General features: G+C 39.7%; 1 protein-coding gene, 1 long non-coding RNA gene and 1 pseudogene across 4 annotated transcripts; 2 read left to right on the top strand and 1 right to left on the bottom strand.

Annotated features, from left to right (window-relative positions):
- Window positions 1–8,413: 8,413 nt before the first annotated feature.
- Window positions 8,414–10,803, top strand: LOC132617465 (uncharacterized). Of its 3 annotated transcripts, none has more exons than XM_060332464.1 (3): window positions 8,427–8,681; window positions 9,839–9,970; window positions 10,377–10,803. In XM_060332464.1, the coding sequence occupies exons 1-3, from the start codon at window positions 8,521–8,523 to the stop codon at window positions 10,414–10,416; spliced, it is 333 nt and encodes a 110-aa protein (XP_060188447.1). In that variant the 5' UTR covers window positions 8,427–8,520; the 3' UTR covers window positions 10,417–10,803. The 3 variants fall into 3 exon arrangements, 1 of the variants encoding a protein (XP_060188447.1); XR_009573748.1 differs by having other exon boundaries at window positions 8,428–8,685; XR_009573749.1 differs by having other exon boundaries at window positions 8,414–9,970; window positions 10,362–10,803.
- Window positions 10,804–20,037: 9,234 nt separating this feature from the next.
- LOC132616901 (1-aminocyclopropane-1-carboxylate oxidase 3-like) lies at window positions 20,038–56,084 on the top strand (annotated as a pseudogene).
- On the bottom strand, window positions 51,373–55,061 carry LOC132616902 (uncharacterized). Its single transcript, XR_009573469.1, has 2 exons — window positions 54,912–55,061; window positions 51,373–51,650 (listed from the first exon to the last, which is right to left on the bottom strand). It is a non-coding gene; the product is annotated as an uncharacterized LOC132616902 (long non-coding RNA).
- Window positions 56,085–61,038: the final 4,954 nt, after the last annotated feature.

Genomic DNA, 61,038 nt, shown 5'->3' with positions numbered 1-61,038 from the left:
ACTTGGAGCAGCCTCAATATCTTCGGCAAAGCTCGGGGGTTCCGTAGTTGCAGCAGGTTCATGCTCGGGCATCAGATCAACGTCAACGGGGACTTCGATCTCCGGGACCGGCCCAGTCCTTTGACCGATTTCAACAGCGGCCGCCTCCCCGGACCTCCTTATCCTTTGCAGGGGAGCTTCTTCAGAAGAAGTTTCACCTGTAATGTCGACAAAGTCAATCGACCTTAGAGGAGCCGGGCAAAGAATTTCTTCCACACTTGTTTGTGAGACCGGAACCAGAAGTCTTGCAGCAGCAGAAGGAAGAGGTGAAACGGTAACAACCTCCTCAGGGATCGGAGCCACGGGAGAATCGACATCAACTCTCCGAATAATGATATCGGGCTCTGCTTCATACCGTGAGGTCCGGGCGATGCTCCTCGCCTTCTTTTTCGACTTTTGCCCCCTCTCCGAAGGCCTCTTTCTTTTGGCACCGGCAGCAGCAGTAAGGGCAAGAGACGCACCCGCTGAATCGAACTTAGGTGCTGACGCTGTGGGTTCGGCGCCCGACTCCGGTCTTGGATCCACCAAGCCCTTGGGCAAACCTGAAAGCTGAAGAGACAATGATTACGGATAGTGAAAAATGCAGTGAACACGGGTAAAAGCAAAGTACTACAGTGGTTTTGGGAGACCCATCGGCCGCGTGACAGGTGGGCCCATGTTCGGTTGTCGTGGTCATACTGGCTGAGGAGTGCCGTGACCCAATCATTCAGGTTACGGACGAACGGAGGAATGTATCCGTTATCTAATAAAAATAAGAAAAGCAATGGGAAAATAAGATCGAAGAATGACAAAACATACAAATGCAATAACTCGAAGTTCAGGCTTACGCTTGTTGTTCCACTCTTCCGGGAAGGGCATGAAATCATTCGGAATGATGTCCGAGGTCCGCACCCGGACGAACCGCTCCAACCAGCCTCAGTCTCTGTCTTCATCCATCTTCGAGAAAAAGGGATTCCGGCTGCGTTTTGCTAGTTTTATTAAGCCGCCCCGGAATAGCCTCGGGGAATATAGGCGTATCAAGTGGGCCAACGTGAGCTCTTTCTCGGCGTTATTGGCCAGTAGCCAGTAGCCAAAGGCACGCCACGACCCTCCAAACAATCGGACCGATTTGGGCCAAGGTCACGCCGTAAGTCCGACACATGTCTAAGATTACCGGGTCGATCGAAGGGTCGAGTTTGAGAGTGAAGGGGTAAGTGTAAACGTACAAAAAGCCTTTCCGGTGGTCGATGACTGATTCATCTGGTCCAGGGGCGAAGACTTGAACCGAACGTGTATGCCACCCGCAGCCAGCCCGGACCAGGTCGAGCTTATCCTCGGTAATGGAGAAGGGGTATCGCCTCACATCGAACCCCCTGTCAGACACCGATGAAGGTTTTTCGACCTCGAGGTCTTTGTTGAAGTTGGGTTTGGCCGGTATAATATCTGAGGCTGTAGGCTCGAAGGAGCTCTTTGCTTTAGCCGGAGATACGGCCTCGGTTCCTGGGGATGAAACCGAGGGAATGTCATGGGAAGTGGTTTCAGACATTGGGAAATATGAAAGGAAGAAGTTGAATGGATTCGAAAAAGGAGATAAAAATGGAAAAAGCTACAGAAGGAAGCAACAACAGGCGAGAATAACAAGTAGAAAGGGTGGCGGTATCGATCCTTTTCACGTAATGCAAGCAGCAGATCAACAAGAATCAAGTTTTTCAAGTGATTATGAGCAAAGATATTGAATGTGTAAGAGGCGGAACGTTTGAAGCAGAAAGGATTAATCAAAGAACTAAATGTTCAAATGATGAAATGGAAGGGCCTTATATAGGCATGGGACTGTGGCGGTTACGATTCCCCGGCCAATCCAGGAGCGCCACGTGCCCCCATAATTAATGAAAAGCGACTCGAAACGACGTGCATGCGGCGGTTGTCAGAGCGGACCATCCGAGATAGGACACGTGGCCGCTGAAAAGGAAGACGTGACGCAACCGTTCCCGCCAAAATGAGAAGATAACAACGAGCTAACGGAGTCACCGGTTCCGTGATTCATCCACTTCCCGTTACTCCGATAGATCGGTGATCCGGGAAGTGTGGGGACTATCTGTATACGGTAAAAACCGGATATGAGTCAAACCGGTGAGACGAGGGACCAAAGGAAGAAGGTTACAAGAACATAGGTGAAGACTTTCATCCTGAATCGGAGGAACGCTCGGATCGGAGGATTGCTCGAACCGGAGCTAAGCAGGGGCACCGTTTGGTCCGGTTTCTTTCAGTATCGGGTTGGTCGGGGCCGTTAGTCCGAATATCCGTGGCTATTGGTCCGGTAGAGCCGTTGCGCGTGAGCCACGCATCGGTAGCGTCCTGTCATGGTCAACCACCAACCATGCGTGTGTCAGACCGTACGGTCAACCTAAACCACTCAGAGTTGTCCTTCCTCTTATTTTTTAATGATTTGTATTGTATGAGGCCCATAGAGGCAACACTATAAATAGAGCTCATCCCTCTCCTTTGTGGGGGTTGGTTTACACACATCAAGAACACTTTGTACTAGCAATATATATACAAGATCTCTCTCTCAAGTACCCGATTTCTATCACATTTGTTGTGTTTGTTTCTTGCATTTCTTCAATCGAATAACACTCATACATTAGTAAGCATACGAGTATATAGCAAACCACAGATTATTATTGCTCTCGTCATATCATATCTATATTTATATTTTTCTTTCATCAAGTAGATTGAGACTTAACCACATATCTTATACCCACTCACAAATTTAATTGATTATCCAAATTCGGGGTAAACAAACATATCCAGTGAAATCCCACGGTGTGGAGTCTGGAGAGGGTAAAGTGTACGCAGACCTTACCCCCATCTCAGAAGATAGAGAGGTTGTTTCCGTAATCACCATAACAAAAACTATTACACTATAATTCTCTTCTAAGAGACTAAGGCATCCCTTCAGTCTCAAGCTATATGCAAAAACAAATAAGATATAAACTAGATTCTATGTATACTGGTATAATCTCTCAATCCACATTCTTCCTATCCTACTTTCCTTCTTTCTCCTCATGCTATTTACTCTAACTAGTTTCTCGACACGTGCGTTGCACGTGAATGTCCAATCATATATTAGACATTTATAAAATAATGTCAATATTATCAAAACATAATTTTGAGTTAACATTTATATATGAAAAAATAAAGCTAACACGCACCTGATCTTTGGTGGTCGTAAAGTATGTTTTTCTTATGTTCATCATCTCAAAAAATAAGAATTTGGATCGCAAACATTGTAAGAAGGTGTCTCTTAGGAAAGGTCTACCTATGATGGTACAAGACTTTAGGCAACGTATATTTGGGGACCAAAAATAAGATAACTCCTCTATCTCTTCCGCATAATAAGGTTTTTTGACATCATTTTTTGTCAGGGATGAAATGCAGTGCAGTAGAAGATGGCCTTGTTATCCTTAAACATCATTAAGTACACATATTTGTGAATGATTAATGTGGATCGTCATATCGTGGTTTTTTTTTTCAGGTCAAGATAATTATATCATCTAAGCATACAAAGATGAACGATAAAAGCTTAATTAGACACATGTTATTTTTTACTTATTTTTCTTTATGAGCAAAAACATGTAACGAAGCATATCTTACCTAATATTCTTTATAAATGATATTCATTGTGTATGTTTCTATCCACAAACCATATTCAAACATACCACAAATCAGCTCCAGAGCAATTTAAAACTAATAGTAACTCATACTGCGAACCGCCCAAGTTATGTGACACTTTTTGCTTTCCGAGAGTCAATTTGACTAATCTTTGAAGTTAAATTGAATTAGATCAACTGTATATTTTAAAATTAAATTTAAATATTTAAAAACTATTGAAAAATACTATAAGTTGCAATTTTTCTCATGTCAATATGATTAAAAAGTATACTTTAGAATGTTGGTCAAAGTTTACATAATTTGAATCTCAAAAAGCGATAAATATCACATAAATTGGGGCAGAGGAAGTAGCAAAGGCACTTCTCAATGAAGTCCTTCACCTCACGATCTTTAACCTTGTCCATGGCCTTAGACTTCTCTCCATATATATATTAGTACCTTTTTTCATATCTAACCACATCAACACAGTCACTGTGCAGTAATCCTGTGTTACTATTTCTAAAACACACATTTCGAATAAAGGTCAAGTATTTTCCTTTCCAATTCAAAGTCTATGTCATACAATAAAAATAAACTAAAAGAAAGAAATAACATCCGTGATATGCATGCTCTGCGAATAACAATAATTTTGTGAGCTCTCCTACAATTAGTTTGCACATATAATAAATATTGTGTCAAAAGGATTACAACATTATCTTTTATGGGGGTTGGAAAAAATAAATATGACAGTAACAAAAAATTGGAAGTATATAATTTTAGCCATTTGGTGTTTAACGCATCCTTTCAATCAGGTAGCGTTTCTTTTTCTCGTTTAAGTAGTTGGCAAGAGGAAGTTAGGCAAGAGTCTATTCAAAGAGGTGTTTGCTGCATGTATCTGTAGTTTTAAAAAAAAAAAAAAAAATTGTTTTAAAAATTAATAGTAAGGGTATTTACGTAATTTAACCTTAAGTTAGGGAGTTCATGCTTTTATTATAATAGTTTCTCGACACGTGCATTGCATGAGTATACCGAGTGATGCAGTACACAATTTGTAAAATAAGATTAATACTCCCTCCAGATCAGAAAAAGTATCCACTTAGCCTTTTTTTCTTGGATAAAAAAAGTGTCTATTTACCAAATCAAGAAAGAATTAACCTTATTTTTCTAGATTTGCCCCTATTAAGTGTTATATGATCAAATCTCAATGCTTATTTAATTAGGGGTAGTTTAGTCAAATTATTTATTTTTGTCTAAGAGTTAGTATTTTCTTAAGGGGTGTGCAAATAGTTAAGTGAACTCTTTTTTTTATCCGGAGGGAGTATTATGTAGACAAAGCTTTGAATAAATATTTATATAAGAAAAAATTAAATACAAATTTTACATATTTGGTGATGATATTCTTGACAAAGAAAACACATAAAGCACGCCCTTCTTGGAGTAGTTGCATTCCCATTCACTACACAGTTAAAAACATGAAAAAATAGGAGTGGGTATCAAAAAGAACAAAATTTTCAAGAGAAAAACTAAAAAATAGATGTTAGCATTCATAGTCCAAGAATTCTAATCAGAAGAACTTTTTAGCCACAAAAAAGCGACATTGCCATTCATTACATATAATTAAAATAAATAAATTGGTTTAAGTTGTCAAAAAGTATATTGTTTAGCAATAAATTAATTCAAAAATAGACTCGCCGCTAACATTGGTTATTTTGACAGGAAACAAGGAAAACTTAGGTTATTCCCCCACCTCCTTCGCACAGCACCCAAATTGTCTTCGCCAAGCTATGCCTTGAAATCAACTCAAAAATATGTGTCATTATTTTTAATTTCAAGATTTTAACTGTTTTGATAATTTGGGTTCTCAAGATTCAAAAGAAGACATAATTAAATTCGGGGAGAAATAAATGGCCTTCTTTTTAAACTTGAGACTCTCGATCTATGGAAAAAGGCATAATATTGAAAATGCTAAGATATTCTGAATATTGAATTGAAAAAAACATAATAAGATCGGGTATGAATTTAGAAGGAATCCAAAGTTAAGCAGAAGTAAAGCTCAAAATAACCATTAGATGAAGAGTTAGTCTAACATAAACAACAAAAGACAGATGGCTTATTGAAATAAGCTAATTTTAGAAATGACGTTTTTTATGTTCTGCTCAATCGAAAATATCCTCCCATCAAATACGAACAAATAAAAATTCCAAAAAAATGTAAAGGATTAACACAACATCAAAACCTTTGAGATAGAAAATATGTTAATGGCCTATAATTTTGACAAGAGGAGGACGATATTGGAAAAAATCTTCCTCCCCTTGGTCGTCAACAAAGAGGTCGATGGTCCGAGGCTTGTTTGCATCATAACTATAAAAACTATTTATAATCTTGGAATCCTTTTTTCACATAAAGTTTAAAAAAACGCAACATAACACATACAAGAAAATAATTGCATGAGATCTACCAAAACAATTTAGATAATTGCAACTAACGCTAACCAAATTAATTCTATGACACAATTAATTCAGCCTTCTTCCGAGAAAACTTAGGAAAACGCGAAAAAGTTAAAAAAAAAAAAAAATTATCGTAGAAAAATGTATAAGAAGATAATACATACTGTCTCTCCGTTCACTTTTACTTGTCTACTATTTCATAAATTGATTTTCACTTTTACTTGTCCATTTTCTCATATCAAGAGAAAAATAATTTATTTTTTCAGTTTTACCCTTAGCACTAATTACTCATTCCAAATTATTTTTCAAATCCAATGCAATTAAACATCAATTAATATGAATATCATGGCAAAATATGCACTTCATTTATTATTTTTTAAGAAGTGTGTAAAGTCATTATCAAGTAAAAGTGAACGGATGGAGTAAATACATACAAATCTAGAAAAGAAGATACATATATCTCTAACTAAATTGAGCAGAGAGGAGCATACCTTGCATAATATACAACTAAAGCTTAATGGAGAAGATGTTTGGTTGACTTTAATTGCTTAAAAATATTAGCTTCTTCATTATCGAAGGAACAGAAGAAATATTTGGAAATTTATTCAATAAACCTGGTGCCTTTTCAGTGGAACGGTTTGGCTTTTCCAATTCCTGATTATTGGCATTTGCCACATCAAGTTGATGAAGTGTAATGTTAAATAACAAATGGTTTTAACAATAAATGAAGAGTATGAACTGTTGGGAGTTGTTTGTCGGCATTTGAAACGGTGGGAGCAGTAGCAGACATGAAAAGTTGTCTTCCGTAAGGCGTGAATTTTTTAAATTAAATTAAATAGGATATTTAAGTTAATTAATAGTAAGAGTATTTACGTAATTTAACTTTTAATTTAGCAAGTTCATACTTTTAATATAATATACTAGCAAGTATTTCATTATACCATAATCTATATTCTATATATCTATATATATATTATAAAAGCAGGACATAAGCCCGCTGACATGACACTCTCCAAATCTAGTATTAGCATTTATCTTTTTACTTAGGGCCTGTTTGGAAAGCCACCCAGGTAATTGGAATTGAATGTAATTGGGTGTGATTACACAGTTTGGCTTGTTTGTTTGACCAGGTAATTACACAGTTAGGTGGGAATTTGGTGTAATTGACAGGGTGTAATTACACTCTCCAATTCTCAAGGGGGGGCTGAGAATTGGGTGAAATTACACTCTGTAATTACAGAGTTACTTTTTAGTTTATTTCTTTTTTATTTTATTTATTTTATTTCTTTTCTTTTTTATTTTATTTTAATTTCTTTGCTTTTCTAATTTATTTTTTTATTTTTACTTTTTAATTATTTTTATTTTTTAAAATATATTTTTCTTTTTATATTATTTATATTTCATTTCCTTTCTTCTCATTTCCAACCTTTACTTCTTGTGGTTCCATGTAATTGCTCATTTTATTTTATTTTATTCATTTAGCATAACAGTATTATTATTCTAATTTTTTAAACTACATCTCTTAATATTAGAAAGAATGAGTCATTAACAAACTTGACATATAATGAATGACGTTATTAAAGTATAATTTCGTTGTGAATGTGGTTATAGACTTATATTTTCCCTTTCTTTTGAATTATAGGAGTATTTACTTATGTTACGTTGGAACTTACTTATGTAATGTTGAAATTTGACATAAGAGTATTATGTTAAAAAAAATTCTTTTGGATTTTGAATTTAGGTTATATTTTTTACTTTAATTTATTTGTTTTAATACCATTGACTTGTTATTTCACATTGCTTGTTGTTTATTTTTCAAACATTTGAATAATATTGTGGCATTATATTTATAAATATTCTTTTTTTCTCAAACATCAAATCCCATAATGTTCTCACAAAAAAAGTATTTATAATCAATTAAAATAAAAATATTATTAATTTGAATTATATATCAACTATTTTTTACAATATTAGTTACAAATATATGATTATTAATTAACATATTTTCAAGAAATAATGTGTTATTAAATAGTTAATTTAATATCATGTATAAAGGCACATATTTTAAATATTAATTTTAAATTTTTTATAGTGAAGTTTTATTTTTAAATTAAACTAACTGTGTAATTACACTTGTGCAACCAAACAACACGCTAGTAATTATACTGTAATTACATTATGACAAACAAACAAGTCATTGTAATTACAATACTGTGTAATTACTAGGCTGTGTAATTACTAGGGTAGTAATTACACTAATTCCAATTACCAGGTGGCTTTCCAAACAGACCCTTAGAATTTTGCTTTTTCCTAATTTTGAACTAACAACATAAACGCCTCATCTGGAGAAAAACAAACGCCAGTACTTTTTCCCTTCCCATACATTTTGAAACGCCACCTTCTTATGGGTCTCTTAACTACGGCTCCTTCTAATCCCCGTTTTCATTCACATGTAAATTTCTTTAACGTGATGATTCTCTCATATACTGCAAACTTCAACCGTCTATTGGAATTTGTTGCATGCTTTGACTCCGTGAGGCTTATCTTCGTTGGTGCGATTGTTATGTTGGTAACTTCTAATTTACAGCATCTGATGCAGTACAAATAATCTTTCATCCTTCTTTCGATTTTTCCCTCTTTGCCTATTCTTAGTTTATTATTTTGTCCTGCTTGAATTTTTAATTTTCCTTGACAAAAGGTTGAAATTAAAGTGTAAATGGACTGTGGTAAATGCGAAATTAGAGCACCAATAATGTTAAGAACTTGGAAGGTTTGCACAATTTTAAAACATTATCACTCTTCTTGATTACCGGGAGAATAAAAAACTTTGATAGTTGATTTTCTAGAAAAAGATTTTCTCATTTTCCATTTACTTTCCAAGGGTGCTTAAATACAACTCCAAATATTTTGCCCTTTTTCCTGTCCTCCTTTTAATAAAAGTTTTTACACATTCCAATTAATTTAAGAGTATCAAAAGTCCAATTTTCCAACTGATTTTAATATTTTATAACTTTGTAATCCCGTTCAGTGCATTCTACGTTCAAGTGCAGTAACTAATTTTTTCCGTATACCTTGCAGTAATCAATTGAGTACTGTGCATGACATATCTTGCTAACTATTGATGATCAACATTGCAACTTTATTTGCCGCAAATAATTTGCTAAACGCTCTATGGAGGTTGACATGCGTTTTTTTAATCCACGTATTTCAAACAAAAACACTGGGGTATTACTTCAACAGAGATTTTTAGTAGTAATTCAGTTTGGCTTATATGTCTTCCGATGAGTTTCTGATCAAACTATAGATTATAACACATGTACCGTTAACAATATTCAAGGTTTTGCATAACTAAGAGGCTTTTTTTTCGGAGCTTTTAATTCATTTAATTAAATAAAAAGATAATTTGCTTACTAATTCAGCCGATTTTGTTCGCTGGTTATTCTCATAATAATGGAGGGAAGAATCACTGTTTTGTCAAGCAAGCTGATTGAATTAGAGGCGTACTTTTTGTAATAACTTACTCAATGCTATGTACATGTGTATGTCTGGGTGGAAAATATTAGATCAAGACCTTTACATTTTCCGCTTTATTTTGGTTTTTCTTTGGAGATGCATTCAATTCCCTTACCTAAATGTTGTTATTGGGCCTATATATGGAGAAGCTTGGGAAGATTTTATTTTGTCTGCAAATCTACTGATCTAATGTGATGCTCATTTTTTAGTCCTCTGGTTATACGAGCTAATGCAAATGTGATTAGTATCGTTGCAAATATGCGGTTTCAGCTGAAGAGTTATCAGATTTGTTACGATTTTTGTTCCAGTGCAGTCAAAGGGCACAATAATTTCACATGGAGGTATCCTATACGATTGCCATCACATGTTTTAGTTAGAGGAACACTTGATATAGTCTCTTTCTTTTGGAATTACTACAATGCAGCTTTTGGGTTAGCATAAATAAAAAACTTCATACATGTTATTTGAGACTCTCAAAAGTTGTGCCTTGATTTCTTATAACCATCAGGTGATGGTTTGCGGCCACCAGTCCATCTGAGACAACATCGTTTCATAGAGTTCAACAATAAAATGCAGTGATTTCATTAAGAATGGGTTAAAATCTGTTTGCTTGCATAAAAAAAGGCAGAATACTGCAGTTTAGACCTCACTGAACAATTCACAATTTTCTATATATTCTGCTTTCTATCAGCTTATGATTTGAGAATAGTGAAAGTTAAATCATTGTTGTAGTTTCTTTTAATGCAGAAGAAAGTATAAAATGAGAAGATGTGAAGCAATGGACTGATTGATAGTTTTGAGGCAAGTTGTCAAGGGATCAAAACTGTTTATATCCAGAAACCTTGTGAGTTCCCATGAAGTTTTGATCTAGGATTTCCTGTTTCACTAGGAATGTGAATGGACATGTAATTTAGCGGCCATTGTTTCTCAGGAAACATGTTTAGGCCCAACCTGTTGGAAAATTTTATTGATTTCGGGCAAGTCCTTTTCCGTGATAAAAGGTCTACACAACAGAGTCCAAAAATACTTATGAAATTTGTCTTGTTTTTAGCTTTATTGATTGAGGCTGTAATTTCTTTCAATAAAGCTTCTTACTTTAGTATATAAGCTTCTTTATCGTTTAACTGAAAGTTTATGATCGTTTTTAGATGAAATAGAGGAGGAATTGTGTGTTGATAGCCCATAGTTCAATCTTAAGGTGTTTAAAAGTTTTGTGGCTTACATATCTTGGTTGTCGTATGACTTGCAGATGGCATCCATTAGATTGCATATGATGAATATTTATTGTTAAATTGTAAGTATTACATTGACATGTTGTTCCTGAATATACAAGAAACTATATATAATAGTTGGCAGTAAGCACAAATTGAATTTGTATAACACGACACAAAATAATTTAATTACCTGTACATCACTGCATGCTAAGAGAGAAGATCAATAGGTCTTCACGGAAAGGAATTTTTTTAGCAGAAAAAATAAAAGGATAACAATGAAGCAATGAGTTGACTCTACTTTTATAAAGTTAGGAAGTTTTTTAGCAGAAAAAATAAAAGGATAACAATGATGCAATGACTTGAGTCTACTTTTATAAAGTTAGGAATTTTTTTAGCAGGAAAAATAAAAGGATAACAATGATGCAATGACTTGACTCTACTTTTATAAAGTATAAAATAAATATTAAAAGACTATACATAAATATAGTATTTTAACGGGCAAAGCTCAAAAGCTCAAATAAATGAAAGAAATATGAAATGAAGATATTTTAAAATTTTAAAAGGTTTTGAACAACAACCGCCTACCATAGTGAATGGAAGATGAAACAATTGTTTTCACTTAGCCGGTTTTTCATTGAAGCTTTAATTATTCATTAGTTGAAGGAAATTTTGTGAAAGGTAAAATGGTCCATTAATTTTTAATGGGCATTTTCGTAATTTAACATTGGACTCAGAATCTTTCCACTTTTAATATAATATGATAGATAGATAGATATAGATACGGATATATACCTCTTGTTTCAGTTGCTCACATAGCAATCCTGGTAGGGGAACCTGCAGTTTCCACAATGTATCATTCCTAGCTCTCCATATATTGTAAATCAGTGCTTTTAGAATTGCTGTGATGAATTCTCTGCAGTTCCTGCCTTTCCTGGTCCTTGTCATCCTTCTCCATATCTCTTGGAGTTCAGTATTTTGAATTCCTATACCCATCCGATGCAGAATATTATCCAAACATGACTTTGAAAACTGACACTCAAAGAGCAAGTGTTCAGTGCTTTCCACTGCCCCTCGATCCAGATAAATACAACTTTCATCATCTGTGATGCCAATCTTCTTCAGCTCTGTCTTGTTAGTAGTCTGTTTTGCACTACTAACCAGCAAATAAAGCAATGCTTAGGAGTAATGCTCAAATTCCATACCCATCAGCTCCCAAGTCAAGCTTGCATTACACCTTTCCTCCATTAGTACCCATTCTGGATGGTCTATTTACCATCTGCTTTCCCCCACATAGCCTTGCTTGTATGTATCTTTAGTGCTGCATATTTTCCTCCAGTACCAGCAACAATCCACTGGTGGAATTACTTGGCCTATATTAAAATTACATAATTATCCTAGTAAAATTAATTGCAATTTTGTTTGAACTAATTCATGTATTCCTAGTTTTAGCTCTAAGTACTAAAAATGATTACTCCAAAGACCTAGCTATAGGCCAAAATATAATTTCAGGTGATTAATTAAAAATCTAAAGTATTGTGTATAAGATTTCAGTATATGACAATTATGATCTGAATTATCGTTAATCTAATATTCATTCCTCAGCATGTTTATCATGTGTTACATGAATTTTAGGAGATTCATACAAATTAAGGACCCGTTTGGCCAAGATCATAGAGCACCGTGAAACATATTCTGTAACCAAAAGTGAAAGGAACTTTTGTGTGCGTAAACCTAATTGAGGTTATTATCAATGTTTAATTTGCATGGTGACGTAAAAGAAATAGAACATTCGAGGACGAATGTTTCCAAGGGGGTGAGGATGTTACACCTCTCATTTTCATACGTTGAGTTTCGCCGAATGTTAATTGTCCTAGCCTTGGGAAGTAGGATAAATTTTTCGAGTTCATGGGGATAGATATGTCCATCTTGGGTATATAATGGAGAAAAACCATGTTTAGTAAGCCTCGGGAAGGTTTAAGACTCGTCGGATCATCGGAGTTAAGTTTCGGTGGAAGTTTGGTAAAATGTCACATTATGGCGCACTTTGTGGCGCAACATGCGAGCAGCACGCGCTTTGCGGCCACGCAGTTGCGCAGCAAAGTGTGACAGTGAAATTTGGTGATGTTGCGAGGTCTGCGACACAACATACGGCTAGCAAAGCTTACAGCATGTTGTGTCGGTCCAGAATTTTCTGGACCACTATAAATAGACCAAATTCGACCCAAAATCGTATTTTTCACCATTTTTGGACATAGAAACCTCTAGAATGCTCTCCACTCTCCATCCACAAGAAACCAAGAGAAATCCATGATCAACTACATTAAACCCACAAAATCAAGTGTAAGAAACCTACCAAAGTTCATCTAAGTCAAGAAATCCCAAGGGGAGTGGACTAGGGCTTTTGTGCAAGAAGAGAATTTCGACTCCAAGCTTATTCTTCCATTATCTAAGGTGAGTTTTATGATCATTCTATGTTGTTTAAGGGGTTGAAAGTTAAAGCACTTGGATTGTAGAAAGATATAGAAATTGGGTCATGAATGTGTGAATAGTGCCATTATTGAATAGTAGTTTGGAGTGAATTATGAATATTGATGTGTTGTGATTGTAATTATGTTATGGATGACATTTAGAACGTGGGATAAGTATTATATGTGAGAAAATGCAATAATGAACTATGATCATGATTATGAATAAATTTGAGTGAAATTGTGAAATGTGGGTAATATAGATGAATGATGATTGTTGCCTCTTATATTGTAAATGTTGTTATGAATGTTCGGGAGTTGATATAGAATATGGGGAAAGTTGTATAAACAAAGGAAATGCTGCCCAATTTTCTCTAGCATTAGTAAGCACGTTCACATAATCGATTAGCTAATGTTGGTGCGAATTCTCTTGAAGGTAGAAACGCGAGCATCGAAGGAGAACGATCAAACGATAGAATAGCTAAACGAAAGAGGTATGTGAGGCTAGTCCCTTCTTTCTAAGGCATGAATCCTATGATATGATATTCCCTCCTTCTTCATGATTTCCCTACGTATCGAAAACTGTGAGTCTACGATTATAAAGAGCATCCCACAAGATAAAGAAAAGAGATACGTTACGAGCATGACGATACCAATGATGAATATAAGTCTAGAAGTCCTAAATCTCATGATACGACATTCTTACGAAACTAATGATCCTTATGCAACTTCTATGATATTATGTTCCCTACCTCTCCGTGACTTTCTTATATTCCGGAACTAAGAGTCTATGTTCATAAATAGCCACGTGAGATAAAGATATGGGGCATGCTATGAGCACGATAATGAAGATGACGAGCTTAAGTCTAAAGATTCTAGAGTTCATGGTATAATGTTTCTACAAAGCTATCGATATTAAATATAATCTATTGATGTTGCTTGTTGTATACACTCATCTTATATGCTAATTCCCTCAAGGTGAGGCGGAATACTTATGAATGCTCCATAATGTAATCGGCGTTCTCGACCTTATGTCACCCCGATATTGTTATAGATTGCCTATAAGCTCTACTACATGTCTTATGACCAATGTTCCGATAAATTTCGAGTCTATCTTCATAGAGGATTTCATATGAGATAAAAGGTAAGAGTTATGCCATAGATGCGATGATGGTAGTGATGAGCCTAAGTCTAGAGATTATAAAGTCTATCATACGAAGTTCATGCTATGAATATGATATGATTTTCATAGATTGTCTTTAAATTCGAATGTATGCCTTATGGAAAGTTATGATAAGCTTATGAGATGTATATGATGGTAATGATGATGATGATGATATATATATATATATATATACCGAGCCTTGTTAGGGTCGGGTACGGAAGACATGTATGTGATATTGTCGAGCCACTACGTGGCCGAATACGGATAATGTTTTATGTGTATGAGCAGATACGGTACTACGATGATGAATTATATGACACAATGATGCATGCGCTATGATGATTCATGTACTACGATTATGTATATATGATATATGTATGAAATGTATTCATCCTTAAAGGTCACGCAGGTCTTGCCTTCACCTTATGACTTATGATTTCTCAATCATGTTTATTTCATTCATGCCTTACATACTCAGTACAATATTCGTATTGACGTCCATTTTCTTTGGAAGCTGTGTTCATGCCCACAGGTAGACAGGGAGACGACGCAGACCTATAGGAGCTATCCACAGAGTTACAGGAGCACTCCATTATTCCGGAGGTGCTAATTGGGTTTATCCTTTTGTGTGTATACACATATATATATATATATATATATATATATATATATATATATATATATATATATATATATATATATATATATATATATATATATGTATATGTATTTTGGGCATGACGGGGTCTTGTCCCGTCCATATGTCTAGTATTCTAGTAGAGGCTCGTAGATACGTATGTGTGGGTAATATGGTCTCACGATGCTACTATGGTGTATGTATTATTATTTTGATAGCCGAAGGACTTATGTATGTATATAAAGTAAATATGTTTCAAATGAAAAATAGTTTTTTCTATGATCGTGAGCATAAAACATATGAATGAACGCAGGATAAGTAATAGAATTAGTGGTGCTCGGTGGTTAGCCCCGGGTACCCGTCATGGCCCCAGTAGGGTCGTGACACTAGGGTTGTCATGAACATGGTGTAGAAACCCTAGTTTTAGTAGAGAATTATAATTTATGGATTATGAGGTGTGGGGAAGAACAACGATTTTCCCACACGTAGATAGTAACTCTACATACTTGGTAATGCTCCAAACTTGAATCAAAGACTTTAACTTTGAAGAAGATTTCCAAAATCTTGAATCTTGAACTTTGAGATGGGTTTTCTTGAAAACCCTAGGTTAGGAATGATGATTTTTTATTTAGATTACAAGGATATATATATTAGAATTGGCTTGGAATGATTAGAATAAGCTTACCTTGGTGTTCTTGATGATGGGAGACAATAGAAGGTCGTTCTAGGGCTTGGGGGTGTGGAGAATGAAGTGAAAAAGCCTTAAAGCGAAGTTTTAAAATTGTTGTCGGACCCATTTTACGCCCCATAAAAGTTTTACGAACCGTATATCCCACCGTAAATCAATCACAATGATTGCTGCTTCCCTTGTAGTCGTCAGCTCGTTCTTGACAGATCCGATCGGGTTTGGGATTTCTGGGCCAATTTTACGGCCTAAATCTACGGCCCGTATAATTTTCACGTCCCGTAAATTCCGCCGTAAATCGGCAGAACACTGTTTTAGTAAAACATGCATAACTTTTTATATAGATGTCTGTTTGACCTCCATAATATACCGTTGGAAAGGTATTTCAAATATCTACAACTTTCAAGAAGTAAATTTTCCCAAATTCCTTACATACTTTTCCGTATACTCATTTTAATTGAGACATGGTGCAAACTCACTTGAAAATACGCTCCGTAGGGTAGCTTCCGACTTTCCTTTGCTCAAGGACTCTTCTCATGTGTTGATTGGGTTTCAAACTCCATTTATACACTACTCAAATTGGGTTCATTATACCCCTGTCTTATGAGTCAAATCTTAGCCCGAATGCACGAGGTGTTACAAAATCGAACCCGGGTATGTTCCTTGGCATTAAAGGGCTTTACACTAGACCACTGATATTCTTTGTTCATATACTTACATTGATTTAATTTACACTGTTTTTTCGCTCTAAAACTCGACGGAGTCAACTCCGTCGATTTTTTATTAAAAAAAAAAAGCGACGGAGTCCGTCAGTTTATTTTAGAAAATAATATAAAAAATAATTATATTTTTTCGCGCATTTTTGCCCAAAACGCAGTCCCTCAGTTTTCTTTTTAAAAAAAATTATTGAAAAAACCGACGGAATCCGTCGGTTTTTTTTCGTTGGTTTTTGCCAGTTTTTTAGTAGTGTTAATAGATGAAAAAATTCAATTTGAGAGAATAGTTTCTTTGATAACTTTTTCAAGATGTCTCTAACATGAAAGGATACTGAAGCTGGAACTCAAAAGGAGGTCTCCCTCAATCTACCTAATCCGATTAACTTGATCGATGTAACGAGAATCCATCAAAAATCGATGATCACATGATTGAAGGATATAAATATTACTGTAGCTGATTTAAGAAGGGAAAATATTTTCATACAAGGTGTGGGATAAAGGGTAAAATTTGCTCTATGATTATTGATAGTTGAAGTGGCGTTAAGCGGAACTTACATGCATCAAACACACTATTCTTCATTTGCAGCAATAGTTGAATAGTTTTGGTGCTCTTAAGGTGACTAAGCAATGTCTGATTTCTTTCATTACTGAGAGGTATTCCTACAATGTTCTTTGTGATGTAATTAGAATGCAAGAAATTGGCATATCATGTTTGGGCGTACATGGTAGTTTAATAGGAATACAATAATTGATAGGAGAAAGATCAATAGAGTTTCTCTTGAGCTAAATATATATATATATATATATATATACACACTTGCACCTTTAACGTCATCCCAAATCTATGAAGATCAGAAATGTATGAGAAAAATAAAATTTTGAGAGAAAAAAGAATGATAAGGGAGTGTATGTTGACATTCCAATAGCGTAAAAAGGAGACCCTCCACGCCACTCTTATCTAGGGACCCAGAAAAAGGACTACTTAATATTTACATATGTAACAGAACAGGAAATTTTTATTGATATTCAATGGACATGGATTAATATCAAATTTAAACACGAAATTTCAAAGACACTGCACAAACACACATGGGGCCATCAAGATCATGTCTTGGAACTTTTGGCTCATGATGATTCCTTCAACAATATATTTCTCAAGGTGACGTGCCTCATTTTCATCTATCCCCTTGCTCTTTAAATTAAAATAAAGTCATTTAGGAATTTTTGATTGTTTTCGTACCGAAGTTCCTTTTGATTTACTGTGATTCTATTGAGATGAATTATAACCATCACTTTAGCTTATTTTCCACTTATGCGTACTTCACAACTAATAGATCTACAGACGCTTGTGGCCTAAAATATATAGTCTAGTGTAATGTTCTGGTTCTTTTCTTAAATAGGTCTGCACGTATACTGCTTCACGTAACTAAATTCATTTAATTGAGTAGAATCTCGAACATGCATACAAAATAAGTTAGTATAACATGAATATGGCACAACTAAAAGACAAACTTTAATTTCTACAAACTCATTAGTATTAGGTGGATAAGAAATGAATATTAGAAATTAATTTAGTTGTTTTCATGTTAAATCTCCTTTTGTGTTCTCCATCAGTACTTATTGAGATTCATCCGTTTAATTCTCAAGACTTTAAGGGCATAGTTATGTTTTTAAATGGTAAAGCTATTGGAAAACTTTAAAGTGGTCGTGATATGCAACGTATTTTTTTTCCACCGTGCAACCATCCTTGCTATTTGGGTTGTAATGAGGAAAAAAGTCATGTATGTGCAATCTAGTGAACCTTTTATAACCTTTTAAGCAAAAGTGGAAAGTTGAGTAAACACAAACCATAGATAATTTAATCATTTCCTCCTTGAATGATACTCCCTTAATCCCAATTTATATGAGGGTTGACCAATTTGGGGAATCAAACAACTCTTTCTCTTTTATTACAATTTCAAATAGTATTTTGTAATAAAATTTACATATTTAAAAACTATATAAAAAGTACTAGAAGTTTGCATAACTAATACTAATTTGCAATATATGAAAAGAGTTGGAGGAAATCGTAGTCAAAGAAATAGTTTTTTTTTTTTTTGTTTAATCAAAGAAATAGTTGTTTGACTCTCCAAGTAGCTGGTCAACCTTTATATAAATTGGGACGGATCGAAGTAGCAGTTGATTTCTTTTCATCCAATAACTAGTACTTTTTGACTTTGAAATTTTACTATTACGTGCTAGGTTTTTATAAAATATTGTTATTCAAACGGTTGGTCGAGCAAATTCTAAAAGTGAATTTACAAATAATGTTTGGTGGAGGAATACGATGAAAGTATCAGTTAGAAGTCACTCAGATTATTGCATTCTAATGTCTGCCTCTCGATGGTCATTGTTATAAAGATCCCTTTACCTTTTGGGGTCGTTTGGTTACTGTTGGGCTAAGACAGCCATAAATACTCATTTCTCTTTTCAGCTATCAATGTTGGACTTTGTTAGTATATACAACAATCTACTTCTTGAGCTAAGTTTCACCTGGCTCATCACCACGATCAACGGCTCTTCCCCTCGAACCAAGTTCTATGTGGCTCATTACCACAACCCACGGATCAATTTCCATCATCTAAGTATTTATGGCAACTGAAGCCCGTAACTAGCTTTTGTATGTGTGTGTCTCAAAGCTCGTAAGAAGAAGTAAACTGAGCCCCACGTCATCATCTTCCTTCACCATACTCGTCCCGCTAAATCTGGCTCTGATACTAATTGTTGAGCTAAAACAGTCAAAGATACTCTTAACATGATGTGATATTGTTCGTTTTGGACCAAGCCCTCATGATTTTCTCCAAAAGGTCTCACACTATTAAGAGTATTCAACAACTTATAAGTAACTCGTTTTTCTTTTCAACTATCAATGTGGGATTTTGTTCGCACATTCAATAAGTACGATATTTGGTTATAAAATTCAGCACACAGAAGAAGTTCTCAATAAAGAGTATCAAGAACATCTCTCTAAGTTCTAAGACCAAAAAAGATATGTCACATTTTTTTTAATTCCTGTACTGGTATAATTTCATCCTTAAGGAATTTAACAAGAAAACATTAATGAGAGATTTATAGTGACAGATTTACAATTAATCCTAACAAATTGGAAAAACACTTTAAAAGTTTTTTTCAGTAGGGAAAAAGGCCAAAAATGCCCCTTAGTTATGGAAAATAGAATAACTTTTCCCTCTGTTTGAATTTGATCCTAAATACGCCTTTCTTGTTGCAGGATGACTTAAATTTGCCTCTCAACTTGGAAATTGATAGAACAAATTTTCCCTGCGTTTGGATTTAGTACCAAATATAAATGTCACTATTGTTGAAGAACTTGCTCAAATTTGCCTCTCAAGTTGTCTTAATCTCAAATTCAATTTGTAGGTAAGATGGTTCAACAAGGAACTATGACTCAAATTTGCTAGACTTGGATTCTGGACTTTTCATGGAGACCCAACTATCTTGATTTCTTCTCCTATAAATACCCTTTCAAGCCACACACTTTTGCATCAACATTATATTATCTAACATTCTCTTCAGAAACACATACTCCTATATACTTTGCCAAGAAAGATGGAGAACTTCCCAGTTATCAACTTGGAAAAGCTCAATGGTTCTGAGAGATCAAACGCCATAGAAATGATTAAAGATGCTTGCGAGAACTGGGGTTTCTTTCAGGTAATTATAGTTTGCATGAACATATTACTTCCTTTGTTACATTTTATGTATTTTTTTTTCTTTTTTAGTTTGTTTAAAAACGAATGACACGTACTATGTTTAGTAAGTAATTAATTCTTTACTTCCAACTTTCTACTTGACATGTTTAAAACTACAAGATCTAAAAGACATTTTGGCATGTTATACACATTTTCGGTTTAAGATTACAAGATTCAAACTGTTTGTTTATGTCATTATTAAAGATGGTGAACCATGGAATTCCACATGATGTAATGGACATTGTGGAGAAACTGACAAAGGGACATTACTAGAAGTGCATGGAGCAGAGGTTCAAAGAATTGGTGGCCAGCAAATACCTTGAAGCTGTGCAAGCGGAGGTTACTGATTTGGATTGGGAAAGCACTTTCTCCTTGCGCCATCTTCCTATTTCTAACATCTCTCAAGTACCCAATCTTAATGACGAATATAGGTAATGCATACTATACGGAGCAAGATATATAATTTCTTACGAGGGTGTTTGGCTAAGCTTATAACCTGATCAAACTGGCTTATAAGCACTTTTTAGCTTATCTACGTGTTGGGTATTTTAGTCATTCTAACAAATAAATAGCTTATCAGTATTTTTGGACCAAATACATTAACTGCTTATTAACAATTTTTTCAACACTTCAATTCAAACGCATAACTGTTTGTTTATAGAATCAGCTTCAGCACTTAAAAATAATTTTCAGCACTTAAAACTTATCAGCTATTTACAATCAACTAATTCAAAGTGGTTGTTAGTTCAAAATTTTTAAGTTTATAGTAAATTCATGTCCCAAATGATGCAGATATGTCATGAGAGATTTTGCAAAGAGATTGGAGAAGTTGGCTGTGGAGTTGTTGGACTTGTTCTGTAAAAATCTTGGGGTTGAAAAGGGTAACTTGAAAAAAGGCCTTTAATGAATCAAAAGGTCCCAATTTTGGGTCTAAGGTAAGCAATTATTTATTTATTTTTTGTGCGGAGTGTCCTTCAAATGCACTGGTGTTTAATTTTTGCCCCTCAAATTGCTAGTCTTTAATTTTTACCCTTCGCCTAAAACTTCTAAATTCTAAAACTCCTAGGTTCCGGGTTCGAACCTCCGCTCAATCAAAAAAAAAAAATTTAAAAAATAACTAGATAGAACTTGGATTCGCAAGGTAGAGTTTTGCCTGCGAAACTCCGCCTTAAGGCAGAATTTTGCCTTCAAAACTCAATTTTAAGGCAGAATTCTACCTGAAGATAAAATTTTGCCTTAAGGCAGAGCTTGCTAAGGCATAGTTTGCCTGCAAAACTCTACCTTAAGGCATAGTTTGCAGACAAACTCTGCCCCATCAGGCATAATTTGCCTGCAAACTTTGCCTTAAGGGGAGTTTTGTAGGCAAACTCTACCCCATCAGGCAAATTTTGCCTGCAAACTCTGCCCCGTCAAGCATAATTTGCCTACAATCTCTGCCTTAAGATAGAGTTTTGCATGCAAACTATGGCCGATGGGGCAGAGTTTGTAGGCAACCTCTGTCTAGCGGATTTTTTTTTTTTTTAATTTTCGCCTGAGCAAGGGTTCGAACCCGAAACCTTGAGGTTTTAGGCGAAGGGCAAAAATTAAATATTTTTATTTTGATGGGCAAAAATTAAAGACCACCCAAAATAAGGGCATTACTGCAAATTGCCCAGCAATTATCCACCATGCCCCAAGCCAGATATGATAAAGGGATTGCGGGCCCACACAGATGCTGGTGGTAAAAATACTTCTATTCCAAGATGACAAAGTCAGTGGCCTTCAAATCCTCAAAGATGATCAATGGATTGATGTTCCTCCCATGCGCCACTCTATTGTGGTTAACCTCGGCAACCAACTTGAGGTAAAAAAAAAAAAAAATCACTCATCGATCAAATACTTTTAATTTTATTTTTGAAAAAAATATGTATTATAGAAAATATTTTCCATGAAAATGGATTCCGTCTGTTGAAAATGTGTAACCTTGTCTTAGAAAAAGAAAAATAGTTTTTGATTTGCATCGTACATGAATTTAGTTAGTTAATGTAATAAGGATATTAATGTTGTTTACCCCGGATTCGGTAATCAATTGAATTTGTGTGTGAGTATAGGATATGTGCTTGAGTCTCAATGTTTATTACAAACCGTGGATGAGAATGCTTATTGATAAGCGTGCAAGGGGCGCAAGTGACAGATGACTCCGCGTATGACCAATTTGATTGAAGAAATATGATATAGATGACAAACTTACAATGGAAAAAATCAATATTGAGATTGCAAGAACTGTATATATATATGTATTGTGTTACAAGTGTTCTTTTGAATAAAAGATCAACCAACCCCCAAAGGGAGGAGGGAATGCCCTATTTATAGTGATGAACCCATGGGCCTTCCTCAATATGAATTAATAAAATAATAATAAAAGGACAGCCCCTGTATGGATGTGATGGGATCTGACTGACGGCGCCGTCTGACACACGCATAGTTGGTAGCCGACCATGATGTGACACCACTGCTGCGCCCCAGTAACGGTCATAACGGACCAACGGACTCACGGGTACCGGACCACCGGCGGTAACCCCCCGGAAAGAGATCCGAACCTTCGGTGGCTTAAAAACCGGGACCGATGATGCTTCCGCTCGGCTTTGATCCGAATGCTTATCCGGAAACCCGATGCTTATACACGAACTTTCCCTCCTTTTCCTCCTCCGAGCCACGGTTACCCCGGATTGGCCCTCATCCGGTTTTCACCGTATACAGATAGCCCCACGCTTCCCGGACCAACGATCTATCGGAGTGATGGGAAGTGAATGAATCGTACATCCGGCCACCCGGTCGGCCAATTCTTATCACTTTATTTTGGCGGAAACGGCTGCGTTTCGTCTTCTTTTTTGTCGCCCACGTGTCCAATTCTGGTTTGTTCGTTCCTGTCAACCGCCTTTTACACGTCGTTTCGCATTAATGTCGCAACACGTGGCGATCCTCGATTGGCTGCCCTCGATAACCGTTCCTCCCTTACGCCTATATAAAGCCCCTCCTTTCCTCATTTTTCACTTTTCTGGTTTGCTCTCCCTTTTCTTCTTCCTTCTGTGCGTCAAAAACCATCCTTTCCGTTCACAAATTCGTTGCCAAACCTTCTCTTACCAATACAAAAAAAAAGAAAGGAAAGGGAATTAGTTTTGTCACTACTCTCGTCAATTGCTTCTTTGCTTCTTCAAATCGTCACTTCCTTCGTTTCCTTTAAGCCATTCCCTACTTTTCTCCTTTTCTTTCAATCATGTCTGAAACCACTTCTACAGACGTTCCTTCAATCTCGTCCCCGAGGGCCGAGGCCGTATCCCCGGTCAAACAAAAGGGTAATCCCGAAACTGCGGCCTCGGATATTATACCGGCAAAATTTAACTTCAACAAAGACCTGGAGGTAGAAAAACCCTCCGTTGTTTCAGACCGGGGATACGACGTAAAGCGATATCCTTCCTCTATAACCGAGGACAGGCTCGACACAGTCCGGACAGACTGCGGGTGGGACACACGCCCGGTAAGGGTTTTCGCACCCGGGCCAGATGAATCCATAATCGACCACCGGGAGGGGTTTTTGTACGTGTACACTTACCCCTTCACCCTTAAGCTCGACCCCCCGGTTGATCCGGTCATACTGGATATGTGCCGGACTTACGGCGTAACTTTGGCTCAGATCGGCCCAACTGTTTGGAGGGTCGTTGCCTGCCTCCGGTTGCTGGCCATCAGGGCTGAGAAGGAATTCTCATTGGGCCACCTAATACGTTTGTATTCCCCGAGGATATTCCGGGGTGGTGTCATAAGATTAGCCAAGCGCAGCCGGAACCCGTTCTTCTCGAAGATAGACGAAGACTGGGACAGGGGGTGGTTGGAACGCTACGTCCGGGTAAAATCCGAGGACATAATCCCGGCCTCCTATCAACCTTTTCCGGAGAAATGGAACGACAAACGTAAGTTCGATCCTTTGAGTAATCGTCATCATATGTTTAGTTGCTTACGGTATTGTTTTCTCACCACCCTTTCGCTACTTTACAACAAATGGATTTGTTCCCCCGGTTATTCGAGATCTGACTGAGTGGGTCACGGCGCTCCTCAACCAGCTTCCCTATGAGGACCGGACTTGGGCCCATTTATCACGCGGTCGATGGATCGCTCAAAATCATGGTAATATTTGGCTTCCCTTTGATCTCGTTGCCTCTTTAGCCATTCGAGGCCGTCAATTTCCTTAACCTGCCTATGCTTTTGTCATTCAGGCTTGCCGAAGGGTTCGGTGGCATCTAGATCGGAGTCGGGGGCTGCTTCCCCTGCACCGGTGTCCGCGTTCGACATGGCGGGTTCCGCTCGCGTTCTCGCCGAAGCCGCCAAAAGGAAACGACCCCCCGAAAAGGGCCAACCGTCCAAACGAAAGAAAGCAAGGAGTGTTGCCCGGCCACCGAGGGAGGAGGTGGAGTCCGACATCATTGTTCGGAGGGTAGACCCGGCACCGTTAGCGGCCCCAGTACCCGAGGAGACTGCCTCCGAACCGCCCTTGCCTTCTATGAATGAAGGTATCTTAATTCTCGCTCTTCTTTCAAGCGCGGAAGAAATCCTTTCCCCGGCCCCTCTTCGGTCGGTTGACTTCGTCGACATTTCAGTTGAAACTTCTTCGGAAGATACTCCCCTGCAAAGGAGAAAAGGAGCCGGGGAAACGGCTGTTGCTGCAACCGATCAAGGGACCGTTCCAGTTCCGGAGACCGAAGCCCCCACTCAGGCTCGTCCATCGCCCGGCCACGAACCGGTTTCTACTTCCGAGCCCCCGGCCCTCGCCAGGAATATTGAGTCTATACCGAGTTCGTCTACCCCTGCCCCGAGGGTTGCAGACTTCGAAGATATGTTTTCAGCCACTTCTCCGGCTACCGGTGAAGCTGCGGGTTTTGGCCATCTTCCAATTCCTCGGGTCACGAGGTCGGCCAACCGACAGTCAGAATCTGGCTCTAGGGATAACCTGGTGACCATCTTCCCAACCCCGAGCGTTGAGCCGAGAAGGACCAGATAGGCCGTAGTCACCGTCCCCGAGGATTGTGGCTTTCTATCACGTCCGGTAGGGGTGGCAAGTTATTTGCGTCCTCTTGTTTCCGACTCGGATAAGCGCAAAATGACCGGGGTCACTTGGCAATGCCTCATGAACGAAGGCATGCACGCGGGCAACCGGGTAGAACTTACAGCCATCTTTGCATATCAATCAGATTTTGCGCTCATTTTGGTTTTGATTCCTTATGTTTGCTTTCCTTGCAGAGTGTAGTACTGGTGAACGAAGCCTTCATCCGTGCCCAACATGAGATGGATGATCTCTGAGGCCAACTAGACGCCCAGGGCCGAGAAACGGAGAAATACAAGCACCTCCTCCGAGAGAAAGAGGAAGAGTTGAGCCAGGCCGCCGTTCTCGCCAACCTTCATCCCGAACTCGATGCGGCTAAGGACGAAAGTTTTCATTTAAAAAATGAGTTGGCCGCCATGACTGATTATAACCGAAGCCTCGAGGCTGATAAGATTTGCCTCAGCCGAGACAAAGCTCAGTTTTCGTCAAGGCTGGACGAGTTGGAGACCACTGTCTCTCAACTCCGAGGGGAACTTGACTTGGTGAAAGCCGATGCGACTATCTTGGCCGAGAGGAATCGGCAACTGGAATCTGATACCGCCCTGTACGAAAAACACATGAAAGTTTTCGAAGAGAAGGCCGAGGAGCGGTCTCGGATGAGTGAGGGCTTAAAAGCCGAGCTGGAGGAGCCGATGAGTGCCAACGACGTTCTTAAGGCCGAGCTAGAAGCTGCTGTCCACATGAGGACTATCGCATGTGGCAGGCCGAGCTGAGCTAGAGGTTAAGTTGGCTAAGGTTGAGGCCGACTTGGAAGAAGCCTGGAAAGTCGTGGAGACGGCCGAGGCCCATACTGCAATTGTTGCCGAGTATGAGAAGTGGAAGTCTCGGCGGCTCACCCTTGAAGAGGCCGATCGCGGATTATCCGATCTTCCGGCCCTGATTACCCAGGCCAAGGAGATGGAGGAGGAGGCCAACCGTGCCCTTGGGTCCGACTCGGATGACTCCGAACGAACCGAGTCCGATTATTCTGACTCTAGCCGTGCTGAGTAGCATAGGATCTTTTTTATTTTTGATGTAAATGTACTCTTTATAAAAGTATCCTTTGCGTATACGAAAGTTACACTTCTCTTGTGTCTTCGTTTGATTGCTTGTTTTTATTCTGCCTTGAACTATTGGTCCGAATTTCGGACAAGATGATCCGTGGTCGTTGATTAATTCTGCCCGTGGGACTTATCTTTAAGGCCGATTTGAGATGACCTCACTTCGCCCAGTTTTTTGGGCGTACAGCTTGAGCACTGCCAAAATATTGGTTATTGTAATGACTTTTGTATTACAAGTGTTCGTACATATAGGAGAATTTTCATTCCTTGTACCTTTGCCATAGCAAACACTAAATGGGACACGATTCATTGCGATCGTTTGGCCCTTACATCGAAGTCGGAGGCCGGCGGCCGGCCTATGCTTTTGCCGTGGCAAATGTTGAATGGGACACGATTCATTATGATCGTTTGGTCCTTACATCGAAGTCGGAGGCCGGCCTATGCTTTTGCCGTGGAAAATGTTGAATGGGACACGATTCATTATGATCGTTTGGTCCTTACATCGAAGGCGGTGGCCAGTGGCCGGCCTATGCTTTTGCCGTGGCAAATGTTGAATGGGACACGATTCATTATGATCGTTTGGTCCTTACATCGAAGGCGGTGGCCGGTGGCCGGCCTATGCTTTTGCCGTGGCAAATGCTGAATTTCTTCCCTTGTTTCTCTTTATTGTGCCATGCCTCGATGTGGGTACTGTGGCCCCTTAACACTGATCCGAGCTTCGAGGTCGGGTGAGTGTTACCAAGCCCTCACTCGGAAGATGCAACCTCGGGTGTCCGAGTTCTGGCCCTTGGCCTTTATTGCGTAGCACGTTGTACTCGTTGCCTCATTAAAAACCTTGGCGGAAAACCCATTTTGGGACAAAACCGCACTTAAGGAAAAGAGTGCAACACGTGCTTTCAGTCCTAAGTTTCTATTTTTGTGTCGTGTTCGATTTCCTGCAAAAAGACAATACGGTTAACAGAAGGTATATGAGAGGATCATACCTTAGCAGTAATATCTTTTCAGATGGGCTATGTTCCAGTTGTTGCGTAGGCATTGTCCATCCATGGACTCCAGCTGGTACGATCCTTTGCCTGTTACACCGGTCACCTGTACGGCCCTTCCCAGTTTGGTCCTAGCTTTCCCTCATTTGGGTTTTTTGTATGCAAAGTGACTTTTCGAAGTACCAAGTCCCCAACCCGGAAATGCCGAAAGTTGTCTCTCCGATTGTAGTACCTTTCCATCCTCTGCTTTTGAGCCGCAATTCGGACCAATGTTCTTTCGCGCATCTCATCTGCCAGGTCGAGCCTTACGACCATGGCCTCCTCGTTTAACTCCTCGGTTGCATACCTGAAACGGAGAGTCGGCTCGCCAACCTCGACGGGGATAAGGGCTTCGGTCCCGTATACCAACGAGAAAGGGGTCTCGCCCGTGCTGGACTTGGCCGTGGTTCGGTAAGCCCATAATACCTCCGGCAACACTTCTCTCCAACGGTGCTTCGATGCTTCCAGCCGCTTCCTTAGACTTTGGATTATTGTCTTGTTAGTGGATTCCGCCTGTCCGTTTGCACACGGGTGATATGGGGTCGACACAATCTTCTTGATCTTCAACCCCTCGAGGAAACTGTTGACCTTACTACCCATGAACTGAGGACCGTTATCACAAGTTATTTCGGCTGGAATGCCGAAACGGCAGACGATGTGGTCCCAAACGAAGTCGATAACCTCCTTTTCTCTGATTTTTTCAAAGGCCTGCGCTTCGACCCATGTAGAAAATTAGTCAGTCATAAATAAAATAAAGCGTGCCTTACCTGGTGCCCGGGGTAACGGACCCACGATGTCCATTCCCCATTTCATGAACGGCCATGGTGAGACCACTGAATGCAACGACTCCCCGGGCCGGTGAACCATCGGGGCATGCCTCTGACACCCGTCACATTTTCGGACGAAGTTTCTCGTGTCTTCATCCATCTGATTCCAGTAATACCCGGCCCTGATCAGCTTCCGGACCAGAGCTTCCGCACCAGAGTGATTGCCACAGGTCCCTTCATGTACTTCCCTCATCACATACTCCGTTTCCCCGGGGCCCAAACATTTAGCCAAGGGTCCATGGAAAGAGCATCGGTATAATTGGCCGTCCACTAAGCAAAATTGGGCTGCCTTTGTTCGTAACGAACGCGACTCCTTCGGGTCGCTTGGAAGCTTATTATCACGCAAGTAGTCAATGTATTTGTTGCGCCAATCCCAAGTCAGACCTGTCGATTATATTTCAGCGTGTCCGCTTTCTATGGCCGTTCTTGTCAGTAGCACCGTTTCTCCGGAGTTGATTTCGACTGTTATACCCCATTTTAACCGGGTTAGAGTGGAGTACAACATATTGGAGATTCCTAACCAGTGTGTTTTTTAAGGAGTCGTCACCTAATTGATTTTACGGTGAATTAGGACACCTAATTATTAACTAGGGTAAAACTAATTAAACCTCCGTTAATAGTCTGCTTAACCAGTGTGATTCTAGGTAAGGATTCTATATTATCCTAAAGGGAAGGGGTTAGGCATCCCTTAGAATCCGTTAACTTACGGTTATCCGATCAAACTTAGGTTAATTAATTAATGCTAAATAAGATGTCTGAAATTTTAAGAAAATGGGCTAAGAAATGTTGCTAAGATTTTTAAGAAAAAATATAAGAATATTGCTCAAGATAGGATGTAGAGAAAATATAATAATTTGCATAAAAAATGATTTTTAATGTCATTCAAAATAAGGCTTATAAAAGTTGCTAAGGTTTTAAATAAAAATGCTATTTAGAATGAGATTTATAGGAAATATAATAATTTACATAAAAGAAACTTCAAATGCCATTTAAAATAAACTTATAAATGTTGCAAAAAAAAAAAACTTTAGATAATAATGCTATTTAAAATAAGATTTGCATAAAATATATAAATAGAAGAAAATGCGAGTTTGTGCAACGTTTTGATAAATACTTGAAACAACCAAATGATGAGGTACTAATTGACTTTGCTTTTTTAGAAATATAAACAAAATTGTGTTTTATTAACTACATTCGGCTAAAAGTATGCATAATTTGAATGACCTTAAAAGATGTTTACAAAATATTCTTTAGTTCTTTTCCTTAAACTAACTACCCATTCGTAAACTAAACCTATTAATTCGTTACGGTTTATCTAAACTAAAAAAAGTTAGTTGCAAATACAAATTAATGTGCACAAAAAATAAAATGAAAGGGCCAATGATTATCAAATGGGCCAGCCCACTTTTGAGGGACTGCTGCTGCTGCTGTTGGGCTTTTAGCCCAGAATTTTTATTTGCTGCGGATTGGGCTGCTGCTGCTACTATCTATTGGGCCTCGGCCCAGAACTCATATTTTACTTCTTCAGGTGCAGCGAACTAGGGTGCGAATTTTGATGTCTGCTTGAACACTTGGAATCTACCTCGACACAAACTCGAATCCAACAGATTCCAAAGGGGGTAAAATAAACGAAACAGCGGTTTCTGGTTCGACTCGATATCAAGCCACTGGTGTTGTTGCTGAACACTATATTTTTAGGGGATTTTAGGCTACTAAAATTGTATTTTTTCGTAGTTGGTATTCTCGCGATTCAAAAAAGGTATCAGTGTTTGGGGAATTTCATAAAAAAAACCCCTATAACAGAGATTTCTGGTCCAAAAAAAAGGCCCCCCAAAACGATTCAAAAACCTTTATTTATAGGGTTCTCGGTTGAAGAACCAATGACGGAGGGAGAAGAGGAATGGGGACAAGAAGGAATGGGGATGGCAGAAGACGTGGGGAACCAACGGAGGTGGGGGTGACAGGTGAGGGAAGAGGCGAGCAGTGGGGTAAAGTGGGAGTATAGAGGAGTGTGGGGTGGTAGAGGTCACGTGGGGGAGAGACGATGAAGTGGGGGTGTCAGGGAGCGTGGAGATGCAACGGCGTGGAGGAATCGATAGGTGTGGGCGTGATATGGTGAATGGAGGTGGGGATCACGTGGTGTGGTAGGGGTGTGTCAGATGAAGCAGTGGGGGTGAGGGTGCGATGGAGTGGAAGGTGGAGGTGGTGGGTTGGTGATGATGGTAGGTGACGATGAAGGGGTGTAGGTGGCGGAGGTTGGAGGCGGTGAAGATGGGTGGCGACGAGAAAGGGAAAGGGGAAGGTTGAGCTGCGGCGGAAAAAATGGGGAAAATGAAGGAGAACCCTAAAAGGGTTCCCTTATTCGAATGACAAAATGGATCGGACCCGGTCCACTTGTGGACCGGGTCAATTTTAGACTGGGTATTAAAAAGAATAGGCTAATAAATTAAAACACGAATTATTCTAAAAATTGAGATAAGGGATATGGACTAGTCCAAAATTATCAGGAGTCAAACAGGCTTTAATTTGGAGTCCGGTAAGTCAAAATGCGGACCGAGCGCAAGAAATAGTTTGACTTCTAAATTTGAATCAGAGACCGATTTTGATCAACGATGTACTAAGGGTGCCAGAATATCACCTGGTACGAAAAATGTGCAATTGTAAAAAGACCCGGATAATGAAATTTATGCTGTTGCAATGACCGTGTGATAAAAAATTTTGACGATAAATAAAGCTATCATTTTAAACGCGCGAGAATAAATGCGGTGTGTATGCGGTAGTTGATAAAATGCCGAGAAGGGTCAGTTTCAATGATACCAAATACCGTAACGAATAACTGGCGGTGATAACACTGCAAAATAATGATAATAATAATAATAGTATTAATAATCAATAACACTGATAATGATAAATAATGGTGATAATACTGATGCCCATAATAATGATTGTAGTGGTAATAATAATAATAATAATAATAATAATAATAATAATAATAATAATAATAATAATAATAATAATAATAATAATAATAATAATAATAATAACAATAATAATAATAACAACAACTATTGATGGTTAATAACAAAGCAGCAATAATAATAATGATAATAAATTAATAATAATAATAATACTAAAGATGGTAATTAATAATAAAAGATAATGATAATAATAATAAATAACAATTATCGATAATAAAATAACAGTAAATGATAATAAATTAATGATAATAATAATAATAATAATAATAATAATAATAATAAAAGAATAACAGTTATTGATAATAACAAAAGTGATAATTAATAATGATAATAATGGCGATAATAAAATAATATGATAATGATAATAAAATAATAATAATAGTAAATAACAATTGTCGATAAAACAATGATCATAATAAAACAGCGATGATAATGATGATTAATAATTAATAACAACATAACACTGATAATACTAATTAATAATAATAATAATAATAATGATAATAATTGGGAATAACCAGAATGATAATAATTAATGACAATTAGTAATAATAATAATTTAAGAATAGTAACAATAATTAATAATAGTGATAATAATAATAATAATCATAATAATAATAATAATAATTATTATTATTATAATTGCAGTAGGATAATAAACGTGGGTGTTAATAAAAGACTTAATAATTATAGTAAGACTTAAACGCGTGTTTTATCAATTTCTCGAAATACCAGAAGTGTAAGTAGGTATTTTGGAGGAGAGGCGGGACAAAATTGGGTGTCAACAACTTGTCCCTCTTTGCCTGGTAATTCAAAAGAATTTTCGGGCAAAGACGTTGACTTAGTAGCCTATTTTGTCCCGGCTAAAGGACGATGATGGATTAAGGGTAAAGAAAAATTACGGCCGAAATCCGGTCTTCGAATTGCCTACATATCTCGGGTTGCACGAGAATCAGGCCGCGTGTAGTTCTGGGAAGACTACGACACCTATGACTGGCATTCACGATTTGACGCGAGTCTTCGCAAAATATTGTCCCAATGTCGAATTACAATGACACTGGGTATTGTGATAGAGCTCTAAAAATTGAGTGTGCTGGGACGCGAATGGAAAATTTTGAAATTGGAGTCGAGTGTTCGAGGTAGATCTTTGACCCTTGTCGGGAAGTCTGCTTATCCTTCCCGACGTATTGCCCCAGTTCGCTGCCGAAGAAATAGTTCCACGTTGCAATAAAGCTCCTGCGAAACTTTAAACTAGATGAAAATAGTCAGTAAGAACAAATATTGAAATAAAACGATGCAAGCGCGGCGCAATGTGGCTGCGAGCATATGCGGAGCATTAACAAAATAATAATAAAACAGGAAAGGTGTGGTGCAATGTCTTTATATGGAAATTTTAAAAAGAGCGATGCATGGCCCACGTACAAGGCGGTGCTCAGCCTTATGTAGAAATTCACAAGGGGCGGTGCCTGGCCCATGTGATATATGAATGCGATGCAAAGGGCGGTGCATGGCCCATGTAATATATGAATGCGATCCAAAGGGCGGTGCATGGCCCATATAATGTATGAAAAGGCGGTGCGCAGCCATATGCAGGAATTACAAAGGGCGGTGCATGGCCCATGTAATACGTGAAAGGGATGCGAAGGGCGGTGCTCAGCCTTATGCAGAAATTTTAAAAGGGCGGTGCATGGCCCAGTAAATGTGCGAAAACGACGCGAAGAGCGGTGCGCAGCTCCTGCGTCATATGAAAGGCGGTGCATGGCCTTATGCAGAAATTTAAAAGGGCGATGCATGGCCCAATAAATATATGAAAACGATGCGAGGAGCGGTGCGCAGCTCCTGCATCATATGAAAGGCGGTGCATGGTCTTATACAGAAATTTTAAAAGGGCGGTGCATGGCCCAGTAAATGTATGAAAACGATGCGAAGAGCGGTGCGCAGCTTCCTGCATCATATGAAAGGCGGTGCATGGCCTTATGCAGAAATTTAAACGGGCGGTGCATGGCCCGGTAAATATATGAAAGCGATGCGAGGGCGGTGCGCAGCCCATGCATCATATGAAAGGCGGTGCATGGCCTTATGCAGAAATTTAAACGGGCGGTGCATGGCCCGGTAAATATATGAAAGCGATGCGAAGAGCGGTGCGCAGCTCATGCATCATATGAAAGGCGGTGCATGGCCTTATGCAGAAATTTTAAAAGGGCGGTGCATGGCCCAGTAAATATATGAAAGCGATGCAAGGGCGGTGCGCAGCCCATGCATCATATGAAAGGCGGTGCATGGCCTTATGCAGAAATTTAAAAGGGCGATGCATGGCCCAATAAATATATGAAAACGATGCGAGGAGCGGTGCGCAGCTCCTGCATCATATGAAAGGCGGTGCATGGCCTTATGCAGAAATTTTAAAAGGGCGGTGCATGGCCCAGTAAATGTATGAAAACGATGCGAAGAGCGGTGCGCAGCTTCCTGCATCATATGAAAGGCGGTGCATGGCCTTATGCAGAAATTTAAACGGGCGGTGCATGGCCCGGTAAATATATGAAAGCGATGCGAGGGCGGTGCGCAGCCCATGCATCATATGAAAGGCGGTGCATGGCCTTATGCAGAAATTTAAACGGGCGGTGCATGGCCCGATAAATATATGAAAGCGATGCAAGGGTGGTGCGCAGCCCATGCATCATATGAAAGGCGGTGCATGGCCTTATGCAGAAATTTAAACGGGCGGTGCATGGCCCGGTAAATATATGAAAGCGATGCGAGGGCGGTGCGCAGCCCATGCATCATATGAAAGGCGGTGCATGGCCTTATGCAGAAATTTAAACGGGCGGTGCATGGCCCGGTAAATATATAAAAGCGATGCAAGGGCGGTGCGCAGCCCATGCATCATATGAAAGGCGGTGCATGGCCTTATGCAGATGCAGTGCAATGGGGCCGCGAACATACGCAAGGGCATTTGAAAATAAATAAAGCAATGTATTCGAAGACAATAGAAAATATTTGTGCGTTGATATATATTTGAACAGATAATTTGCAAGGTTAGCCTATCGTGATTGCCGAGAGTTATTGACATTTGAAGGCGCAATTGATAGAAGAATGCTAAAACTGTTTGACATGCCATCCTTACAAGGTTGTACATATTTTAGCTTCTGCGACTTGGAAACCTGCATCCAAAGAAAATTTTGTAAGCTTGGGGAGGGGGTTGATTCGCGTTGACTTTGAGAATCTGGCTCTTTGCGCTTCATGCCTCCGACTTTGTCTGGACTTGTAACCTCCGCTCATCCCTAAGTCTTGGCCAACTAATAAAACGATCTGATTAAAATCATATTATTTCAAAATAAAATAGACATAGTAAAATATGGGTATAGTGATAAATAATTTCTGTTGAACTTGGAACTGTGACACATTGTGAAACAAAGCGAATGCCCCTTCTTCGAAGCTTTCTTATGTCTTCTGACCACGACTCTTCACGTCTCTCTATGTCGCTCGCGACGATACCCTTAAAAATTTGTCCCAGTTTCTAGCATAGGACGATGTGTAACTTTAAAGAGGGCGAGACCGAGCCCGACATAGGCTGCCTACGTATCCCCTCTGGGAATCAGGTCAGGCGTAGTTCGTAGATTACAAGCAGAAATAAAATTGAGGTTTTGTAAGAAAGTGACCGAGGCCTATGCGGGCCGCCTACGTATCCCCCATGGGAATCAGGCCAAGCGTAGTTCATAATACAAGTAGAATGAGATCTTATCCTGAAAATCTGACCCGATATAGGTTTGTTACGCCTCCCGCCGAGGGAGAGAAACGCCATTACATGGAAAATTATTGCAGAATATTACATACAAAATGAAGAAAAGGCTCTTAAATGTAATATCTCTTGACGGCGTCTGCGTTGATAGCTTTCGGCCAAATTTCGCCGTCCATTTCTGCTAAGACTAAAACCCCTCCAGTCAATACCCGATGAACCATATAAGGTCCTTGCCAGTTAGGCGCGAATTTCCCTTTAGCTTCATCTTGACATGGGAATATGCGTTTCAATACCAATTGCCCTGTTTTGAATTGCCTCGGTCTTACCTTCTTGTTGAAAGCTCTGGTCATTCTATTCTGATAAAGCAGCCCATGACAAACTGCATTCAATCTCTTTTCGTCGATGAGCATCAATTGTTCATATCGATTCTGTACCCACTTAGCGTCACTTAACTCAGCTTCTTGGATGATTCTCAGAGATGGGATTTCTACCTCAGCAGGTAACACCGCCTCTGTCCCGTAGACCAAAAGATAAGGCGTCGCCCCCATTGAAGTCCTCACAGTAGTGCGATACCCGAGAAGAGCTAACGACAGTTTTTCATGCCAATGCCTGTAATTATCGATCATTTTCCTTAATATTCTCTTGATATTTTTGTTGGCTGCTTCAACTGCCCCGTTCATCTGAGGGCGATAAGGAGTGGAATTGCGATGAGTAATCTTGAAGGTATCGCAAATCTCCCGCATTAGATCACTGTTAAGGTTAGCGCCGTTATCCGTTATGATTGACTCTGGGACTCCGAATCGGCAAATAATGTTGTTCCGAACGAAATTCGCTACCACCTTTTTTGTTACCGACTTATGTGAAGATGCCTCCACCCACTTTGTGAAATAATCAATGGCTACCAAAATGAACCTATGCCCATTCGACGCGGCTGGCTCGATAGGACCGATGACATCCATACCCCAAGCTGCGAAAGGCCACGGAGAACTCGTCACATTCAATTCATTTGGCGGAACTCGAATCAAATCACCATGAATTTGACATCGGTGACATTTCTGCACAAAACGGATACAATCGGACTCCATAGTCATCCAGAAATAGCCTGCGCGAAGGATTTTCTTGGCCAGTGTGAAGCCATTCATATGAGGCCCACATGTGCCGCCATGCACTTCTTCAATCAAACGGACCGCTTCTTTAGCATCAACGCATCTTAATAATCCTAAATCGGGGGTCCTTCTATACAGGATTTCTCCACTTAGGAAGAAATGGTTTGCTAACCTCCGAAGCGTTTTCTTCTGAACACTGGTTATGCCTTCCGGATAGTCTCCTGTCTTAAGATATTTGTTAATGTCGTAGTACCAAGGTTCTCCATCAGGCTCTTCGTCCACATAGAAGTAATGTGCATGTTGATCATGCACATTTATCTTGATAGGATCTATGCTATTCTTGTCCGGATGCTGAATCATAGAAGACAAAGTGGCCAAAGCATCAGCGAACTCGTTCTGTGTCCTTGGAACGTGTTTGAATTCTACCTTGATGAATCTTTTACACAAATCTTTCACGCAGTGCAAGTACGGGAGTATCTTCCCGTTCTTAGTGGTCCATTCGCCTCGCACTTGATGAACCAGCAAATCTGAATCGCCTATAACCAAAAGCTCTTGTATATGCATGTCAACGGCCATTCTGAGGCCAAGAATACAAGCCTCATATTCTGCCATATTATTGGTACACGGGAACTTGAGCTTTGCTGAAATGGGGTAATGCTGCCCTGACTCTGAAATCAAGACTGCTCCAACGCCGACTCCTTTAGAATTTACCGCCCCATCGAAGAACAGTCTCCACCCCGGGTACTCTTCTGCGATATCTTCCCCGATGAACAACGCTTCTTCATCCGGGAAATAAGTTTTAAGGGGTATGTATTCCCCACCCACAGGATTTTCTGCAAGATGATCTGCTATCGCCTGCCCTTTGACAGCCTTTTGGGTAACATACACAATGTCGAACTCACTCAGCAACATCTGCCATTTGGCTAGCTTTCCGGTAGGCATAGGCTTCTGAAAAATATACTTGAGTGGGTCCATTCTTGAGATGAGGCAAGTAGTATATGCAGACAGATAATGTCTCAACTTCTGTGCAACCCAAGTCAAAGCACAACATGTGCGTTCCAATAACGTGTATCGCGCCTCGTAAGGCGTGAACTTTTTGCTCAAGTAGTATATTGCTTGCTCCCTCCTTCCTGTTTCGTCATGTTGTCCTAATACGCATCCGAAAGCGTTTTCTGATACGGACAAATACAATAACAAAGGTCTTCCAGCTTCTGGAGGTACCAAAACAGGCGGGCTAGACAAATACTCTTTGATTTTGTCAAAGGCTCTTTGGCAATCTTCAGTCCATTTGGTAGGAGCATCCTTCCTCAATAACTTGATTATTGGTTCGCATATCACCGTCGATTGTGCTATAAACCGGCTGATGTAGTTGAGACGCCCGAGGAAACTCATCACATCTTTCCGACTCTTTGGAGCAGGCAATTCCTTAATGGCTTTTATCTTCGAGGGGTCCAACTCTATGCCTCTTCTGCTCACAATAAAACCCAACAATTTCCCTGCAGGAACACCGAATGCACACTTTGCGGGGTTCAACTTCAGATTGTATCGCCTCAACCTGTCGAAGAACTTTCTCAAATCTGTTAGATGGTCTAAGCTCTTTCGCGATTTGATGATGATATCATCCACATAGACTTCAATCTCTTTATGGATCATATCATGGAAAATGGTGGTCATGGCTCTCATATAGGTAGCTCCTGCGTTCTTGAGCCCAAAAGGCATTACCCGATAATAGTACACTCCCCAAGGTGTGATGAATGCTGTTTTCTCTACATCTTCTTCGTCCATTAGAATCTGGTGATATCCTGCGTAACAATCCACGAAAGACTGCATCTCATGCTTCGCACAATTATCAATGAGCATGTGTATATTCGGGAGAGGAAAATCGTCTTTTGGACTAGCCTTGTTGAGATCCCGGTAATCCACGCATACTCTAACTTTACCATCCTTCTTTGGTACGGGAACGATATTGGCTAGCCAAGTGGGGTACATTGTAGTCCGAATGACCTTCGCATCAAACTGTTTGGAGATTTCTTCTTTGATTTTCAAGCTCAAATCCGATTTAATGTTTCTCTTCTTTTGCTTTATCGGAGGACAGGATGGATCAAGAGACAACTTATGCGAGACGATGTCAGTGCTTAGTCCGGGCATATCATCGTAAGACCAAGCAAACACATCTATATATTCTTTCAACAGTTTGATCAATTTTTCCCTCTGCGACGGGGTCAAATGGACACTGATTCTCACTTCCATCATAATTTTTGAATTACTCAAATTTATAACTTCCGTTTCATCCAGATTCGGTTTTGGCTTATTCTCAAAATGTTCGAAATCTTTAGTTAATCCTTCAGGTTGCATATCTTCTTCATATTCTTCAGAATCTTGCTCGGCATTTCCTACGGGCTTGCTTGTTTCATTATGTGTCACATTCGCAGTATCGGCAGATTTATTTATTTGATTGCTGAAAAGTAAAAGAAAATTAATTAAACAAAGACAGGAAGAATATAAATAAAAGCACGACTTGAAAATTGCATTTAAACTTTGAAAGTTTGGAGGCAAAGATAACAAAAGCATGGACACGATTCGGCCTCAATTTCGAATCGTGTCGGTTCCATTAAATACTGAATACAACTCGTCTACCAAGACTCCCGAAGAAATGGGGGCGGGGTACAAGTCCAATTGTTCAAGCGGCATCCCGGCTCTGCATCCCGAATAGTCGAATCTTCAGAACAACCGTCCGAAACCATGTTGCATTCGGTTTCTTCTTCAGTGATGAACAAGTTCTTAAAACTTTCCAGGAGGGTATTCTCAAATATCTCCTGTGGTGCTTGAGCATCGGAAGCTTTAGAAAATGACTGATTCAGGCGAGGAACAGGCTTTGGCAAGGGAACGTCGCTCTTTCTTCTGAGACTAGCTGAAGCAATCTCCTCGGGGGTGGGCTCATATCCGAGCCCGAAAGTATACTTGTGCCCAGGCAGTTGAATTGGTTCCACAATTCCATCTGAGTTCGGGCCGAGGCCTTGACCGGGTCGGAAGCCATTTCTCAGCATCTCCCACGCCACCATCATAAGTACCTGTGGCAATTCCATCTTCCTCACTTGAGCGGTGCACACGTTCTCCTTGATATGGAAAACAGATCCGTCTAGCCTTTCCACACTTTGAATAGGAGGAATTGAACATTCCGGGTATAGAGAATTATTGCCTTCTCCATGGATTACTACTTCTTGATGATCCCACACGAACTTTAAACTCTGGTGCAAAGTGGAAGGAACCGCGCCAGCCATGTGGATCCATGGTCTCCCGATCAGCAAGTTGTAGCTAGTAGATATGTCCATCACTTGGAACTTCACTATGAACTCCACAGGCCCAATCTCCAGAAACAGATCAATCTCTCCAACAACATCTCTTTGGGCTCCGTCAAAACCTTTGACACTGACCTGACTGCCGCGGAGTTTCCCGACATCGATCCCTAAGGCTCGTAGAGTAGCGACAGGACATATATTGACAGCTGAACCTCTGTCGATCAATACTTTGGAGATGAACTTATCCCTGCATCTGATGGTGATGTTCAATGCTTTATTATGCCCCAAACCTTCAGGTGGCAACTCGTCATTATGAAAAGATACTCGATGGGCCTCAAGGATTTCCCCCACCATAGCCGACAGTTTCTCACTGGAAGTCTCAGCTGGAACATAGGCTTCACTTAGTATTTTCACTAGGGCACTCCTGTGCGCTTCAGAGTTCATCAACAATGCAAACAAGGAAATCTGAGCTGGTGTTTTCTTCAATTGTTCTATAACAGAATATTCTTTCGTCGGCATTTTCCTCCAGAATTCTTCGACTTCAGCTTCTGTAACAGTTTTTTTCGGACCATTCTCCTTGCTTGACGCCCCTCGTGCTATCTCTTCAGGGGCATAGCACCGTCCAGACCTAGTCATTCCGGTGGCAATGGTTTCCACGACCACTCTCCCTTTCCCTTTATCTCTCTCACCGGATTGATAATCCCAAGGGACCGCTTTGGTGTTGCGAGAAGGTGTTGGGGCAACGAAAGCTGTGATCCTGGGCCCCGGAGTGAGAACTTCGAATGGAGCCCTCTTTTGAACTGTGATTATTGGAGCAACACAGGCTGACGATTCAGACTCATCATTTCTTTTAACTGGCATGATAGTCCCTTCCAGATTGCAATCTTCGTCAATGGTGATCATGTGCACATTTGCATTGCCGTGGTTCGGTAGTGGATTGTTGTTTATGTTCGGGGGAGCTTCCTTAAGCTGTATGACCCCTTCCTTGATTAGTGCCTCAACTCTATCCTTGAGAGCAAAGCAGCTTCCGGTATCATGCCCTGCAATTCCCGAATGATATGCACAATGTTTGGTCCCGTCGTACCATCCCGGGATGGGATCAGGAGTTCTCCCTTGAATCGGTTGGAGTATCCCTGCCATTTTCAGCCTCTCGTACAATTGGGCTAAAGGTTCGGCTAATGGTGTGTAGGTCTTAGTTGGTCTTCTTTCGATATTTGGGCGTGGTCTAGGTGCGTTTTGGGGGCGATTTGGTGAATGGTATTGAGGTTGTGTTGTGTATGTTGGACGATGTTGTGATGGGTTTTGGTAGGAAGGGGTTCGAGGTGCATAGTATGCTGGTTGAGTATGGTAGACAGGAAAGGGGGTAGGCGGGGGTTGGTAATAAGGCTGAGGTGTTTGGGTATACTGGCTGTAGTGTGAGGGCTGGGGCGAGGAATATTGGCGGGTTAATTTTGGGGTTGGTCTTTGATTTTGGATGGCCATGACTTGGGATACTCCGTCTCTTTTCTTCTTAGCAGGGTCTGCCTGAATAGCCTTACTTGTGGCCTGCAAGGCCGCAAGATTCGTAACTCTCCCCGTCTTAATCCCTTCTTCAATGAAGTCCCCCATTCTGATGACTTCAGCAAACTTCTGCCCAATGACACTTAACATTCTCTCGTAGTATGTGGGATCCTTTAAGGATTGTACAAAGAGCATTGTCATTTCATTCTCTGCCATCGGGGGCTGGACCTTTGCGGCTTCTGATCTCCAGCGCATAGCGTATTCCCGAAAAGTTTCTGTTTATTTTCTCTCCAGCTTCATCAAATAGAACCGATCTGGGACAGTCTCGGTGTTGAATCTGAACCTGTCCATGAATTCCTGGGCCATATCTCCCCAACTGTGCCACCTCTGCGGGTCTTGATATGTGTACCAATCCAGTGCCTCTCCCGTTAAACTTCTTATAAACAGTTTCATTCTGATGGCTTGGTCTTTGCCTACTCCGACCAGCTTGTCGCAATACGATCTCAAATGAGCCCGAGGGTTTCCTTTCCCGTCGAACATGTCAAACTTTGGCACCTTATATCCAGCAGGTAACTCAATGTCCGGATGAATGCACAGATCTTCGTATTCAAGTCCTTCACATCCCCTGTTGGTCTGGATATTCCTGACTGCTTCCCTCAGACTGCGAAGCTCCTTCGCCACCTCTTCATCTGCCCTCGTCCTGGCTTCTCTTTCCAACTCTTCATAAGGGTCAACTTCTGGATGCTGCAAGGCCTGTACCTGGGTAGTGAAAGGATGAGCTTCTGCCGCATATTGCGTATTATGGCTAGCAATATGCGCCAGTGGGGTGTGTTGAACTGCTGGGTAGTTTTGGGTGTGCGGGTTAATTTGAGTAACTGTAGGTTGGGGAATGTAAGGAGTGGTGAAAGGTTGTGCGTTGGTTTGTTGGAAGTTAACTTGATGGAGGTTGGCTTGTTGCTGGTCATTTGGTTGCGAGGTAGTTTGTTGTATGTTGGTTTGTTGCGGGATGGTTTGTTGTTGGACAGTTGGTTGTGGCATGGTTGGTTGTGAGTGGATTTGGGGTGGAACGGCTTGTTGTGGATTCGATTGATGTGAAGTGGATTGCTGTTGGTTAGCTTGTTGGGGGTTGGAAGTACTTGGATGAGTCGTGTAAAGCGCAGGGTTGGTAGGAGAGGGCTGAGGTGCGGGTGAATCGACAGGCGAAAAGGATGGTGGGATTGTGGTGTTCGTTCTGTGTTCCGGATGAGGGGCGTTCAGTGTGATGGATAGGTTGGTGAGATTTCGCAGTCGCTCAATTTCGGTCTGCATATTGGCCATTTGTTGCAACAATTGGGCAATGAGTTCGTCATTTCCCCCTCCTGAAGCCTCAGGTTCCTCTCTTGGAAGAGTGACGAGTCCCAAGCCAGTCTGTTCGGATGCCCCTGAATCATTCATATTGTCGGATGTTCGTGCTTTTGATCTCGTGAAGTATGGATGGTCTGCCGGTTCGCAGTCAACACGAATCAACCTCTGGGGGATAAACAAAAGAAAATAAACCTTCAAAATGAAAAAAACTACGTTAGTATAGGGCAAATGCTTGCTGTGAAATTAATGCTAAAATTTAGCAGACAATGTTGAAAAGGAGCGCATATTGTGTAGCAAATAAGCACATATTGCATGACAAACATACATGAAATAGCAAACAAACATATTGCGAACGAGCATATATTGAATAGCAAACAAAGCGTATCGAGAGGAAATCAATGCGTCCTATTATGCAAGGGACCCTTTTGTGCCAAAGGTAGGCCTAGCGCAGATTTCGGGATTATGATAGAGTGATCCAAGCCATTTAATCGTAACCATGCGAGTTTGGATATAAAAGTCCAAGTGCCATTAGATAAAATAAAAGCGAGTACATCCAAAACAAACACGGATACATCAAAAGATAATAAAATACAACAACAATCCACAACCTAGGCCTAAATTTAATCATGCTGGTTGCTGAGCTGAAGATGCTGCTCCATCAACGTTGGACTGTGCTCCGGTATTCCCAAAATATTGCATGATGTTCGTCATTTGATCCCACATCTCGGGAGTGACAACCATGGTTCCCAAGCGAGCGTGTTTTATCCAGATCGTTTTTACTATATCTTCAAAACCCGATTCGCTTGCTGGGCTAGGCTCTATGCTACCATAATCTTCGTGCAGCCATGCACGATATTCTGGACTACTTTCTGCTGGTCCAACCCCAATGTCTGTGGGATTGATGTTAACCCATTCGTCGAGGATTAAGCCAACTTTAGGAATTCTAAAATCATGCCCAAAGAATATTTCGGAGCCGCTCATGTTAGCTTGGAGGGGAATTACTTGATCTATACCAAACTGTCGAAGTACGCGCACCGGGGCGTATGGTTGGAGGCCCTTCAGTCCAATAAGCTTAATGTAATAATTTTCCTTTCCTCTTATGTAAGCCGTGGTACGGGGTAACAAGGGGTATTTCCATTGAATTTGATTGCCAGTGCGGGAAGCTAAGAACCCATACCAATCGCGAGTGCCAACTGGGGATACGAACGCCTTCATCCTTTCGTAAAAACTAGTAATCATATTTGACTCACCTAAGCATATGTCTGCCATATTCGGACGCTGATAAAAGTGTTCCATTGCCCACATCTGAAGGAGAATATTGCAACCCTCAAAGAAACTCGATTTCCCTCGTCTACATTTCCCTAAGGCCCGAAATATTTCTGCTAAAATCATTGGGACCAAAGTGAGTTGTGCACCATCCACCTTTTCAAAAAGCGCTCGAGCCACAGAACAAATGCAGGTACTGATCTTTCCATATTCACGTGGGAATACCAAAATCCCAAGTAAGGCTACCGCGAATACGATAGGTCGTCTAACTTGCCAATGTGCCGGAGTGCATAAAAATTCTTTTCTGAACAACTTTTACCCATCTTGACGCCCGTACCTCTCATATAAATAGTCCAGCGATACCCAATTGTTTTCGAAGCACCGAAGTTCCTTTGTGTTTTTCAACCCAAAATAGCGGAGAAATTTCTTTCCCGATTGACTGTGCGGGATAATCTGAACCTTCCCTTGGCATTTTAAATTCGTGAAGTAGCTTATCTCTTCCAATGTAGGTGTGAGCTCAAAATCTTTAAATTTGAAAACTGCTCGGTCAGGGTCCCAAAATTGGAGTAAAGTTCTAACTATATGCTTGTCCGGAGCGATTTGAAGCAGCGAAGGGAGGAACTTCAACATCCTCGTGACCGCCAGTCTACTACCCAAGTCTAGATCTTCCCACCATAACTTCAATTTGCTCGGGACGCCGCGGACCATCTTAATTTTGGGAATCTGCGGGACGAAATCCATCTACAAAAATAAAATAAAAATAAAATACAGACTTTCCCAAACTCGAAGTGTCATGATTAGGCTTGGACCCATCTATCACTATCACGTTACACATAATATGCTTGTTGGTCGTTGGGTTATGCAAACTCGTCGACGATTTGGTAGGTTTTCTAATTGTGGAACCGATACCAAAGATTGACCCACCTAAGGTTTATGCATGCATGACTTAATAAAATTGGTGGCAAAGCTCTATCTTAAGTTTTTCTAAGATTTGGCATACTAGACACAAGGTTCCCGAGTGGACTACTCGAGTGAGAAGGCTACGCGGTCACCGTTATTCGGACACCCCCGCGCACGCGCCAACTCTCCTAAGATTTGGCTTCTACGAAGAAATTTGCGGGTGCGCTAAGCACACCTCGCGTGTACGTGTGATAGTGTGAGATTTCCAAAAGTGGAGGAAATATGAACGGGATGCCAATTTAAGGAAAGCAGTAACATATTATTACATAGAAAATTTCTCATAATAAAGCAAATACTTAAGAGAACACAAAAGAAACAAACAAGGCAACAAATAAAAGCAAGCATAAAGAAAACAATCTAACATCCAACAATTTAATTATTAACCTAAGTGTGTTATGGTTAGAACCTAGAATCCCCAGCAGAGTCGCCAAGCTGTTATACCCCATTTTAACCGGGTTAGAGTGGAGTACAACATATTGGAGATTCCTAACCAGTGTGTTTTTTAAGGAGTCGCCACCTAATTGATTTTACGGTGAATTAGGACACCTAATTATTAACTAGGGTAAAACTAATTAAACCTCCGTTAATAGTCTGCTTAACCAGTGTGATTCTAGGTAAGGATTCTATATTATCCTAAAGGGAAGGGGTTAGGCATCCCTTAGAATCCGTTAACTTACGGTTATCCGATCAAACTTAGGTTAATTAATTAATGCTAAATAAGATGTCTGAAATTTTAAGAAAATGGGCTAAGAAATGTTGCTAAGATTTTTAAGAAAAAATATAAGAATATTGCTCAAGATAGGATGTAGAGAAAATATAATAATTTGCATAAAAAATGATTTTTAATGTCATTCAAAATAAGGCTTATAAAAGTTGCTAAGGTTTTAAATAAAAATGCTATTTAGAATGAGATTTATAGGAAATATAATAATTTACATAAAAGAAACTTCAAATGCCATTTAAAATAAACTTATAAATGTTGCAAAAAAAAAAAACTTTAGATAATAATGCTATTTAAAATAAGATTTGCATAAAATATATAAATAGAAGAAAATGCGAGTTTGTGCAACGTTTTGATAAATACTTGAAACAACCAAATGATGAGGTACTAATTGACTTTGCTTTTTTAGAAATATAAACAAAATTGTGTTTTATTAACTACATTCGGCTAAAAGTATGCATAATTTGAATGACCTTAAAAGATGTTTACAAAATATTCTTTAGTTCTTTTCCTTAAACTAACTACCCATTCGTAAACTAAACCTATTAATTCGTTACGGTTTATCTAAACTAAAAAAAGTTAGTTGCAAATACAAATTAATGTGCACAAAAAATAAAATGAAAGGGCCAATGATTATCAAATGGGCCAGCCCACTTTTGAGGGACTGCTGCTGCTGCTGTTGGGCTTTTAGCCCAGAATTTTTATTTGCTGCGGATTGGGCTGCTGCTGCTACTATCTATTGGGCCTCGGCCCAGAACTCATATTTTACTTCTTCAGGTGCAGCGAACTAGGGTGCGAATTTTGATGTCTGCTTGAACACTTGGAATCTACCTCGACACAAACTCGAATCCAACAGATTCCAAAGGGGGTAAAATAAACGAAACAGCGGTTTCTGGTTCGACTCGATATCAAGCCACTGGTGTTGTTGCTGAACACTATATTTTTAGGGGATTTTAGGCTACTAAAATTGTATTTTTTCGTAGTTGGTATTCTCGCGATTCAAAAAAGGTATCAGTGTTTGGGGAATTTCATAAAAAAAACCCCTATAACAGAGATTTCTGGTCCAAAAAAAAGGCCCCCCAAAACGATTCAAAAACCTTTATTTATAGGGTTCTCGGTTGAAGAACCAATGACGGAGGGAGAAGAGGAATGGGGACAAGAAGGAATGGGGATGGCAGAAGATGTGGGGAACCAACGGAGGTGGGGGTGACAGGTGAGGGAAGAGGCGAGCAGTGGGGTAAAGTGGGAGTATAGAGGAGTGTGGGGTGGTAGAGGTCACGTGGGGGAGACACGATGAAGTGGGGGTGTCAGGGAGCGTGGAGATGCAACGGCGTGGAGGAATCGATAGGTGTGGGCGTGATATGGTGAATGGAGGTGGGGATCACGTGGTGTGGTAGGGGTGTGTCAGATGAAGCAGTGGGGGTGAGGGTGCGATGGAGTGGAAGGTGGAGGTGGTGGGTTGGTGATGATGGTAGGTGACGATGAAGGGGTGTAGGTGGCGGAGGTTGGAGGCGGTGAAGATGGGTGGCGACGAGAAAGGGAAAGGGGAAGGTTGAGCTGCGGCGGAAAAAATGGGGAAAATGAAGGAGAACCCTAAAAGGGTTCCCTTTTTCGACCTCGGGGACCATGGCTGGGGCGAAGTCTGCTATGAAATCGGCTAAGATTTGGGATTTGATGGCCGTTCGGGGTCTGTATTCGAGGTCGTAGCCGCTGACCTCTACAGCCCACTTCGTTAGCCTACCCGACAATTCGGGTTTATGCATGATGTTTTTCAAAGGATAAGTAGTTACTACACATATGGGATGGCTTTGAAAGTAAGGCTTAAGCTTTCTAAAGGTGCTTACTAGTGCCAACGCCAACTTTTCTAGATGGGGGTAACGGGTCTCCGCATCCCCCAATGTTCTACTCACGTAATAGATAGGGAATTGCGTACCTGATTCTTCTCGGACCAAAATGCCGCTTACCGCAACTTTGGAGACCGCTAGGTACAGAAATAGTGTCTCACCTGCCTTCGGCGTGTGCAGTAGAGGGGGGTTAGACAAGTACTTCTTCAGATCCTGCAGAGCTTCTTGGCACTCCGGTGTCCAGATAAAATCATTCTTCTTTCTGAGCAAGGAGAAGAACCGGTGACTCCTGTCCGAGGATCTCGATATGAAGCGACTTAGTGCTGCGATTCTCCCGGTGAGTTTCTGAACCCCCTTTATGCTGTTCACTACCTCGATATCTTCGATGGCTTTGATCTTGTCCGGGTTGATTTCGATCCCTCGGTTTGACACCATGAAACCTAGGAATCTGCCAGATCTTACACCGAATGCACACTTCTCCGGGTTAAGCTTCATGTTGTATTTGCGAAGCACATTGAAGGTTTCCTGCAAATGCTTTAAATGGTCCTCTGTTTCCAGGGACTTAACAACCATATCGTCAACGTAAACCTCCATTGTTTTCCCTATCTGTTCTTCGAACATTTCATTAACTAGGCGTTGGTAAGTTGCACCGGCATTTTTTAGTCCGAAAGGCATGACGTTATAACAGTAGGTCCCGTACCGGGTGATGAAGGATGTTTTCTCTTGATCCTCCGGGTACATCCGGATCTGGTTATACCCGGAGTAAGCGTCGAGAAAACTCAACATCTCATGCCCGGCCGTCGCATCGATCATTCTGTCGATATGAGGCAACGGAAACGAGTCCTTCGGGCATGCCTTGTTTAAATCTTTGAAGTCGACACACATTCGAAGTTTGTTACCTTTTTTGGGTACTACCACAACGTTGGCCAGCCAGTCCGGGTACTTTACCTCTCGGATGGATCCTATCTTCAAAAGTTTTGTTACCTCGTCCTTCACAAATGCGTGTTTAGCCTCCGTCATGGGTCTCCTTTTCTGTTTCACCGGAGTAAACTTCCCATCCGGGCTGAGCTTGTGAGTTGCTATTTCTGGTGATATACCTGTCATATCTATATGCGACCATGCAAAGCAATCGGCGTTAGCACGAAGAAATTCAATTAATCGACGCCTGAGCTCTGGGGTGAGCCCCGTGCCCAGGTATACCTTTCTGTCCGGGAGATATTCGAACAGGATGATCTGCTCCAATTCCTCCACAGTTGACTGAGTTGCATCCGAGTCATCTGGCATGACGAACGATCTGGGTACCTCGTAATCTTCCTCCTTATGTACCGGGTTCAACCCGGCGCACTTTGATTGCTATTTGGGAATCTCTCCTCCGGTTTCACTTTTCCATTCCGGCCCCTCGGGCCGAGGTGCCGCTTCTTCTACTGCAAACATTTCCCTTGCAGCGGGCTGCTCGCCCCGGACGGTTTTCACTCCTTCCGGCGTGGGGAATTTCAATAGCTGATGTAGTGTTGAGGGCACCGCCCTCACGCTATGTATCCAAGGTCTGCCCAATAATGCATTATATTTCATGTCCCCCTCGATCACATAGAACATCGTTTGCTGAATGGTGCCACCCACATTTACAGGCAATGAGATTTCCCCCTTTGTGGTTTCGCTCGCCATATTGAACCCGCTTAGCACCCGGGCCACTGGTGCGATCTGGCCGAGCAGTCCTAGCTGTTCAACCACCCTCCATCGGATGATGTTGGCCGAGCTACCTGGGTCAATCAGAATACGTTTAACCTTAGTTTTAAAGACTAGTATAGAGATTACCAATGCGTCATTGTGGGGTTGAACGATGTCCTCTGCGTCTTCGTCATTAAAGAAGATGGATCCCTCGGCCGAATGGCCTCGGGTGCGCTTTTCACGAACAATAGAGATCTTCGTCCGTTTCATTACCGGCCCTCGAGGGGCGTCTGTCCCGCCCACTATCATGTTGATTGTATGCTGGGGTTCGACAGGCTCGGACCTTTGAAAAGATTCCCTTTCCTTATAGTGATTTTTGGCCCGGTCGCTCAACAGATCTCGGAGGTGACCATTTTTCAATAACCGGGCTACCTCGTCTCTCAATTGACGGCAATCTTCGGTTCGATGCCCGTAGGTCCCGTGATACTCGCACACTACAACCGGATCTCGCTGACCCGGATCCGACCTCAATGGTTTAGGCCACCTTACATCGGGGACACGTCCAATAGCCGAGACAAGTCCTGAAGTACTAACGTTGAAGTTGTATTCTGAAATTTTTGGAGGAACTTTATTACCGGCGGAACTTCCGGCATCGCTCCTAAACGAGAGTCCCCGACTGTTCGATGGCCGCTCCACTCGTTTGCTGCCCCGTCCTGAGAAATGGCTCGGGCTCTCTATTGTCTTTTCCGACCTGAAACTTTGCTTATCCGGATAGGGATATGGCCGAAACCTTTCTTTCGATGATTCAGACATGGCCTCGTATCCCTTCCTTGGCGACTCGAAACCTCTACTTATTTTGGTCCTTACCGGAGAGAACTCGAATTGATCATCCTCCACCCGAATCTTTGACTCATACCGATTGTGGACGTCGGCCCATGTTACGGCCTCGTATTCCAGCAAGCTCTCTTTCAATTTTGCCGAGGCCACCGAACTTAGCATGTTGAGGCCCTTTGTGAAGGCCTGTGCGGCCCACTCTTCCGGCACCGGGGGTAGCTCCATTCGTTCCCTCTGGAACCGGGTGACGAATTCCCGTAATAACTCGCCGTCCCTTTGGGTTATCCGGAAAATGTCAGCCTTACGGGCCTGCACCTTTATTGCACCGGCGTGGGCTTTCACAAAGGCATCGGCGAGCATCTCAAAAGAAGTGATCGAATGCTCGGGTAGATGGTCGTACCACGTCAACGCCCCCTTTGACAGAGTCTCCCCGAATTTTTTCAACAGTACTGACTCTATCTCATCTTCTTCCATATCATTACCCTTGATAGCACAGGTGTACGAGGTCACGTGCTCATGCGGGTCCGTGGTGCCGTCGTATTTCTGAATGTCCGGCATCTTGAATCTCTTCGGGATCAACTTGGGTGCTGCACTCGGGGGAAAAGGCCTTTGAATATATTTTTTCGAGTTAGCCCCCTTCAGCAAAGGGGGAGCCCCCGGTATCTGATCTACCCGAGAATTGTAAGTCTCTACCCTTTTTTCGGTAGAGTCCACTCGTTTCGCCAAGGTTTCAAGCATCTTTAGTACCTCGGTGGAAGAACCGGCTCCGGAATCATTGCTCTCGACTGTCCGCTAGGGGATCAGTTGCCGGTAAGGCGGCGTTAATTTGATCCACCGTGTTTTGTCGGTTGAGGCCCTCCCTCGAGTCGACGCGGTTCGGGTCAGCGGGGTTCGGTAGTCCACGTAATTCGCTTTCCTCGTTTTCTGCCACAATCTCGGTATTATTGACATGGCCGGACTGCTCAACATCAGCTATGAGTCAGTTTTTGTCGAGACAAACGGGGCGGAAGTGTTACGGTTTGGAGGTGAGAACGACAAGAATCAGGACCAAGAACTATTATCCTTGCCCCACGGTGGGCGCCAAACTGTTTACCCCGGATTCGGTAATCAATTGAATTTGTGTGTGAGTATAGGATATGTGCTTGAGTCCCAATGTTTATTCCAAACCGTGGATGAGAATGCTTATTGATAAGCGTGCAAGGGGCGCAAGTGACAGATGACTCCGCGTATGGCCAATTTGATTGAAGAAATATGATATAGATGACAAACTTACAATGGAAAAAATCAATATTGAGATTGCAAGAACTGTATATATATATGTATTGTGTTACAAGTGTTCTTTTGAATAAAAGATCAACCAACCCCCAAAGGGGGGAGGGAATGCCCTATTTATAGTGATGAACCCATGGGCCTTCCTCAATATGAATTAATAAAATAATAATAAAAGGACAGCCCCTGTATGGATGTGATGGGATCTGACTGACGGCGCCGTCTGACACACGCATAGTTGGTAGCCGACCATGATGTGACACCACTGCTGCGCCCCAGTAACGGTCATAACGGACCAACGGACTCACGGGTACCGGACCACCGGCGGTAACCCCCCGGAAAGAGATTCGAACCTTAGGTGGCTTAAAAACCGGGACCGATGATGCTTCCGCTCGGCTTTGATCCGAATGCTTATCCGGAAACCCGATGCTTATACACGAACTTTCCCTCCTTTTCCTCCTCCGAGCCACGGTTACCCCGGATTGGCCCTCATCCGGTTTTCACCGTATACAAATGTAAGTATGCGTGTGTGGTTGAATACATATTTTCGGGAAAAAAGGGAATGAATAGAAATAAATAAAGGTACATGTACTAAACTACCGATGCGACTGGCAAAGCAGATCATATGACAGTGTTAACAACTTTAACAAGATCCAATAAATCTAAGAAGAAGTGATGAACCATCAAGTGTTGTTGGACAAAGTTGAAGAAGAAGACAAAAAGAAAATATTTCAAGTTACTTTAGACGGTCAAGCTATTTGTTTTAGATTATACATATATAAAATAAAGTTTGAGGTTGGTAACTCAACTTTATTCTTAGTTTTTTTATTTTTGCATTTCTTAAGTGTCACACCCCGACTTTATTGGGGTGTGATGGGCACCCGACCCCATATCCGGAGCCGAGCGAACCCGCTGACTCTTATTACGTACTTAATTTTTTTTTTTTTGAACCTCTAAATCAAGTATACATAATAGAGTTTACTGAAATATTCTTTTGTTGTTTTCAAATCAAATAAAGTCTGTAACTTTGAAATACTTATATCATAATACAAACTGACTCCCGATACCCACGACTTTGTCTGCAAAGTCTCTAACTTCAAACAGAACATCATAGCATAGTAAGCTGACTCGGCTACACTCCAGGGCCAAATGGAGCTCGCCAACTTCGCTGGAACGTCTTCTATAATAGCTTCAACTCGTCTGGGTGTACCTGCGCGGCATGAAACGCAGCCCCCGAAGAAAAATAGGTCAGTACGAGCAATGTACTGAGTATGTAAGGCATGAATAATAACATATGAGGAATACATAGCATGGATAATAACACAAAGGAAACATAGAGCATATGATGAGATGAAGGAGTAACCTGTACGTGTGAATGCCCTTTTGGCGGTACCATGCATGCTTAGTACTGCGGAACACGCAGCCCGATCCATATGTGCATATACTATAACATATTGCTGCGGAACGTGCAGCCCGATCCATATGTGCATATAATACTTTACTTTCTTGGAAAGACATCTCTTTTCATATATATAGAAAATAGAACATATCATATTGCCGAGGCGTCGGCTCCGATCCATTTAGCCATATATCCCGCGTCCGGATATACCGCGTCCGGGACGATATCATGTCATATAATGCCAACTGATCAGGTGGGTACGCGTATATAACGCTCTGGCCCTTTTTCCCATATACATATACGTGTGTCATGTACATATATCAGCGTCCATAGCGCTCTGGCCTCTTTTTTTTCCCATATACATATACATATACATATATCATGTCCAGGTGTCGTATACATACATCATATAAACAGCATGCATAAGAGCCTGAAAAGGGTTATGTATCTATCGGAGTGACGTAAGGTCGGTAACCTCCGATTACATTATGGAATAACCATGGTCTCTTTGTCTCACCTTGAAGGAACGATAATTATAAGGCGAAACTATCAATAAAGGGTAGCGTTAAGAGAAAACACATAATAAAATCATAAACCTCATAAGGCGTCAATTTATATTCGTGGAAGTCTTTAGGAAGTAGAGTCATATTCAAGGAATAAAGTTGAAGATCAAGAACTACTCTATATTCTCATATTCATATTGAATCCATAACTTGAGATTTGCAACCATGAAACCATATTCATCATAATCATTATAGACATATTCTCATTTTTGACAAGATCGTTTTCATTACAAGACATGTCCGTCGTCATAATTATGAAAGCTTACAAAATCATAAACCCTTGTTTTGAAACAGTGTAGACATTTTTGGAAAATATTTACGGGTCATCAGGGATAGAATCATGCCTTAGAATCCAAAGCATCTAACTTTTGAAAACAAGGAAAATATGGGAACATTTACAAAATTATAGCGCAGGAATCATGCCTTTGAAAGAAAGGGGCAAGCCTTAACATACCTGTTCCACGTCTTATTAGCTACGCTTATGTGTCCGAGCTTGTAAGTCTACATTTAAGATAATTCACACTAATGTTAGCCTTTTCATCGTACACTTGTACCATACTTCAAATTATACTATTTTATATTCTGCCGAAAATCGGGCAGCATCTCCCCTGTTTATATGCCTAGCCCGAATTTTAATTCAGCAACCAACAACAACAACAATAATACCAACAATCAATTTAAGACATATTCTAACATTAGTAACCTTCTTCTCTACATAATTCATCGACACTCAATTCACTACATATTTTCAAGCTAATTCCAATGCTCACATATTCATTACTAATTCAAGATCATTCAACACAGTTCAAAAGCATTTCAAACGATCTACACAATATTCCAACGATCACATCAACATCATATTCCACCCGAAACCTTTACAAATGCGACAAGACTACAACGTCGCATTTTCTTCTTCCAATTTCATAAAGTATATCAACAGCAACACCATCATAATATCGATTACTACCCCATACATAAAAGAAATCAGCCTACTAACACAAAAACAACGTGGTCAAAATAGTCCATAAACCCAACATGAACTTCAACATATATTGAAACTCCTTCCCACAACTTCCTTCATCCAAAAATTTGTACAAACTTTGAAATAAAATGGAATCTTACCTCAAGAGCTCAAGAACACTTTAATTTTAAGATTACTTCACTACGAGGTAATCTTTGACGTGCAAGGATCCGGTAGAATCAATGTTTAAATCGGAAAATCATAAGAGAAATAACCGTGTTTAAGCTTGAAATTAAATGCACCTTATGAATTCTTTAACAATAATCCGTATAGAATAACTTTGAAATTGATGTGCTTTAGTTACAAAAGGGGAAAGAAAACGAGGTTCAGCAACTTTATGTTGCTCTTTCCATATGTACGAAGATATGTGTGTATATATGCATCATAGAAAAATACGTGGAACAAAATGGTAGGCTTCACTTAAACTATGGATTTATTTTTATTTTAATACCATGAGTCACAATAAGTGTACTTAGCTTTGTGCACGTGTATCACACTTTACACTTAGCATTTTGGTCCTTATTCATATATTATTATTTTAGTATTATGAAAAATATCCCCTTAGTTATCCAATCTTCTAATGTGATAAATATATCATCAATAAATTATACGTACTTTATAAAATCAAAACATATACTAATATTTCATAAAGATCAAGACATGGATAAAATTCCATCTTGTCAAATTCTAAATTTCCCCAAGCTAATATCAAGAGTACAAATTTTTGTATCATTCATTTTTTTTTTAAAAGATAATTTTCTTTTCTTATGAGAAAATAATTTCTATTCTTATAATAAAAATCTCATTTATAAATCTCCTCATGTAATATATATAATATAAAGAATTATCTGGAAAGAAAAGTAGTAATATCAATAACTATATAAAATCATATTTATCACACCCTTTACAAAAATATTTCACTTAAAAGGAAATACCATATCAAAATAATATCTAACGGCATCAAGGTTGTCAAACTGACAAGGTCTCACAATAACACTATCATAAACCCTCTATGACCTCATGAATGATCTTAATACTTTCAAACTTGTATGGGTTTAATATGATGCATCCCAGCATATGAAAAATACGAGATGTAACGAAAAATACGGGATATAACATTAAGCATCCTCATTTGCAATATTCATGGAGTGCATTATAAACTATGTGATGATCAGAGAATACTTAGTTTTTTCTAGCTCTTATTTTCTTCATGCTTGTTAATTAGTAGAGGTTCATTACCTCATTATGATTAGTAAGGTAAGGTCTAGCCCCCCTTGTTTGTACTCTTCTCTTTGAGGTTTACTTTTATTGATTAATAAAATTAGCCCTAGGCACTGCTCATGGATTGATAAAAAAAATGTGTATATATATACACACAAATATACCATTTTTTAAAAAAAAAAACTAGGAGTAGTAACTAAACTAGGTACATGTCAAGATAGTCCTATAAATACTTATTATAGTCATTTTCGATAAGCCCAAAATGTAAGTCAAGTTGGTAGAAGTACTCCACTTGTCTTCAAAGAGAAATCATTGATTGAGGAAGCAAGTAGAGTGAAGTAAAGATTGATCATTTCCTCCACTTGTCTTCAAGAAAAAAATTAAGTGATTGGGAGTGTTTCTCCTCCCTGATTTTCTAATACTGTCATGCTAAATGCTTATGTATGGATGGAACCTTAAAAATAAAATACAAATATACTAGAAGGGTGGTTAACTATTTATCATAACTTGGAAGTACTAATAGGGTATTTATGAAATGTAAAAACCGGTGATCGCCAACGGGAAATACAAGAGTGTACGTGCTGCACAAAGTGATTGCACAAACAGACGGGAATTGAATGTCACTAGTCTCATTTTATAATCCAGGCAATGATGCAGTGATCTATTCAGCACCATCTCTAGTTGAGAAAAATATTGTTGATGGACATATTTATGCTATGTTCGTGTTTGATGATTACATGAAGTTATATGCTGGACTCAAGTTTCAGGCAAAAGAGCCAAGGTTTGAAGGTATGAAGGCAGTGGAAGCTGATGTGAAAGTTGATCCAAAAGAAAATGATATGTTTTAGAAGTTTTACAAATTAATAAAACCTAGTTACATATATGTATACCTCGATACATATATGTATTACACATTATTTGCTCGTCTTTTGTGTAGTGGAATCAATTTGTGATCGATCTGCTTTATATGTAAAGAGTCCTAGTGTTTGTATTTCAAAATATAAGCTACCTGAGTACTGCCTCTTAGGCAGATTATATATTAAATAATAATTTGCAGTGTTCCGTTCTTTCTCATAGAATTTCACTGAATCTCACTTTCCTATATATTCACTTCGTGAACATATATATAGCGATATCAGAGTATCACATCGGTGGGTTAAAAGGGTATATGGGCTTCTTATTTGGACTTCGACAATCATCTCCTCATGAGCTAGCTTTCATTTTTTTGCGTGGATTCACTGCAAAAAAATGGGTAATTTGTGGAGGTTGAAATTGTAATTCGTCGAGGTTTTAGCTTCTTTTAGCAACTAGCAAAACCTCTGCGAATTTCAACATTCAACCTCCGCAAATTACCCATTATTTTGTAGTGACTGTCCTTCTTTTGGGGTGGTCTTTAATATTTGTCCCTCAAATTGGTGATCTTTAATATTTGTCCTTCACTTAACACCCAGAGGTCCTGAATTCGAACCCAGGCTCAGTTAAAAAATAAAAAATAAAAAAAACCGCAAGCCATAAGTTGAGATTCGCAGGGCAGAAGTTGGGATTCTCAACGTATAAGTTTGACCAAACTTATGCCTTAAGGCAGAAGTTGAACTTAAGGCAAACTTACCCAAAATTAGGCTTTAAGGTAGAGGTTTACAAAATTCCAACAAAATAATTTATTTATTTTTGCCTTAAGGCACAGTTTGAAACCCAACTTCGGCGAATCCCAACTTATGTCTTGCGATTTTTTTTAGAAATTTTTGACTGAACGGGGTTCGAACCTGAAACCAAGAGGCTTGTAGCGAAGGGCAAAAATTAAAGACCACCCCCAGCGAAAGGTAAGCCTACAAATTGCCCGCTAGTTTTTGGGATTGAGTTACGCCCAAGATCCATTTACGCCTACCCAATTCATTATTTCAGATGTTGGGCTCCCATATTAAAAAGGGAAAGTTACAGGTATATACTGACCAAACAAAAAATATTCATCCCGCTTAGCCCATAAAATATTTGCACTCCGCATGGCCCAAAACTTCGCAAACATTAGTCAACTTCCATGGAATCCATCGATTTACAATTTGAAAAAAAAATCGGAAGGATTTCTTCAGGATTTCACACACAACAACTATGAATCTTTCCACAAAGAAATACATCAGATTGATTGAGCCAAACCCATATGTAATCTCTTTACAAAAACAAAAGAGAGAAAGATATTCACACCGAAGAAAAAATTTGGGTTCCTCATCTAAATGTTTTTTATAAAAAAGGCAAAATTAATTTCAGAATTGAAGGATTCAACTTTTGATTTGATTGATTTAACAGTTGATTTGCTAGCTGAAAACAAGAAGACATGCAAAATCTATAAAAATTATTAGCTTATACACGTCATATACATTCTTATACATAATGATACACATAATATACATTGTTATAGATAGTTATACACATCTATATATTGTTATACACAATGTATACAGCATATTTATAATACTTTTTACACATATTATGTAATGTAAAAGTCGTTACACGTCGTGAAACTATATATATACATCCGTTATACATTGTACAACGGTGTATATACATTTGTTATAAATTGCATTTACACATAACAATGTTATATATACATTTGTTATACAGAACTACAGTTAAAACACCGTCCAACTACCATGAAAACACCAATCTAGTTGATACCCAATTCAAAAGCTCTTGATATTCAAACACCAATAGAACAAAAAAGAAGAAGAAGAGGAGGAGAACGAGAGGGTGAGGAGGAGGAGAGGATGAGTGGAAGTTCTATACGCCTTTTTTAAGCTCCTTAACTATCCTTCTTTTTCCTTTCATTTTCATTTTCTTTATAAATTTATTGAAGTAGTTGGAAGAGGAGAAAGAATTATTTAGAGAGATTGAATCAATTTGTTGCTAGAGATGATAAAGAATATGCTAGAATTTTCTAAAAAACAAAAAGTATCTAGATAAAATTAATGCTCAGAGTCATAAATTATGTATGCGAGCTTTGGCAAATGGAATGAGATAGCTTTTTCAAGTTTTGGACACGTTAATGGGGGTAATGTGTCAATTCTCTACCACACATATCTGGCACCCTTTAGATTAACATATAAAAGAGAATGTACCTGTATGTACAATTTTGGCTATCAGTGATAAACTTTCACGAGTTGGGCCAAAGTGAGTAGACTAGATGGCCGAACAGTCCTGTACCGTAATGATCTCTATTAAAAATTGTCCACGCACGAGACCTCTAACTCTAAGCGTGAGATTTAGAGTTGAATTAGACTTAAGATTCATTCTTTACAGATATATTAACTGAGCAGAATTATATATTATATAACTATAATTACCCGACAGAGAAAAAAAGTTAAGAAACTTAGCATAAAAATATTGCATGTTAAGCAATGGTAATATATGTTTTTTTCTTAAGTTCACAGTTGTCTATTCAATACTTTGGGTATATTAAAATTATATAATTATCCTAGTAAAAATAATTGCAGTTTTGTTTGAACTAATTAATGTATTCCTAGTTTTAGTTCTAGGGCTCGTTTGGTTGGGAAACAACTTATCCCGGGATAACTAATTCCGGGATAAGTTATTCCACCCTCAAGGTGGGATAAAATAAGGCTATAATCCCGGTATAACTAATCCCGGGATTAGTTATTCCGGATTTTTATTCCAATCAAACATGAGATAAGGAGGCATTAAAATTTTATCCCGAAACTATTTTTGCTTATCCTTCACACCAAACGACTCCTAAGTATTAAAAATGATTACTCCAAAGACCTGGCTATAGGCCAAAAGATAATTTCAGGTGATTAATTAAAAATCAAAAGTATTGTGTATAAGATTTCAGTATATGACAATTATGATCTGAATTATCTATTCTAATATTCATTCCTCATCATGTTTATCATGTGTTACATGAATTTTAGGAGATTCATACAAACTGTCAAGCTCGTCAAACTTTAACTCTTACTCGTCCTCGAGTAAGCATTAAAGCCACTCTAAAGAAGTCAAGCCTAAGAACACTACCACTTTGATTGGTACCAACAATTAGGCCCTATAGGAACTCAACTCATCAAACATACACTTCATGATGATTCAAGATATACAAGTCAACTCAATCGAACAACAAACTTCTAACCTCGTAACCTCAAAGACAGACTCTAACTCATCAAATTTAAGCTCGCTCACCTACTCTATCAAAGAAGCTAACAACATCACCTATCTATCATGAAACAAGTGCCCTCACAAGAAGAAATAGTCCACATACTCAAATCAAAGAATTAATGTAAATTAAGGACTTGGCATCAAAGAACAGCTCTCGCACTCACAAAGAAATTCACATGTATGCACAAAGAACCATAGGCTTGCCCATTATGTGCATCTCCACTAATTAAGTATGCTTGAATAAAATCAAATAGGACTTTAACGGGTTGTAATGTTGGCTAGGGGACGGGTAGGAGAACTATATAATAGTGACTTACACTACTCTAAGAACTTTGCACTTTAGACTTCATCACTCATTATTTTCACCTCTTAACTTTATTTTTCAGCCCTCTCTTCATCAATTATTTTCACTAGTAATTCTCATCATATCAAGAACGGTTCAATTTTTTTTTTCAAGCAATTTTTTTTTTCAGATTCTTTTTAAGAGGGCCTTGTCATCATTTGCAGCTATCATTGGTCACCATTTTTTCACTTGACCATCCCTTTTCTTCAGATTTAACAATTATATCACAGTCTATGCTACAGTGTTCAAGGAAGCAGGGTGCAAAAACTAGGGATTCAAACAAAAGGTTCAAGGCAAAATTATGGCTAACAAACGAAAGGCTGCAGGCTCAAAGGATTAACTAGTGGTACAATTTCTAAAAAGGTTAAAAATTTACAAGACATATCAAAGAAAGCCTATAATCATCTTCTAAACAGAGCAACACTTTTTATTTTGCTTCAATAACATGCAGGGTAAGTTCTAGACTAAGATGCAAAACATGAAATATATGCAAGAAATCCTCACCACACATGACACAAGTCTCAATCAAGATGGATCAATTTTACTCTAGGACAAATAGGATCATAACGAACTACAAAATAAGAATAAGTCATACATAGAGTCACAACCATGAGCTAAGTGTCAGAAAGTCTGCTATCTTTTTCATTACTCATGCACTCACAGGAAAGTATAACTCAAACTCATGACCAAATATGCTAGTATCAAACAAGTCACAAGGGTCTTTCTTCTCTCTCCTTTACTACTCCTAAAAAAAATTAATCCTAAAAAATAAAAGATTACTCGGTTCAAAGCCCCTCCCCACCCGAGAAAGAACTGAGGCCATAAGAAAACCCAAGGGGTGGATGATCTATGCCGCCAATGAGAAAAAAACTATAAAGCAAAAAATAAAAGACAGACCAGAATAAAATCTTTTTTTGAATTTTTCATGATTTTTTGATTTTTTTTAATATATAAGCCTAATAAAAAAATAAAAATAAAATCCTATGGCATAATCATCCTTGACCTCAAAAATCGGAAGTACCCCACCCCACACTTAAAAATATGTGTTATCCTCAATGCATGAATAGCAGAGAAAAAATTAGAAACAAGGGTGAGAAATACTCCCCGAGACCCTCTAGGGCCTAGCTAGCAGCATAATCCTCAATATTGAGGGTCGGATGACTCCATAATTAAAACTCTGGCATGCTCCTTAGCTTTTAACTTCGAGTACTCAGACTTCCCCTAATCTACAAAACAAAAACAAAATAAAACGTGACACTATAAAAATAAAAATATAAAACTATTACACGTTGGGTTGCCTCCCAATAAGCGCCTTAGTTAACGTCGCAGCACGATGTGGATCAACTTTTTCCTCCACCTCGAACTTATGAAATTCACCCCTAATTTTGCATTACCTTTTCCATCACGCTTTTGGGGCGGTGGTATAATAATAAAGGAACCAAGCAATAGGTGTCACATCTTGCACTTCTTGGCCTTTAAGCGAATAATGTCGTTTTGCCTTTTCGGTGTGGCAAATTTCAGG

The sequence above is a fragment of the Lycium barbarum genome, chromosome 11 (genome assembly GCF_019175385.1).
Source record: "Lycium barbarum isolate Lr01 chromosome 11, ASM1917538v2, whole genome shotgun sequence".
Lineage (NCBI taxonomy): Eukaryota > Viridiplantae > Streptophyta > Magnoliopsida > Solanales > Solanaceae > Lycium > Lycium barbarum.
This window is presented reverse-complemented; position numbering and strand designations above follow the sequence as displayed.

Bases quoted from the DNA above. Each gene is read 5' to 3' on its own strand.
- LOC132617465 (XM_060332464.1), top strand. From the start codon at position 8,521: ATGGGTCTCTTAACTACGGCTCCTTCTAATCCCCGTTTTCATTCACAT. The intron at 8,682-9,838 runs GTTGGTAACTTC...CTCATTTTTTAG, and splicing joins TTCGTTGGTGCGATTGTTAT to TCCTCTGGTTATACGAGCTA. The intron at 9,971-10,376 runs GTATCCTATACG...CTTTTAATGCAG, and splicing joins CACAATAATTTCACATGGAG to AAGAAAGTATAAAATGAGAA.